The sequence below is a fragment of the Neofelis nebulosa genome, chromosome 12 (assembly GCF_028018385.1).
Source record: "Neofelis nebulosa isolate mNeoNeb1 chromosome 12, mNeoNeb1.pri, whole genome shotgun sequence".
Classification (NCBI taxonomy): Eukaryota; Metazoa; Chordata; class Mammalia; order Carnivora; family Felidae; genus Neofelis; species Neofelis nebulosa.
The window spans coordinates 66,854,847-66,926,935 of record NC_080793.1 but is presented as its reverse complement, the minus strand read 5'-3'; the positions used below and the strand labels follow the sequence as shown (position 1 = coordinate 66,926,935).

The following is a 72,089-nucleotide window of genomic DNA, read 5'->3' as shown; positions in this document are numbered from 1 at the left end:
ATGAATTGATTTAGGAAGAATTAGTATCTCTAAAATAACGTTTCTTCCTATACAGTGGATGAGGTTAACAAGGGCTCCAATTTCTCCACATCCTCATTAACCCTCATTACTATCTGTCTTTTTACTATAGCTTTCCTAATAGGTATAAAATGAAATCTCATTGTGGTTCTAATTTGCATTTCTCTGATAGCTAATGATGTTGAACATCTTTTCATGTACCTATTGGCCATCTCTATAACTTCTTTGGGGAAATGTCTATTCAAATCCTTTTCCTATTTCATAATTGGGTTCTTTGTTATTGTTGTTGAGTTGTAGGAATTATTTTGTATATTCTGGCTATTAATCCTTATCAGATATAATTTGCAGTTATTTCCCCCATTCTGCAGGTTGGTTTTGTACTCTGCTGATGGTAGTGTTCTTTGATGCACAAAAGTTTCAAATGTTGATGGAGGCAGTTTATCAATATTTTCTTTGTTGTCTGTGATTTTGGTGTCATATCAAAGAAACCATTGCCAAACCCCAAATCATCAAGATTTTCTTTTACATTTCCTAAGAGTGTTATAGTCTTATCTCTTATGTTTAGCTCTTCCATCCACTGTAAGTTAATCTATTACATGATGTAAGGTAAGTCCTTTATCTGTTTATTTTAATTGGGATATTTGTCTTTTATTATAGAATTATAAATTCATGTGTTTTTATGCGTTTATATATGCTAGTCTCCTGCTTCAGTTGGTGAATTCCTTAGGGCAGAGACTGTCTTCCTGATTTTGGTATCCTCATGGTAACAGACATGGATAACAAGCTGAAAATTTGAGCTGAGCTTACACAGAATTTCTGAAGAGTACTACTCATGTTCTTACCTAGAAGGGTATATTGCAGATTTTGTATGCCATCTAATGATATTCAGTGTTTGGAATCACCTACAGTGCTTGCTTTTTTATTGCATTTCGGTCCCTTTTTGTTGGATGAATTTCTCTTATTGGTCTCATCCAAGCCTAAATGCTGCGGGTTTCTCCTTCTTTCCTTAGAAGACTCTAATAGTCACTTTCCTAGGAACACGACAGGGATGCCCACTCTCACTGCTGTTGTTTAATATAGTGCTGGAAGTTCTAGCATCAGCAATCAGACAACAAAAGGAAATCAAAGGCATCCAAATTGGCAAAGATGAAGTCAAGCTTTCGCTTTTTGCAGATGACATGATATTATACATGGAAAATCCGATAGACTCCACCAAAAGTCTGCTAGAACTGATACATGAATTCAGCAAAGTTGCAGGATACAAAATCAATGTACAGAAATCAGTTGCATTCTTATACACTAACAATGAAGCAACAGAAAGACAAATAAAGAAACTGATCCCATTCACAATTGCACCAAGAAGCATAAAATACCTAGGAATAAATCTAACCAAAGATGTAAAAGATCTGTATGCTGAAAACTATAGAAAGCTTATGCAGGTAATTGAAGAAGATATAAAGAAATGGAAAGACATTCCCTGCTCATGGATTGGAAGAATAAATATTGTCAAAATGTCAATACTACCCAAAGCTATCTACACATTCAATGCAATCCCAATCAAAATTGCACCAGCATTCTTCTCGAAGCTAGAACAAGCAATCCTAAAATTCATATGGAACCACAAAAGGCCCCAAATAGCCAAAGTAATTTTGAAGAAGAAGACCAAAGCAGGAGGCATCACAATCCCAGACTTTAGCCTCTACTACAAAGCTGTCATCATCAAGACAGCATGGTATTGGCATAAAAACAGACACATAGACCAATGGAATCGAATAGAAACCCCAGAACTAGACCCACAAACGTATGGCCAACTCATTTTTGACAAAGCAGGAAAGAACATCCAATGGAAAAAAGACAGTCTCTTTAACAAATGGTGCTGGGAGAACTGGACAGCAACATGCAGAAGGTTGAAACTAGACCACTTTCTCACACCATTCACAAAAATAAACTCAAAATGGATAAAGGACCTCAATGTGAGACAGGAAACCATCAAAACCTTAGAGGAGAAAGCAGGAAAAGACCTCTCTGACCTCAGCCGTAGCAATCTCTTACTCGGCACATCCCCAAAGGCAAGGGAATTAAAAGCAAAAGTGAATTACTGGGACCTTATGAAGATAAAAAGCTTCTGCACAGCAAAGGAAACAACCAACAAAACTAAAAGGCAACCAACGGAATGGGAAAAGATATTTGCAAATGACACATCGGACAAAGGGCTGGTATCCAAAATCTATAAAGAGCTCATCAAACTCCACACCCAAAAAAACAAATAACCCAGTGAAGAAATGGGCAGAAAACATGAATAGACACTTCTCTAAAGAAGACATCCGGATGGCCAACAGGCACATGAAAAGATGTTCAACGTCGCTCCTCATCAGGGAAATACAAATCAAAACCACACTCAGATACCACCTCACGCCAGTCAGAGTGGCCAAAATGAAGAAATCAGGAGACTATAGATGCTGGAGAGGATGTGGAGAGACGGGAACCCTCTTGCACTGTTGGTGGGAATGCAAATTGGTGCAGCCGCTCTGGAAAGCAGTGTGGAGGTTCCTCAGAAAATTAAAAATAGACCTACCCTATGACCCAGAAATAGCACTGCTAGGAATTTATCCAAGGGATACAGGAGTACTGATGCATAGGGGCACTTGTACCCCAATGTTTATAGCAGCACTCTCAACAATAGCCAAATTATGGAAAGAGCCTAAATGTCCATCAACTGATGAATGGATAAAGAAATTGTGGTTTATATACACAATGGAATACTACGTGGCAATGAGAAAAAATGAAATATGGCCTTTTGTAGCAACGTGGATGGACCTGGAGAGTATGATGCTAAGTGAAATAAGCCATACAGAGAAAGACAGATACCATATGGTTTCACTCTTATGTGGATCCTGAGAAACGTAACAGAAACCCATGAGGGAGGGGAAGGGAAAAAAAAAAAAAAAGAGGTTAGAGTGGGAGAGAGCAAAAGCATAAAAGACTGTTAAAAACTGAGAACAAACTGAGGGTTGATGGGGGGTGGGAGGGAGGGCAGGGTGGGTGATGGGTATTGAGGAGGGCACCTTTTGGGATGAGTACTGGGTGTTGTATGGAAACCAATTTGACAGTAAATTTCATATATTAAAAAATAAATAAATAAATAAATAAATAAATAAATAAATAAATAAAGAAGACTCTAATAGTCACTTTCCTATGCTTTGCAAACCTCCTAAACCAGAATGTGTGGGTCAGAGAGTATCTAATTCAAGTGAGGCCAACCCCAAATAGACAGAAATGGCAGTTCCCATGACAACCTGGAGGACATCTTATCTGATGGACAGCCACTGCTGTGGTCACACAAACTCAAATTTTCTGATCTTTCAAATTGGTTTATGTTATGTTATGTTATTTGTTTATGAAAGATTGTCCAAGTTTTAAATATTACCAACTAATTTTTTTTTGAGCAACCAGATTTCTAAATCTCAGGAGAACAGCAGCTTGTGTCTTTGATCTTGTTGGTATTTACTCAGCTCTGATCCATTACTCACTCTAGCTTGGGTTCCATTCTTTACAACTTATACATTTGTTTTGTCAAACAAAGTACTTATTGTGAAGCTTGCCTTAGCTTGTCACTACTCATTATTTATACCATGCTGAATTAATCCTAAACGCTGTCCAAACACAAAACACTAGATGCCTGCCCTGAGTAGTTTCTGTCTTCCCTTGCACTGTTAGAGAATTATTAGATTAGACAAAGAAATCTTAGATGGGGTACTAAATGGGGAAAAACAAACCTGCCCAAAGGAGCATTTTAATCAGATTCATGCCTTACCCTCTATGCCCAACACTGAAGAAAATCATGACCTTTGACTTATTTCTTTCTGAACAAATATTTTTTCCATTACGGGACTAATGAAATTGAGGTTTACAGTATATTGATCTATTGCTTCGAATGATTTCTAAGTTGTTTTCAAGTTTGCCAGCAGATAAACACTGCTTACAGTAAGTGCAAAGGTTGCTATTGTTCAAGAAGTCCTGGTGCTTGGGAAACATAAAAGGGCCATGAACCATAGTAAGCCAAGAAGAAGCTTCAAGGAGCTACTAAACAATTGTTTGTACTGTAGGGCAAGAACATTTGTCCTTTCTTTCTAGGTACTTTGGCCTAATAAGTAAATGTAAGACAGATTAAGAGGAGAAAATCAAATTTAATTTTCTGTACACAAGAGACTCAAAGAAGTTATCAAAGCAGGCAGCTCTTATACCTCTTAGACAAAGAAACAATAAATTTGTGAAGAATTAACAAGACAAAGAAGTTTGGGCTTGGGGTAGCAAATTAGTGAAGTAGCAAGTTCTGTTTATACAGCCTTCTTGGCCCTGAAGTCACTATCTCTGGCATTAAAGATGTTTCTCTTCTTCCTGGTACACAGACAGTATCTTTCACATGGGAGATTTATTTCCTGCTTTCTGGGGGACAAAGGAGGGTCAAAACATCCTTGTACTGACTGATTCTCAAGTAACTTGAATTCAAAGTAATCAGTATGTCAAAGTGTCATATTTTGGAGTGGCATATTCTGCTCCCCTTCATTTATTTTCCTCCTTCTCCTCCTCTCCCCCCTTCTTCCCCTTCCCTTCCACTTCCCCTTCTCCTCCTTCTCCTCCTTCTCCTCCTCTTTCTTCTCTTCTTCTTCTTCTTCTCTTCCTTCCCCTCCTCCTCCCCTTCCCCTGTTCATCCCTTCCTCCTCCTCTCCCTCATTCTTCCCCTTCTCCTTCTCCTCTTTCTTCTTCTTCTTCTTCTTCTTCTTCTTCTTCTTCTTCTTCTTCTTCTTCTTCTTCTTCTTCTTCTTTCTTCTTCTTCTTCTTCTTCTTCTCATCCTCCTCCTCTTCCTCCCCCTCTTCCTCCTCCTCCCCTGCTCCTCCCAGCCTCCTCCTCCCCTGCCTTCTCCCACTCCTCCTCCTCCTCCTCCTCCTCCTCCTCACCTCCTCCCTTTTCTCTTAAGTTTGTTACAGAATGCTATCTCTTACTTTAATTAGTTTTGCATTAAATGAATTCAATCACTGGGTCAAGATTTGGGGGATCTTGTGAAAGAAATGTTCACTTACATAATCTTTCAATTCCTAAGCTAGTTGCTGGAGCATACAGGACCCTAAGTTAATGATAAATGGAAACAATGGTGATGAGTAACAAACAGCAAAGCCCCTGAATCACACCCATGAAAAGCAGCAGCGAACTGCTCATCACAGGTCCAGAAGCCAGAGGCAATTCTGTTTTCAGTGTGAAAGGCTCAAAATAAAAATCCACATGTGAAAAGAACAACTGTGACTTGTCTTCTCTCATGAACAGTACATAATAGGGATGCAATTCCAAGTCTGTCAGCCAGGGAGTTGGCAGCTACCTACTTGGGGGCAAAAATTCCAGAGATTAGTTAAGAATTTGTCTTAGTTTGCCTAAAATTTGAAACTATTGTCTTATCCTATAGTGATTCATTTCCTTTCCCATGAAATGGACACATATATTTAATATATATGTTTTCAGTGTATTTAAATATATATGGTTAACTGACAGTTACTTCAGAGAGCTTTTGTTTTATTTTGGATAAATTTTGAATTGGAAATATCATGGCTATAAAATTCTAAAATTTTGGGTTGACCCTTTTTTTGGAAGCAGTAACTTGGAAGACCAATGACTATTTGAAAGGGGAAATGTGGTCACCTACTGACAGAGTCAAATACTAAACAGAGTTCACATTAAAAATAAATACCTACTTTTTTCAACCCCTTCACTTTGCATTAAAGCTAAAGCTATTGGCTTAATTAAACTAGACATGTCTTTAAAGTTATCAGCATTAAAAATAAATCTTTTGTCAGGGCGCCTGGGTGGCTTAGTCAGTTGAGCATCTGACCTCGGCTCAGGTCACGATCTCATGGTTCATGAGTTTGAGCCCCATGTAGGGCTCTGTGCTGACATCTCAGAACCTGGAGCCTACTTAAGATTCTGTGTCTCCTTCTCTCTCTGCCCCTTCCCTGCTCATGCTCTGTCTCTATCTCTCAAAAATAAATAAACATTTAAAAAAAAAATAAAATAAAATAAAATAAATCTTTTGTCCTGTTTGGGTTTACTTAAAGTCAAATAAATGGATGTCATCTCCATTACAAAAGTTTATAATAATAAACAAACAAAGAAACAAAAGCATAGGAGGATGAGTGACTTCCTGTGGTGTCTCTTGAAGTTGTTATTGGTGATCTGAGCACAATTGTTGAAAAGAAGTAATGAATAGATGTCAATTTTGAAAAAAGGTTGTAGGTAAACTTTTGAAAATAGTTTCTCAAAATATTTTTGATAACCTTGGGGTTTTGCTATGTTGTGTGGTTAATTCATGAAACATCTAGGTCATTTGCAGATAAGATAAAATAACAAATATTAAGTATCAAACATAGGTTTATTAACTTTTGTTTTCCTTATTGTAGAGAAACTAAAAATAAATTTGGTTTTGTTAGCAAACATGTTTTGTGCTTTATTGAAAGATTCTACTGTGAGGAAACACAAGTTTCTAGAAATAATGAAATATATTGATAAATTTACCAATCTACAAAAATACTGGTGACACAGTTCACAAGAGCTTACTACTTATTTTTCACTAGAAACTAAAGTCTCTGAGAATTAAGAATTCTAAATTCATATATAGGGTTAAATCTACTAAAATAATAAGAGAGACAACTCTGTATGCAAGGAAAGAAAGATGTACATTTTTGGTAAGACAGTACGGGAAATAAACATACATTTTTGTTGAGACAAAAGAAAATAGTTTTGCCCTAAAGTAAGTCTGGTTATTTAAAGAGGAAAAAAACATAAAATCTGAGTGCAAAAAAGAGTAAGTTATAAAGGTTTATTTAAAAAGAACTTTTGAAAGGAACTTTATGTGTGGTCACTTGTGATAAAAATTATAATGAATGTATTTAAAAATAAGTATTAGTTTCAAAAGTACACTGGTGCAAAACTAGAATTTGGTTTTTCTTTCTGTTAAAAGGAGAAAGCATTGCCTTAGATTATTGGTTTGCTTTTGATAAAAAGTTGTGAACAAATTTTCTCTTTACCTTTAATGGTAATCTACCTAGAAAAACAAAGTATCTATGTTTTGACTTCATCACATCTTTAATTATTCAAGAAAACTGAGTCTTGCTACCACTAAAATAACTACGTTTTGTTCACAATCATATAACCTGTATTTGCCTTTAAAATATTTTATTGTCACTTGGGTTAAGTATTATTTCATAATCATCTGTGATCCTATTTAATGAGATGTTCAACTCTTTTCATATTTTTTTACATACTTCCCAAAATCAAATTCTAAAATAAAGTCTTTTGATGACAGTCTAACTGAAATTGTCCAGAAGGCTCTGGAGCATTTCAAAGATTTTGTGAGAAATTAAACTAATTAGGCTTATTTGGGAAGGATTGTCAAATAAATGATTATATTTGTGTAGATGCAATTTATTAAAATAAGTGTTCTAAGAATTATGTAAAACTCCTTGAAATCTGATATGTCCTTCTATGTTATTATCTTGAAATATTGTGTGCCAAAGAAATTTCCAAATGTCCTTGTCAATTGCATTGTCATGAACTCTCATCAGATCTCTAAACATGGCCATTTTTAAGTCTTTCACATTTTACAAACAGTTATACTTGTATTCAGACGCTTTTACAAGATTCCTGCAAATGTGTTTCATCTTCAGAGAAATTCATGAAAAGGACATTTGACAAATACAGATTTCCGATTACCTTAAGATCATAAAACTGAACTGGGCGAGAATTTCTGGAACTGGTGAAAAAACTGGACTCAAGTAGAACTGAATTCATAGCATGGGGCTGAATGAACAGTGGGGGATGATTATAGTTTTTATGACATTTGTGTTAGAAACAACACTGATTTTTAAAGGTTTATTTTTCCACATTTAACAAAACTTCTTCTCTTACACTAAGTATGACTTACAACAATTTGATAAAATGTACTTTCACACCTTTGTGAACAAATTTAAACATTTATCTTTTTCTCCCTGCCTGATCCCTCCAGAAGTGAAAAATTCTCCTTGAGTATCCTTATATTTTATGACAATATATTCATTTGAATAAGTGCAATAAGAATCTTTTCTCCTTGGAACAGGACACAATTGAAAGCACCAATGACATTACCAAGGCTTTGGCTGGGATGTCATATTTCACAGAGATATGCATATATTGATAGGTGGCCACACAGCTTTCAGGAACAAAAATTGACTTAATAGAGCCAATAAAGCCCCTTAACAAAAATTTAAAACAATAACAACAAAAACTCAAAAAACAAAAATCTAAAACCAGAAGCTTGATAACCATACTAGGTGAGTAAAGAAGGTCACTTCCTGACAGGTATAGGAACCTCAGGATATTTTGGGAACCTCAAGAAGACAAGAATTCACCCAAATCTGTAGGTATTGCAGGCAAAATCTTATGGCAAGTATTTGGCATGGCTTCTGGCCTTGAGAGGCTGTAAAAAGTTCAATCTAGAGATTCTTTATGATCACTGTGATCAATACTATTGATCAATCACTATGCGATCAATCATTATTCTTACTGCACTTACGTAAATAATCAGATCAAGTTTTTGGAAACTGGAATTATTTTGCAAATTCCTCTTAATTTGGGTATTTTGGTAAAATGAGGGTAGGGTAATTATAGAGAGAAAAAATATGTTCAATGACATACTTTTATAGATATTATATTCTAAAAGTTTATTATAAACTGGACTAGATCCTGATTCCTGTAGTTTCTGCCAAATTTTTGGCAAAATTTGGTTACACATCTCCAAACTAACATTTTCCATTTTTTCCCCATCCTTTTGACTTGGAAATATTTGATAACTAAAACTGCTGCTTTTCCTGAAGCCCCACAAACTGAATAAAAACAACTTAACGTAAAAGTTGTTTCTTCAGAGAAATTAACACAAGAGCTCCTATATAAGACCATGTTTCTCTGGAGGCCACTCAAAAGGATCATCAGAGACATTCAAACCACAAGCCAGATCTGTCAGATCGCCACTGTCTGCACTCTATGAAGGTTGCTTCAAGCCTGGTATCTAGACATCTTCTTGATGGTCGATCCTCAGAAACTGGGGTTTTGTTTGTTTGTTTGGTTGGTTAGTTTTGTTTTTTTGTTTTTGGGGTTTTCTGTTTGTTTTTTAAATTTATTTATTTATTTTGAGAGAGAGAGAGCATAAGTGGGGGAGGGCAGAGAGAGAGGGAGAGAGAGAGAATCCCAAGCACGGACAGCATGGAGCCCAATTTGGGGCTCAAACTTATGAGCAGAGCTACCCAGGCACCCCCAGAAACTTGTTTATAATCTGATTCAATCATTAACCACTGGTTTTCTTTTGCTTTCCTACAAATGCCTCTTATTTATAACCTGGTTATTTAAACCATACGCCTAACTTTGAGAACACACCTGCATCACTACCTCCTGAAATGAGCTTAACTGAACTGACCTATTATCAGAACATAGAGACTGGTTCAAGGAGAGGGAACAATACCAGCTCAATTTTGAATGTGTGAAATTGTAGCAGAATTCTGGCACAGAGAGTCATGACACTGAGGCTTTTCTTTCTTTCTTTATTCCTGCTGGCACCCTTCAAGTTGGGTTCGTACCCAAAGAACAGAGCCCCGAACACCACATGGCATAGCTTTTTATATATGTTTTTTATTTCTTTGTCTCCCATATATGGTAACATATAGACATGTAGTCTGATTAAGTGGTCTCATGTAACAAGGTCATGAGGGATGTTGTCATGTATGCATATAACCAGGTTGCCTTGAAGTTTGTCTTTTTTTTTCCTTAAAGAGGGGACCCTACCACATTCTCCCCTTTGATGCCCAAAGGGGGGAAATTTGGGTCAAAGAGCATCATTTTGGTTTAGAGGCTTATATTTTTATAACATTATTACATGAGTGGTCATCCTTTTTAAGCCATGGCCTCGATCAGACTGGAGACAGATCAGGGGAGTTAAGCAAGGTAGGATTAAGCAACCTCCCACAATTAGGAGGAAATTTTTATAAGAGTTTTGAATCCCCTGAAAGTTGAAAAATATTTTCTAAATAACTCCCTGGGTTTTTAACCATTCCAGGTCTGGATGGGGACATGAGCAGTCTTTTTCATTTGATTTGTATCTCTTTTATGACTTTTTTTCTTATCTATCTGTAGGCAGCAGTTGCTTAGATTAAACTTTTTACAAACTTTTTCCTCAGAAGCAAGTAGGTAATCTAAGGCCAAGTGATTTTGATAGAAAGCATTGTGCATTTTGGTTTGTTGCTTGGCTAGTAAGTTAAGAGCTCTGGCAGTTTTATTGGTTATAATTTTTATAACTGCTTGTAGTCTTATTATACGATTTAGCATGTAAATGGGAGTGCAGTAGCCCCAGGTGGCAGTGCCATAATATTGGATTACATTGGAGACCATTTATCATCTTTTTAATTGTCAATTTGTAAGGCACACAGCTTTTTTTTTTCTTTGAGTCCCCTGTCCCCATACACTTGGAATCCCAAATGTTTCCCTCTGGCAAGTGGGAGCAGGAAGAAAGTTTGACGAATAGTTTCCAGCACATATGACCCTGACCAGACTGAGGGAAGTACTATAGAGACTGTCCTTCCACATATCTAGTATAGTCCACCTAGGGCTCGCCATTTGATGGCGGTGTTGACATTGTACCAGGCCTCTCAGAGATGAGAGAAGTTAGACAAAGGGTGGGGATCTGACTCAGGGTGATCTGGGGCCTCCACCATTGGATTTTTTGGACAGTTGAGTTATAAAATCTTTGGCCTAAGCATGTTAAGTTTTTAACAAAGACAACGATGAACTTTTTCCCCACTAAGCAAGATAGTTTTTCCCAATAATTGAGTTTTTGAGAAGCCAAACCCTGGTAGTAGGACTGGGGTATTTTGTTTTACTATAGGTTTGTGGGGATCTAATTTTCTAGTCTCTTATCGCCATTGTTTCCCCATGTTGGTACCAACAAAGTATCCTATCCACAAAAGGAAGATGAGTGTTAACAGAAACCTGTCACCACATTTCCAGCTGGCCACGGTGGCCCTGCCCAATCCTATGGCAAAGAGTAGACCAAGAATCACAATAATAGTGAGAAAAAAGGCATGACATTGCCTCAAAGTAAGGAAACAGATCTAGAAAATAAGGAACAGTCTTTTGTTTCATCAGACCGCCGATTTCTCAAGCTTCTGCCATGAGTAGATTAGTCAGCTTCCAGAGCGACTAAAGCAGAGCCACAGTCTCCTGGAGCCTCTGGAGCTGCAGGTTGCTTTTGTGGTAAGCTTGCACAGCATTGATGGATGAGGAATGCACTCCCAGTTTCAACATGCCAGCTTCACTCTGCTGTAGTGAATCCAGGGACCCACTTAGGCTACTGCAATAGAGGTGGACAAAATGACAATGAACGGGCCCCTCCAGAGGGATTTTAGGAGTTGGACATTTCACTCCTTTATCCATATTGCATCTCCTGGTTTAAAGGGGTGTGCGTCTGTGGTCAGATTGAGAGGTAATCATTCCCTGATCCAGTAGTGTAAGGTGGTTAGGGTAGAGCGAGGGCCCACATCTGTTGCCTTAGAGTTAGATTGTCTATCTCATTTATATCCTCCATTTATGCCCTTGATAATGGGGGGAGGGTGCCCATAAAGGATTTCATAAGGGGAGAATCCCATCTGCTCCTTTAGCCTCCCACTTGTAGCTGCAGTCTTCCTCCCTGAAGGTCCCTTATCTCTTCCTGCTTAATGTTAACCCTTTCCTATTTATTTCTCCCCTGGAATCGGGCCTGTAACTGCTGTTAGGGAACAGGGACAATGACCATTCTGGCTTCTTCAAACTGATAAGGGATGGTGTGGGGGTACAGCAGTTAGAGTCTACCCAAGGGTCGGTCCAGTGGCCCAAGGTATAGTTCTATAGGAAGGCTGGCAGGCATGAGCAGACACAAAGAGAAACACAAAGCAAAGATTATATTGATCAACAAGAGGGTATCTAAAGATAATGTCCCCAGTTTTCAAACCTGTCAAACAACCCAGGAGAGACCCTGACCTTGTAAACAACATATGTCAGAGAATCTCTCATAACCCAGGTGATGGAGGAGCAGGAGCAGTAAGTAATCCGTGGTTGCTCTATTTCCAAGAGTTTGGCCCTAACTGAATTAAAAAAAAAAAAATTTAAGCATCTAATGCTTGTGAGGTGTTATTTAGAGTTTTGCTGAGTATAAGCAGACAGTCTGCTTTATTTTGAGGTGTAAAACTTTTCCAGGAGCCAGGGGTTCTACTAGAGAAAGAGTCAAGGCAGCCATTTACCATTATTAATTTGTAAATTTTTAGGTAAGCCAAACCTGGGTATTATTTTATAAAGCTGAATTTTTATTAATTTTTGTGCCTTTTCTGTCTTGCAGGAGAAGACCTTTACTCGATTAGTAAAAATATTAATCCATACCAACAGATGTTGGAATTCCTTTGACATATGAGTGAAACCTAATCGTTAGTCTTTCCTGGATAGTTTCCAGTTCCTTGACTGTCTAGGAGAGCAAGTTTGTGGTTGAAAGGATTGTTTCTAAGACATACTTTATAGGCTGATACTACTTGCAGAACTGTCCTTGGCAATTTTTTTTTCCAGTAAACATCCTTTGGGCCATTTAATAAGTTTTGTCCCTCCCTAAATGAAAGGTCTGATGCTGTGTTTTAATGATGTTTTAGCTCTGTGAGTTGGTAATAGTAATCGTCCTGCTCTGTTTGTAACCATTCCAAGGGCTGGAGACAGTGTCTAGGAGTCAGACCCCAGCTTATTTATTTTTTTGTTGGGAGGGGGAGTAAGTGGGATTGAGTCTCCTTTAATAACTGATATAGCAGGCAAACTATTTTCCTGAATCCTGGTATCTATAGCCTACAATATCCAGTAATTTCCCAAAACTCGCATAATTGTTTATCTGTCCTGGAGGTAGTGGCACCATAGTCTCTAATTTAGTTATAATGTCCCTTTCTAGCAAGGGAGTAAGGCTCTATGGCATTATCAGGAAAGACTGAGAAAAAATTAGGTTTCCCCTGGTTTCTCCCAGGGGCTGAGAGAAAAATTTAGTTAGAAGTTTTCCAAAGATGCCTCTAATCGTCATGCTGTGTTCGGACAGTTGGCCTGGAGTGGAAAGGAGGACAGAAAACGTAGCTCTGGTGTTAAGAAGGAAATCAACCAGTTTTCCTTCTATATTTAGAGTACCCGAGGCTCTGGGTCTCTGATAGACAGTTGGTTTAGGGGAGCCACCATGAAGAGTCCAGGCCCTGGTTAGTCCCTTCCAGGGACATTGGTTATCTGAGCCCTCACAGATAGAGGTACCCAAGGGCATTCAGATCTCCAGTGATTGTCTCTACATAAGGGGCATGGCTTATGGGGTTTTCATTTTGGTTGTCCCCTCTGAGGACATTCTCATTTTAGTGCTCTGAAAGGCCATATAAATGGCATTTGGTGCTAGGACCTCAGGAAGTCCGGTCTGACATAATACGCAAGGCCACACTAAGGCCTCAGATTTTTTTTTTCTTTAAAGCCTCTTTTTCTGTTTGTTTGTTTCCCTCTTGATCTTGGTTGTAATATACCCAATTGGCAGCTTGTAAGAGCTCCTCCAGGGTCCCTTCAAGGCCAACAGCCAATTTTTGCATTTTCTCTGAATATCTAGGGCTGATTCAGTGACAGATTTGTCCTTTAAAATCATCTCAGCCTTAAGACTGATAGCTATATATAGGGAGATAGCTATATATTTAGTGAGAGCCTCCCTCAACCTCTCCAGGAGGGCCATTGAGCTCTCATTTCGTATTTGTAAAATAGTGGCTAATTTAGCATAATTTAAGGGCTAAATCTTATATTTCCCTAATTTTTTCAAAACATCTGTCTCATTAAGAGTCTGATTTAACAAAAGCATTATATCTTTCCAAATCAACTCGAAAACATACGTAACCTTTATATACTTATCCGATCAGAAAATTTACCCAGATCTCCTTTTATCCATCTTAAATCTTGTAATGTAAAGGTTTTTTCTTCTGGCATTCTAGCTTCTTGTAAGGGAAACATGCCTGTTACATTACAGGAAGGGCCTGGATAAGGTGGGTAGCAAGGAGCTGAACTGTAATTTTTTTTATATATAGATTGAGGATCCGAGGAGGAGGAGGTTGAGGAGAAAGACTTCCCTTCCTCCTTCTCTAGGTCTATTTTGGGTACAGGTAAGTGGCCCTTAATTGTTTTCTCTCCTGATTGCTGGACTTTAGAAAGGGTTGCTATTAAATTAGGATCCACCTTACGTTGCTTACATATATCTCAATTTTTTTCTTAAGGTACAGAAACAATGAACATAGGGGAATTCTCCCCATTTCCCTTCACATTTGTAAAACAAATCCAATTGTAGGATAGTTTTGTCATTGATATTTCCCTCTGGCAGTCAGGCTCCCTCTTCCAATTTGTGTTGGGGCCAAGCCTTTGTGCAAAAGAAAATGAATCATAATTCATTCTAAAGGAGTAATGGCCCTGATTGGGAATTACCCATCTATAGGAAAAAGGAAGAAAGTTGTCCCATACCCCAATTTCCTATAGCTGGCCAAGAGATGAGGTTTCTCCTGGCTGTCTATCCAACTGGCAACCAAAAGCCCAGTCAATCTCGGAGGTGTTAGGAGTAGTCATTCTTACCCAAGCTTGACCCCACCTCCGAGAGTTGACCTGGTCTTTCCTTTTTTTTCTTACTCCTCCATTTCTCGCCTGCAGGACCGTGAAAGTATGGACTGTGACCAAACAAGACTTTTCTGGTTGTTGTAGGATGTACTAATTTTATTTTGGCCCAACAGTAACTTACATATTGATCATTGGCCATTGAGGGAGGGGGTGAAAGGGCCAAAGTCAAGGTCTATTCCCCTGTCTTTTTCAACAATGCCCACATAAACATGTTTTAGCCATGTGGATATCCATTTTTGGCATGCAGTGGGATAAGTGTAGTAAAATGGCTCCCATGTATCTTAGTAAAAGCCCTTCACAGATCATACGGCACAGGTATCCAGTCCTCTGGAGTGTCCCTCATACGGCAGAGGTATCCAGTTCTCTGCTGAACAGAAACAACACAACTGTGGAGGATTTGGAGGCCAGCACCAAGGTTAAAATCCATTTATTTTAACCTTAGTCCATCCTGACCACACATAAAATTTCTTTTTTAAGAATTTCCTTCAGAAATCTTCTACAACTTTTCTTTGCTTTTAGATTTTGTCCCAAGCCATTTCTCTCCAACCAATTTCATTTAGGACAAAATTACTTTCTTTTACCTTTAACAAAAATATATTTCTATTTTTTATATCTTTCTTTTATTTCTCCTACTTTTCTACATACAAAGTTGCTTTTCTTATCAGTTTTACTACATTTAGCAGAATTTTAAGCCTTAGAAACCTTAGTCTTCAGTGAAAACTAAGTAGTAACAAATTGTGAACTCTATGTTATGTCAGAATTTATTTATTTTTTTTTAATATGAAATTTATTGTCAAATTGGTTTCCATACAACACCCAGTGCTCATCCCAACAGGTGCCCGCCTCAATACCCATCACCCACACGCCCTCCCTCCCACACCCCCACCAACCCTCAGTTTGTTCTCAGTTTTTAAGAGTCTCTTGTTTTGGTTCCCTCCCTAACTTTTTTTTTTCCTTCCCCTCCCCCATGGGTTTCTGTCAAGTTTCTCAGGATCCACATAAGAATGAAAACATATGGTATCTGTCTTTCTCTGTATTACTTATTTCACTTAGCATCACACTCTCCAGTTCCATCCACGTTGCTACAAAAGGCCATATTTCATTCTTTCTCATTGCCACGTATTATTCCATTGTGTATATAAACCACAATTTCTTTATCCATTCATCAGTTGATGGACATTTAGGCTCTTTCCATAATTTGGCTGTTGTTGAAAGTGCTGCTATAAACATTAGGGTACAAGTGCCCCTATGCATCAGCACTCCTGTATCCCTTGGGTAAATTCCTAGCAGTGCTATTGCTGGGTCATAGGGTAGATCTAGTTTTAATTTTTTGAGGAAATTCCACATTGTTTTCCAGAGTGGCTGCACCGGTTTGCATTTCCACCAACAGTGCAAGAGGGTTCCCGTTTCTCCACATCCTCACCAGCAACTATAGTCTCCTGATTTGTTCATTTTGGCCACTCTGACTGGTGTGAGATGGTATCTGAGTGTGGTTTTGATTTGTTTTTCCCTGATGAGGAGCGACATTGAGCATCTTTTCATGTGTCTGTTGGCCATCTGGATGTCTTCCATAGAAGGGTCTGCTCATGTTTTCTGCCCATTTCTTCACTGGATTATTTGTTTTCGGGTGTGGAGTTTGGTGAGTTCTTTTCTTTTCTTAATGTATGAAATTTATTGTCACATTGATTTCCATACAACACCCAGTGCTCATCCCAAAAGATGCCCTCCTCAATGCCCGTCACCTACCCTTCCCTCCCTCCCACCCCCCCATCAACCCTCAGTTTGTTCTCAGTTTTCAAGAGTCTCTTATGCTTTGGCTCTCTCCCACTCTAACCTCATTTTTTTTTCCTTCCCCTCCCCCATGGGTTTCTGTCAAGTTTCTCAGGATCCACATAAGAGTGAAAACATATGGTATCTGTCTTTCTCTGTATGACTTATTTCACTTAGCATTACACTCTCCAGTTCCATCCATGTTGCTACAAAGGGCCATATTTCATTCTTTCTCATTGCCACGTAGTACTCCATTATGTATATAAACCACAATTTCTTTATCCATTCATCAGTTGATGGACATTTAGGCTTTTTCCACAATTTGGCTATTGTTGAGAGTGCTGCTATAAACATTGGGGTACAAGTGCCCCTATGCATCAGCACTCCTGTATCTCTTGGGTAAATTCCCAGCAGTGCTACTGCTGGGTCATAGGGTAGGTCTATTTTTAATTCGTTGAGGAACCTCCACACTGTTTTCCAGAGTGGCTCACCAGTTTGCATTCCCACCAACAGTGCAAGAGGGTTCCCGTTTCTCCACATCCTCTCCAGCATCTATAGTCTCCTGATTTCTTCATTTTGGCCACTCTGACTGGCGTGAGGTGATATCTGAGTGTGGTTTTGATTTGTATTTCCCTGATGAGGAGCGATCTTCAGCATCTTTTCATGTGCCTGTTGGCCATCTCGATGTCTTCCTTAGAGAAGTGTCTATTCATGTTTTCTGCCCATTTCTTCACTGGATTATTTGTTTTTTGAGTGTGGAGTTTGGTGAGCTCTTTATAGATTTTGGATACTAGCCCTTTGTCTGATATGTCATTTGCAAATATCTTTTCCCATTCCGTTGGTTGCCTTTTACTTTTGTTGATTGTTTCCTTTGCAGTGCAGATGCTTTTTATCTTCATGAGGTCCCAATAGTTCATTTTTGCTTTTAATTCCCTTGCCTTTGGGGATGTGTCAAGTAAGAAATTGCTGCGGCTGAGGTCCAAGAGGTTTTTTTCCTGCTTTCTCCTCTAGGGTTTTGATGGTTTCCTGTCTCACATTCAGGTCTTTTATCCATTTTGAGTTTATTTTTGTGAATGGTGTAAGAAAGTGGTCTAGTTTCATTCTCCTGCATGTTGCTGTCCAGTTCTCCCAGCACCATTTGTTAAACAGACTGTCTTTTTTCCATTGGATATTCTTTCCTGCTTTGTCAAAGGTTACTTGGCCATACTTTTGTGGGTCCAATTCTGAAGTCTCTATTCTATTCCATTGGTCTATGTGTCTGTTTTTGTGCCAATACCATGCTTTCTTGATGATTACAGCTTTGTAGTAGAGACTAAAGTCTGGGATTGTGATGTCTACCGCTTTGGTCTTCTTCTTCAATATTACTTTGGACATTCGGGGTCTTTTGTGGTTCTATACAAATTTTAGGATTGCTTGTTCTAGCTTCGAGAAGAATGCTGGTGCAATTTTGATTGGGATTGCATTGAATGTGTTGGTAGCTTTGGGTAGTATTGACATTTTAACAATATTTATTCTTCCAATCCATGAGCATGGAATGTTTTTCCATTTTTTTATATCTTCTTCAATTTCCTTCGTAAGCTTTCTATAGTTTTCAGCATACAGATCTTTTACATCTTTGGGTAGGTTTATTCCTAGGTATTTTATGATTCTTGGTGCACTTGTGAATGGGATCAGTTTCTTTATTTGTCTTTCTGTTGCTTCATTATTAGTGTATAAGAATGCAACTGATTTCTGTACATGGATTTTGTATCCTGCGACTTTGCTGAATTCACGTATCAGTTCTAGCAGACTTTTGATGGAGTCTATAGGGTTTTCCATGTATAATCTCATCTCATCTGCAAAAAGTGAAAGCTTGACTTCATCTTTGCCAATTTTGATGTCTTTGATTTCCTTTTGTTGTCTGATTGCTGATGCTAGCACTTCCAGCACTATGTTAACAGCAGTGAGAGTAGACATCCCTGTCGTGTTCCTGATCTCAGGGGGAAAGCTCTCAGGTTTTCCCCATTGAGGATGATATTAACTGTGGGCTTCTCATAAATGGCTTTTATGATGTTTAAGTATGTTCCTTATATCCCGACTTTCTTGAGGATTTTTATTAAGAAAGATGCTGAATTTTGTCAAATGCTTTTTCTGCATCGATTGACAGATCATATGGTTCTTATCTTTTCTTTTATTAATGTGATGGATCACACTGATTAATTTGCAAATGTTGAACCAGCCCTGCAGCCCAGGAATGAATCCCACTTGATCATGGTGAATAATTCTTTTCATATGCTGTTGAATTCGATTTGCTAGTATCTTATTGAGAATTTTTGCATCCATATTCATCAGGGATATTGGCCTGTAGTTCTCTTTTTTTGCTCGGTCTCTGGTTTAGGAATCAAAGTAATGCTGGCTTCATAAAATGAGTCTGGAAGTTTTCCTTCCCTTTCTATTTTTTGGAATAGCTTGAGAAGGATAGGTATTATCTCTGCTTTAAATGGCTGGTAGAATTCCCCAGCAAAGCCATCTGGTCCTGGACTCTTATTTGTTGGGAGATTTTTGATAACTGATTCCATTTCTTCACTGGTTATGGGTCTGTTCAAGTTTTCTATTTCTTCCTGTTTGACATTTGGAAGTCTGTGGGTGCTTAGGAATTTGTCCATTTCTTCCAGGGTGTCCAGTTTGTTGGCATATAATTTTTTATACTAGTCCCTGATAATTGCTTGTGTTTCTGAGGGATTGGTTGTAATAATTCCATTTTCATTCATGATTTTATCTATTTGGGTCATCTCCCTTTTCTTTGTGAGAAGCCTGGCTAGAGGTTTATCAATTTTATTTTTTCAAAAAAACCAACTCTTGGGTTTCTGGGTTATTTAGGCAGATGTGGGTGGAATCTAAGTGATCAGCAGGACAAGGTGAGCCCAGCATCCTCCTACACCACCATCTTTATGTTTATGCCCATCAGAATTTTTTTAGATGGCAAACTTATGAATCCATTAAGCACAGAACATGTTTGTCAACAGATCCAAATAGCCTTAGTTTTTTGCAATGAGTCAAATGCAGATCTACATCTAGTAATTAGTGCTTTAGCCTCTTATCTCACTCATTAGATATCCAATGAATTTAATCCCAATTTATTATGCAAGCAAAAACTTTAACATTTTAGGTTACCAAAAACTTTGAAAGCTATCTTAACAATTATCCATGAAAGCTTGAGACAGACAAAGTTAACCATTACTTTAAGTCATCTTTTTGTTAACAAATTGGAACAAAGGAAACTTGGCTATAGTCTTTCCAGCAATTTCTTCTGTGACTTATTACTATTGTTTAGTTAAAACAACAAATAATTATTATGAAAAACTTAGAAAGTAGAAATAAGCAAAATGATAGATAGATAGATAGATAGTAGATAAATGCATAGTAGATAAATAGATGCATAGATAAATGCATCCAAAAGTCCCTGAAATGCCCCCTATCCACAACATTTCTCAGGATGAGGCAGTGAGCACAGTAGTCCTTATACTTTTCTGATTTGGTTTGTTATGATTCCCAAGTTTGTCTTCAACATTTCAGGAGCCCAGGTGACCCCATCACCTTATGAACAGGTATTCTGCCCAGCACCTGTATAAGTCCAGTACTTTGTTTTTATTTGCCCACTATCCTTGCTCTGCCCCTTTCCCCCAATAACAGAACACCCTTTTTGGGAAGAACAGCCCCTTTGAAACCTTAACCCAGGGTCCCCAGGGCCATACCATTACGGACTCCATATCCCTTCCCTCCATGTTTTGTACAAGGCTGCTCCAGGACCCATGTGGGACCAGACACATCCTTCTCTGGGATTCCACATATAGATAGTGCCAGAGACCAATCCATGCCTCTTGGTTCCAGTGGCTTGGTGCCACATTGCTGCCACGTGACACTCTTTGAAGCAGGAGAGAGTGAAGTGACCATTCAGGATGGAGATGACATAAGAGCATCCAAACCTTGTAAGGTGACCACAGCTTTGATCTCAGTGCCATCCTTTCCAGGCATGTCTATGTGTAGCTTTTAGTTTATTTCATTTATTTCTTTTCTCATTATAACATAGATCTTGTTTATTGTGAACAATATGGGCAAAATAGAAATAGACTATATATCCCAGTCCCACAGAGAAAATCATGGTGACTATTTTAGTCTTTCTCCTTCCAAACTTTTTCTTTGTCTGTGAATTTTTAAACAGTCTTGAGGTTTTACTAAATGCAGGTTTTGTCACTAAGCACTTCCATGCAGGTCAAAGTTAGCTTTCCAGTACATGGCCTGGGCCACGGGCTCTGTCTGGAAGGATAGAAGATACGCGTCTTTGGCAGTAGGTTTATCTCTTACTCCTGTGGGTTGGTCCCCGCACCTCTGAACACACAGAGAAAGCTCCCCACAGGCCCGGGGCGGCACTCAAGGACTCCAGTGGTGTTTGGGTCACCCAAGGACAACAGAAGGGATTCCCTTCTTCAACTGACAACAGTGTGAAAACCATCTGGGCTCCTCCTGCTTCCCCTTACCATCCCCAACTTGAGTACTAATGCCCCCCAAATGAGCCGGGTGTTTCCACACGGGAGTTTAGGTTAACTGACTTTCTGGACTTCAGTTTGGTTTGCCCCGCCATGTGGGGTTTTGGTGACTGAAGAAAAAACAGAGAAAAAGGATTCCTTTTGTATTAAAGACCAACAATCAAATGCAACAAGCAATAGTTTATTTATATTTTTAAAAAAAGAAAAGAAAAAAAGAGAACAGAAGAGAAAAACTGACATCTTTTTATTACATTGTATAGATTAAGTAAAAATACCTGTATTCATATATATGTATATACATAATGCATATATATATATATATATATATATATACACACACATATACACACATGTAATGTAACATTAAAATTACATGCTTCTCAGGACAGAAGAATTAGGACGTGTTCCCTCACTTCAACTTAAAACTCCATCACTACTTAAAATCACTGCAGGAAATCTTGCTTCCTCGCATTCTTTGTTGGACTTCACAGACAGGAAGTCATCGAGCCAGGATCTACATGTGAAAAACATCTGCTCCGCACAAATGACAGCGGACTGCCACCGAGCAGGAGTCAGGGGTCTGCTGAGTCCTCCCGCAGACCTTCCTTTCCTGCAGCTGTGTCACCTTCTACCTGAGATGAGCGGGAATGATCAGCGGACACTCTGAGGGTTCCGCGTGGACGCGCACGTTGACGTTTACACAAGAGCAGCAAGCACGTGTCTTACCATGAAAACAACACTGTGTGTGAAATCACTCTAGAAGAGGATTCCTTCCTCCCCTTTCCGTGTGAAATGAAACACAAAAATTTCTGGAAAAACCATAACTCAGGGGGGAGCACCTCAGGCGGTGATCAGCAGACAGCAGGGGACAGAGAGGGAGCGTTCCCTGGATGGTCTCAGACACAGCCTCTTCTGCAAAGGCCTCACATGTTGTCTGTTTGTCAGTCAGACAGTGGGATTCCAGACATGGGAGTCTGTCCTACAAATATCAAAGGGATAAAACGAGGACATGGTCTGACATGGAAAAGACTATAAGAAACACATTTGGGATAAATATGTACTTTTTTATAAGAAGTACAATCAATATAGTAATTAAGAAAATTTCACTGAAAAGTTAAGAATTCTAGTAAAATTATCAGTAAGAAGCAAGGTTCTGGAGGATGAGAGATGATCTAGGACACAGAGAGGAGGGACACTGGCTTCTCAAGTGGCCAAAGGACAGGCTGTGGTCTGCTCTGTAAATAGACATTTCACATACAAGTCATTGTGTGATAGGGAGGGAGGTAGTGGCAGAGAAATAGGTGAAGCAGGAGAGAGGGTGGCGACGTTCAGGATGTTGGCACAGGGAGGGATGTACCTGAAACCTCCCAGTGACCATCCAGACACATGGGACCCCCCCCCCAACATGGCCACTTCCCATTAATATGGTGACACCCAACCACTGGTCTTTGGGGTGACTATACACAATCACTTATGTTGTAGGAATTCAGGCTTCCTTTCCCTAATTTTCCTGTCGGTGTTTATTGGGCCAGAAATTCAGCAGTCAGAGTCATTTGGGAAGATCCAAGGGCTCTTGTGGGGCCTCCTCTAGGAGCACACGCACTCCTGGGGACAGGACTCTCTAAGTCTGGCAGCTGAGACCTTGGTGTGAAGGGATCCGGAACACAAGCTTGGGTCCTCCGAGCATGGGGAGCGCTGGGAGCCAGACCTGGGGCAAGGAGGGGGCTGGGGAGGAGCCAGGGTAGGGCTCTTGGGGTGCTGAGGACACACTTCTCTACCTATGCCGCACTCCAGCTCAGCTTGGGGAGCTCAGAGAATACTCAGTGCTTAGGATAGCCAAGTGCCCATGGACATGGATTTTAATTCCACTTCACTGGCCCAGTGGTTCTCCTAGTGGGGTTCCCAGACCAGCAACAGCATCACCTGGGAACCCCCCTGACCTGCTGCATCAGCAGCTCTGGGGGCAGGGCTGCAATCTGTGTCTTCACAAGCCCCGCAGAAGATTCGCGTGCACACTGGGATGACAGCCACTGCTCTAGGTAACACACGCTGATGGCCTATTTTTCATGGGGTTCAGGGTAATAACAGAGTCTACATAAAGATGTTCCCGGTTGCCGTTTTCTGAGCGCCTCCCAGTGCCACTCTACCAGGTGCTTGAATCAGCTCATACGGTCCTCACCTGAGTCTCAAAGAAATTGCTTCATTCCTGCTCTAAACTGTGTCTCAACAAGGCAGGGACTGGTGTTCAAGTGACATGGGCCCAACTGGGGGCCCCGGGAGCACTAAGGTTTGGGGTGTGACACAGAAAACACAGTGTTTGCTGAAGAAAGTAATCTTCCTTGGTAACTTTTAAAGTTTCAGCCTTTTGGAAACGATTGACAGCAAAGAACACACTTGAAATTTTGCTGATGGAAAAATTGCTTTGTGCCTGGATCAGCATCAGCCTTGAGTGTAGATGTATTCAAGAATAACTCTTCCTGGGCACCTGGGAGGCTCAGTCAGTTAAGCAACCAACTATAGATTTCAGCCCAGGTCATGATCTCACGGTGGTAGCATCAAGCCCCACCTCAGGCTTTACACGGGGCTTGGAGCCTGAGTGAGATTCTCTCTCTGCCCTTCCCCTACTTGCACGGCAACTCTCTCACATGCACCCGCACATGCTCTCTCAGAGAGAAAGAAAGAAAGAAAGAAAGAAAGAAAGAAAGAAAGAAAGAAAGAAAGAAAAAGAAAGAAGAAAGAAACACATTTGCACACTAGGATTTGTCAAATAGCTAATGGGATTGTATTTTATAAGTTTTCTCATCCAAGTGGATGTTTGGCTCTGCCTAGAAAATGTATTGATTTACTCAGCAGTCATTTATTAAGCACCTACTGTGTGCCTGGGGCTTTGCCTGAGGACAGCAGGGTGTCTGGTTTCACTAGGGGTATTGACCAGCCATGCTTCACTGGGTCATCCCAAGGTCACTTTGTGCGGCTCTTCCTCTGTCCTTCGTGGGGCTATGACACATGCAGCGGGAGAGGCCCCCTGGGGTGGGGGGTGATTTACAGTCCGGGCAAAGGGACTCTGGGCGCGCTCCCCGGTGCGGTGGGCGGGCTACTGTACCGTTCAGATAGGCGTTCTGGATGTCGATGGCCTTGGTGGACTGGTCATCGGCCGCGCAGTGCGGGTGCTGGGGCGGGGCCACCACCACTTCTAGGGTCCCCCTGGTGAGACCGGGCTCAAACATCATGCTGCGGCTCCTGACGCTCACATGCTCGCAGCCCGGGTACAGGTTGCTGATGCTCACGGAGCCTGCAGGAGGAGAGGAGGCAGTGAGACCCCGCCCAGGGCGGCGTGTGTGTGTGTGTGTGTGTGCGCCCCTCCCACCTCGCCATGCCTTGCCCCTTCCCACGACACGACACTCTTTCGTCCCCACCCCCTGCTGGGCTGTGTGGACCCCTCCCGTGTGCTATGCGGCAGCGGTTCAGGGATGTTGCCTGGATTCTTTCTGGCTGCTGCACCTCCCACATCCCCTTCCTGAGCTGCTCTGGGCCCCAGAGACGGACCCCATGGGCTGCATCTCTGGGGTCCCCCGGCGACTTGGCTTCTGGTTGGGGTCAACCAACGGAAGGACCTGGACAGGCTGCAGGGAGAGAAGGCCCAGGCGTCTCTCCCCCCACCCCACCCCATCACTCCCAGCTGCTTCTCTGATTCCAGTTGTGTGTCTGTGACCCTAGACACCCGAGCGGCTTCACCCCAGGCTCCAGCTTTCCCAGGAACACGATTTCTTCCTCTTGTCTTTACAGCCTGAAGGGAGGTAACGGCTTCCTTCTGTTCCAGGGCTTGGATGCTTCACCGTCTCTAGAATGAGCCCTTGACTTTTGCCCAGGACACTGTCCTTCCATTTATGTCCCCACCTTGCCGCTGTCGGATGCAGATGAAGTGGTACCACTTGGTGTTACATTGAGTGCAAATTGATTCTGCGCAGTAGCAAGCTAGGCTTGTCCAAGGAGAGCAGAGGGGATTTGGTAAAAGGCAGGCATTCCTACACCTCAGTGAGTTCTTCTTAGGGCAGAGTTTGTATACAGTATTATAAAAATAGTAATTTCACAGAGAGACATGGAAATCAGAGGGAAAACATTAATTTTTGCTAACTGCTGACCCCTAGTGGTGAAAAGTGACAAGCCTGATGAAGAAGCCACCTTTGCACCCTGGACAGAAGACACTTGCTCTCATGTGCTCCTCTCTGGGGACAGCGGGCAGCAGTCCCTGCAGGGCTCCTCCTGGACACTCGCTCCCCCTCTGCTCTGGGCATATCCTTTCTCCTGCCGCCCCACACGCGACAGCTGTGATGCTCTGCTGCCACAGAACAAGTATGTGTGTGGCAGTCAGATAGGCAGTCTGGGGAGGAAACCCGGACCCTGAGCACCTGCAGACAGAGGCCACCAGGATCCAAACATGCCACCTGGACCTGCATCCTGGCTGCTGGAGCAGCCCTTATCCTCCAACATTTTCAGGAGATGACAGTGCAAAGGCCAGGGGTCTGGGGCAAACCAACTGCCTGCTCTCTGAGTGACATAAACGTGCCCATGTGGGCATCTCTCCTAGGAAAAGATAAAGACCATTCCAGCAAGGGTCATGGGTGTCCAGGGCTGTGGCCTGGGATGGGGGGAGGGAACATGGCCCTGCAGACACTTGGAGAGACACCATGTGGTGAAAATGCTGTGTGTCTGGAACCGGACCTCCTTCCCTGGGGGCCTCAGCTGCCCCCCGTAGCCTGTCCCCATCCATGAACAGTCTAGTCTCCCCTGGGAGGCCCTCATGGCACCTCAGATTTGTGGCATGGTCTGCTTTTCTGAGGACTCCCTTAATACTGTTTCATGAGGGTCAAGAAGTGACTGGTGAGCCAGCAGCTCAAGGACTGGGGGGGGTCCAGGCTCCATGTGCTGTGCCTCCAGCTGGGCCCCCTCAGCCCAGGGCATGCTTGCCCCTCACGGGCAGGAGGAGACCCGCTACAGAGCCTGCAGACACAGCTCCTGGCTCTTCCGCGGCCTCAGACAGGTCTCATTTAACTGCTGATGCGTCTTGTCACTTCCAGGGACTGTTTGGAAGGAGACCCTCCCCACCCAGCAGAGCCCACCGGCCACCCAGGCATTAAGTAACACCATCCCCTGTGGGGTTTCCTCCCTCCAGCCTTGCCTGGGCCTCCGGGAGACTGCCTGGCTCTGGTCCTCAGGTCTGGGGCTCAATTCCATCTCTGAGATAGACTAGGAGTGACCCTAGCCCAGGGTCACACACTCCAATGCATCCCCGAAATGTCATTTCTGTCACAGGACACAATTTCACACATGGGGGTGGGGGCAGCCTGCTTCCGAGCTCTCTCTCCTGGTCGATCAGACTCGGGGAGAGGTGGTGAAATGTAGAGACTGAGCCCCTCTGTCTGGGACACCACCTCCCTGCTCCCCGCTAAGCAGCCTCGGGCAGGAATGTGAATCCAGCGTGGCCAGAGCTTGTCCACAAGAGGCCCAAATACCCAACTTGTCCAGTGACATCTCTTCAAGTGTGAATGTTGGAAGCAAATCCAGTTTTCCTCCTCCCCCCTCACCCATGTACACAGCACTGCCAGACCCTGGGTTTCAGCCTCTGCCTTCGTCACAGGCACATTATGTCTCTGAGCCCCGGGTTACTTCTCCCCGAAGGGGGTTTATCACACAAGCTCACCAAGTCGGGAGAATCCGGTGAGATGACACGTGTGTGGCACCTGGACCAGGTCAGCAGCCTCCCTGGGAGACCCGCTGCATCGCTGTGCTGATTGCAGCTGGGGTGGCTCCTGAGTCCAAAGGGCACATCCTCCTGACAGAACCTTCTGTCACCAGGCCCCGAGTCCCAAGTCTCCCTAAGCAGTGGCTGAAGGATGCTGCCACACACAGTGACACTTGTGGATAATCCCGCCACCCTGGGCCACACTTTATTAAGACGCCACTTCCAGTTTCCTGTAGACGTGGAAGATGAATGGAGACATTACTTCTGCGGGGTAAGGGTTGAGCAGAAAATAGAATGAATCCCTTCCATGTAACTCACATATCACTTGACATGTGGCTGGTTCAGTGTAGCTCCTGGGCTCCTGGGGCATAATCTTCATACCCAATGAGGACTTGTAAAAATTCCAGAACACAGATCTGTATAGATCTCTCTCTGTCTCGTTCTCTCATTCTCTGTCTCTTTCTCCCCTCTCCAAATCTCTCCCTGTCTATCTCTGTCTGTCTCTGTCTTCCTTTCTCTCATTATATCTCACACACACACACACACACACACACACCATCTCATTCCACCACGTTCCCTCCCTTAGTGCTTGAGACTGGAGTGACCCTGACCCACAGCAGAAGAGAGCTGACTCCCTCCAGCAGTGACACCAAAAACTGCCTGCAAAACTGACCTTGCTGAACCTAATCATCACATGGGGAAAACAATTGGCTTCAGAGAAGCTGTAACCTATCTTACATGCCCAAATTGATCAAAATCACAGTGGAAAATGGAAAATATGTGCATGAGAATGCCCTTACTCAGACAGAGTTAAGACTCTTCAATAAGCCCTGGCTCGGGAGCCAGACACATCATGAAAAGCCAGCTGTGTGACGTCAGGCAGCCGACTGGACCCCTACGGCTTCAGTACAAGGGTGATGAAGATACCCCTTAAGTCTGTAGTGTGGTTTAAATTAAGTGTCACATGTACCATATGGTCCCGGGCTCCTGGCACACAGTTAGTGCTCAGTACGTATTTGAGATATGTGTTAGCAATATTATAATCATTCTACTTGTAAATTCATGTTGGTTCATACTTCTTCCCCAAGCTTCCATTGTACTCTCGTATTCAGAGAAATTTTGAAATGAGCATGTTAATCTCTGTCAACTATCCCCCCACATCCCAACACAACCAATTTGGATGTATAAGTAAGTACAGCAGAAGGTTCTGAAGTCTCTCCCTGACTCCAGGTGGGTGGCGCGTTTTCTCTTGTCACCGCTGGGTGGCAGCACAGGGACTGGTGGGGCCCAGAGCAGTGTCCCAGGGAAGACAGCTGCCATCACCAGACAGGCGTGATCTCCAAGGCTGACTGTGGTTCTGACGCAGAGAGGGCCTGAGGAAGACAGTGAGTTTGCCCCCCCCCTCCCCCCCGCCCCACAGCTCTGAAGGTGGGAGAACACCGATTTCTTTGGAGGGAGCTCACAAGTCCCCTCTGTGGTCTCTACCTACCAGGAGCCCCAAGACCACCTGTGCCCTGGTGGCCACAAAGCCCTGCCTTTTCAGACCTTCCTGCAGTAAACCCAGAGAGTGAGGAGCTGGGACTGTGGTGCTTCCTAAATTCTGGCTCCTGCTTGGGAATATCCTCTTGTGTGTCCCCCCTGCCCTCCCCAGGCAGGTAGTGGTGGTTAAGGCAGAGGTGAGGCCTGGGGTGTCCATGGCTGTGGGCCTCTAGCAGATGAGGCTGCCTGTCTTATGAAGAGGAGGGGAAAGCAGCAGGGAATCCAAGGATCAAAATTCTAAACCAGTCCTGCCTTCCAGGTGGTCAGAAGGTGTATTTGTGTAAGTAGGAGGCCGGACATGTGCTATTTTCCTGTTTGTTCACTCTAACCTTATACTTTAAATATTTACCCAGGGACGGGTGCCTCCATCTGTACTCCTGCCCATGGCTCACAAAGTAAATGAGCCTGGAAAACCCCATCCGAGTGCCATCATATCTCACCTGGCCACTAAGATCACCTTCTACCTGGTCTCTCTGGCTGGGCAGCCTAGGGTGGGACGGGGCTTCCTAAAACCAGAGTCAGATCTTGCTCCCACCTGCAGGACACCCATGGACCAAATCCAGTCTCCTGACCTGGCCAAGCAGCCAAGTCTGTGATCAGATCCCTCAGGCACCATTCTCCCCCAAACCACCATGCTCAAGCCCTGGTGCCAGGCCCCATCAACCCTCCTTTTGATCTGTTTCCTGGGAAACCTAACTCTCTACTGCCCCAGGCCCTTTGCACTCACTATTCCCTCTGCCTTCCACCAGCTGCCACTGTTTGAATCCCTGCACTTACAGCAGGTGCAGCAAACCTTTTGTAAAGTGACAGGTGGTGTCTATTGTGACTGCCACGTATACCACACCACGCATAGACAGTAGGAAGTCAAGGGGTGATTATGTTCCAATAAAAGTTTATTCACAAAAAAGGTGGTGGGCTAGCTTTAGCTCCTAATCCATTGTTTGCCAACCCCTGACTTACCCCATCTGGCATTTTTCTTATTTGTTTATAAGCAATCTTGCCTCTTTTGTTCACTGTGGTCTCTCCTGTGCCTAGAACAGGTCTTGGCATATCTAGACACTGTGAATATCTTTTAAGTGAATATTGTTTGGTAATTGCATTGCTCTTAGAAGCCGTGGTGAATCCTGGTTACTAGTTTCTTTTCTTTCTGCACCTTTTAGGAATTTAGCTCCACTTTCTCATCAGCAAAGATGACTGAACGTCAACAGATTGGCAAGGAAGACAATCAGTATCTGGGAAAGGCAGATAAGAGCGTGGGGAGGGCTCATCGCTTTCCACAAGTGGTGGGATGCAGTTAGACTCTGCCCTAAAGGAGCAGCAAGTCTTAATTATGCAAATGCAGCTTATTTGTGCTGAATTTTAAATTTGGGGAAACTCCCAACTGTATCTCACTTTCCAAAATATTCCTGGGCACCTTTCTTTACTATCTTCATCTTCAGATTAGGAAAAGTAACTACTTTTAATATCAGTTTATGGAATATTTAATTAGAGGGACAATCACACAAAATAAAAATTAGCCAAATCCTCATCCTCCTCCCTCAAACTAAGATGCTAAAATCAGATCGGAAGGACACGTGCAGTGATAGTAAAACTAGATGCACACGTGACATCTACCTGTACCCCCTCCCCAACATCCTAATAAGCACCCCTCGTCTTCCTGGGAGGCAGAATTGGTCTGACTAAGCAACAGCACACTTCTGGGCAGGTCTGGGCAGCTGCACTCGCCTGTTCACGGTGGGGGGGTGGGGGGGCGGTTGGGAGGGGGGCCACAGGGCAGAGTCGGAGGGGCTGCTCCTTTTGTAAGAAGGTGGCTCCCACACCCCAAGGTGTGGCTGTGGGGCTCCTGAGCCCCCAGAGCAGCAATGGGCTGCTTCGCCAGCTCGCTGGGGGCGAACAAGCCTTGATTTGCAGGACAGGCTGCTTCCTGGGATGCAAATACTGCCACCAGGGCTGATTCCAATCCCCCAGTGTGAGGGTACTGAACACGCAGGTGGGAAGAGACGCATGTGGTGGGCTCTGGGGGGGGCACCAGAGGCTCCCGCACACGGCTGCCCCCCAATCACTTCGTGGTGAACTGGGTCACAGCACACCTCGCCCAGCTCAGGCCTGTCCCGGCTTCTTCCTTCCCCCACAAGCTCTGGCCTGGCCACCCCCACCCCCACCCTGCCCAGATGCACTGGCTGCGAGGTCTCATCTCCCCAAGGTCAGCCCCCTGAGCTGTCTCAGGACCCAAGTTGCGGCTCAGTGTGTTCTGGCCAGTCCTCTGCTGCCTCCTGCAGGTCAACAAGATGACTTAGGTTGTATTTCTGGAACCGGAAGCCCGTGGCTTCTTTAACCATGTTTTTACAAGATACATTCCTGGCTCTTCTACGTGATTAGAGGCGAAAACAAGGGGGTGTTTCTGTTGCTAATTTGGCCCACTGGGAAACCTATGGAATGGTCAGGCAATTTAAGGCCACCCCCCCCCACACACACACACACACCCGCTGTGCAGATACAAACTTCTCCCCATGAATATGTTTAGGATCCAGGGGAGGGGGTCTTACAGAGGGTAAGGAAATATGTAAAATCAGTTTTTTAGTTCAATGAATAGGGGGAGACTATAACTGGAGGCGCTTGGGGTCCTCATGTCTTACAAGGACAGGAAGTCCCACTCACCCCAAAATGCCCACTGCACCCTGGTGAGAAAGACTGGGAACATCAAGAAGAAATGACATGGAAAGGAAATTGGTGACCCGATGCTCCTATGTACAGATTGCCCTCTTCCTTTCCCTTATCCGCGGATCCTGGTGTGCTCACTCTCCTCCAGGGACCCGACTTATAACTGCAAATACATCTACTATCTTGGCTTCTCTGTAGGTATCACCTGCTCCTCCTGACAACCTACCACAAGTCCTTGCTAACATAGTCTCCAGGGTCGCTCCTGTGACGCCTCAACCACTTTCAAGAACTAGATTCCGGGACCGGGTGTCCCCAACTCCAGACAGTTACTTATTTGAGAATATATTTATTTTATTAAAAAAATTTTTTTAATGTTTTTATTTATTTTTGAGACAGAGCATGAGCAGGGGAGGGGCAGAGAGAGAGGGAGACACAGAATCCAAAGCAGGCTCCAAGCTCTGCGCTGTCAGCACAGACTTGGGGCTCGAACTCACAGACTGTGAGATCATGACCTGAGCCAAAGTCAGACGCTTAACCGACTGAGCCACCCAAGCACGCCTTGGATGTATTTATTTTGAAAAACACGAATGTGGTTAGAAATACATGGCAGCCAACTCCTCCCTTTCTGCCTCATCAGGAAGCTGAGTCTAGAGCCTTCTGAGGGAATGACTGCAGCAAACAAATCATGGGTCTCAGTGAACACAGAGTCCAGGAGACTCCGCTGAAGGAGGCAGGCCGTGGGGACCCCTGGAAGGAGATCGGGCTCACCGCACAGCAGGTGAGCTCAGCACGGGGATGGACCCCCACCCCACAGCTGGTGAGGAGTTGGCACTGAAGCCCGGAGCCCACTGAAGGCCACAGGACATTCTTATTTCAGGACTGATTCTGGGTGCTGCACTGATGAGCGTTTGCGTAGCCTCACTGAGCCCCGCTTTCCTGCAAGAATGTCTCCATCTTTGGGATGTTGTAAAATCACAGCACCTGCCACACATGGACGGTTGAATGATGGCTGTTGTAACGATGGCTCTCAAGGGGGCCCACTTGCCTTGTTGACACTCCCACATCTGCTCCTGGGTGCTGGGTCACAGGAGGGGCCACCACAGGGAAATCCTTATGTTTCCCCGGGACTCAGAGAGTGGTTTGCAGGCTACCAGCAACAACAGCAAACACATGGCATCAGGCAGGGAACTTATCTGATGCACAAAGCCATGAAGTTAGATACACACAGCAGCACTCCAGCATCAGGTGGAGGTGGTATGTGCACCATCCAATCCCTGTAACCCCTGAAGGCACAGGTAAGTTACCTTAGGAAGGGGCCCACACCCCACCCCCACCCTGGACTTCTCTTTCCCAACCTGCTCCTATGGCCTGATAGGGAATCAATACAGTCTATCGACAGAGAAAAGAGAAGACTCAGGCCTGGCTTACAGTTGGTTCTCCACGATAGGCAGATGCCCCCTAAAAGTGGACGAGTGTGGCACTATGTCCCTCTGGGTCGTCTCTGAAGGACAGTGAAAAATGGAGATCCTAACCAGGGGCAGAACTTCTAGCTGTATACTTAGCTGTTCACTTGGCTTAGAAAGAGAAATGGCCAGACATGGGATCATATTCTGATTCGTGAGCTTGGCCAATGGTTTGGCAGGATGACCAGGGACTTAGAAGGACAATGATTGGATAATAGGCTCCAAGGAAATTTGGGGGGAAGTATGTGGATAAACATCTCTAAATGGGTGAAATGTGAAGATATTTGTGTCCCAAGAGAATGTCACCAAGGGGTGAGCTCAGCAGAAGAGGATTTTAATAATCAAGTGAGTAGAGTGACCCATTCTGTGAATAGCGTCAGCCTGTTTACACAGACACCACTGCCATCGCCCAATGGGCCCATGGACAAAATGGCCATGGTGGCAGGGATGGAGGTTAGTCATGGGCTCAGCAACATGGACTTCTGTTCACAAGGACAACCTAGCAATGGCCACTGCTGAGTGCATGGAGACCTCCCCGATGTCTAAACGATTAAGCAGAAGTTAGAAGTTCTTGCATTTTTCAAAGACATTTATATTTATTTAAACTTGTGAAAAGTCCCAGAGGCCATCATGCATAGAAGCACATTGAAAAGAAGCCAATTGCCATGAAATAACACTGAAAACAAATTTCAATTTTAAAAGTCTTGTCTGAAACCTAACAATAAACTTACTGTCAGAGCTGAAGAGGCAAAGATACCCCCTGAAGCTCTCAGAGGGTCTATAGCCCTGCAGACACTTTGGTTTGGATTCTGGCCTCCAGACTGTGAGAAAACACATTTCCTTTACTTTAAGCCACTGGGTTTGTGGTCATTTGTTTCATCAGCCCCAGGAAACGACCATACCTGGTCTACACAGGGAGCCTTGTGCTCTTATCAGCAACCCAGGAACACAACTGGACTCATGCAGTCAAGATCAGCCTGGACAAGTAGACTCACTGAACATCCAGGTGGGAAGAGTAAGACACCTGTCAGCTCACAGTGGTTCTCAGCCACCCATCAGGGATGCAAGACCATGTTATATCCCCACAGTCACAGTGGTTCTCGGCCACCCATCAGGGCCGCAAGGTTGTGTTATACCCCCACAGTGTCCACCTAGATCTCAGGAGTCCACAAGCTCAACAGGATGCTGGGCTCCCAGGGAAATCAGCAGGCCAAGGTAAGAGAAGTTTAAGAAACCCACATGGCTTACCAGAGGTGTCACCAGAGCAGTGGATTAAGGATTTGCCAAGCAGAAAAGGGAACTCCAGAAGGTTTGCAACCATTTCCTTCCCTTGCCAGTCCTCTGCCATGTCAGTGAGGCCCCAGCCAGGGTCCCACACCAGAGACAAGGGACACCTGACAGAGAAGCATTCCCTCACACACAAACATGCACTCCAAACATGTTTTGCTTCCTTCTCTTTTTATTTAACTTGTGATTATTCACATGTTCTTTACTCTTCAGTGCCACTTTCACTCGATGACATCAAGTGTCCCCTGTTTTTCCCTGTGAGGGAGAAAAGAGCATGAGAAAGAGATGGGGGGAGACCCGAGAGACCATGGAGGTCTTGGTTGTGGCACCAGACCCCTCCTCATACTAGGGATACTGATGGCCTTTTGTCACTGACGTCCTGACTTCTGACAACAAGTCCTCTTGCTACAGGGCTGGCCCCCAGAGTCAGGTCTCCTGGGGCAGCTTGGCTCTCCTTTGGTCACTCAAGTGCAGGAGGGTAGTCCTGGCCTGTACTTCCTGGACCACCATCCACATTGTCCCAGGAAGTCTGGGATCCTTTGTCACATGATCATCACACTGCCCTGGGTGTCAACCTAACTTGCAGGACAAATGAAGCTTCCAGGGACATGAGCTGCATTTGCAAACAAAAAGCCCTCTGGTGCTTGAGAAGCTCTTTTGTTGGGGAACAGGCCAGAAAACAGTCTCAGGTGGGGTCAGCCATTCACCAGGGAGGGGGGCAGCCCCCCTTATCTTTTCCTGCCCACCTCTCCAATGTGAGTCAGACCATTCCTAGAGGTGGCAAGAGTGAGATCCTAGAAAAGGATGCTTGATATCTTGTATATAGTATTTTTTAATGTTTAGAAACATTCTTTTAGTTTAAATGCCCTTTTTATGTATTTTCTGTTGCTTCCCTGTCAAGATGTATACAAGGCTTCACCCCTCCGTCTGACCTTGGCTGCAATGTTACCCTCTCCAAGAAGTGTGTCTTTGCCCAGAATTAAAATTAACACAACCTGTCCTGGTACTGCTCTCCCGTTCCCCGATTTGTTTTTCCCATAGCATGGCCGCCATCTGACATAGTGTTCCATAGTGTTCCATTATGTTTGTTCAGGCTGTCTCTCCACACAGCAGCACTGAATCTATCATGAATCAGATCATGAATCTTTGTTTTGTTCACCTCTCCGTCCTCAGCACTCGGACAGGACCTGGCACAGGGTAGGCACATCATAAAATCTGCTGCCCAACTGAATTAATAAATGATGTACACAACTTATATGTGAATACATTCTCATAGTTTTAAGAGTCAAGCAGCAAAGATAAAGTAAGGATCCCTTTCTTTTATTCTATCCGCACCCCTCCAAGAAACTATTAATTATCCTTTTTTTTTATCTATGCATGTACTTAATTATGTGCTTTTTTTTTTTTTTTTTACTTTTACAAAAGTGGTGCCACATCATCTATTTGTAAAATGCCTTTTTCATGGCTCACTCATTGCAACACGTTTGCCAGTTTTCTGGAACTTCTGTCCTGCAAGGGCACCCGTTGCACTAAAAGCCCAAGAAGAACCATGCTGACCCTCTAAAACTCTCAGTCTACAAACCAAATAGCAAGACTTTGACAACCCATTGATCTGAGAACTCTTTTAAAACAGCAAACTGCATACTGCACCACAGTGTGCCATAGCAGGGGCCACTTTCTTTCTGGCTTCACTGTTGAAGAGAGACCTGATCAGTTGTTACCCCCAATTCTTCATAGGACTTACATCGGCCATCTCTCTCCTGTCCACAGGTACAGAGATACCAACAAACGAAGGTATTTGAAACACTTTTCCATTCTTACCCTTCTGGATTTTAAGACCATTCATTGTGTGCCTGAATTCGTCATTGGTCTTCTAGGAAAAGAAAGAACAATGTTGACAAGCATGAGATTTTTTTGGCAAAGTACTGAAAAGAGAAAGAACAAAACGTACAGCAATCCATGCCACACTCACCATGTCACCAAAGCCATTCATTGCCATTGTGAAGCTGTGTTTCCCTTGATTGTATTCCCGATTGTGCTGTTCAATCATCTTCAGATTCGTCTCCCACACTGCTCTCCTCCATCCTTCTTCATCCTAAAGGCAAACATATAACTTAGCATCTTTATGTCTTTTTAAAATCGGCTCACCTGTGCCAAGTAAATGTGCCAAGTAAATGTGCCAAGGGGGAGAAACCACAGCCAGGGATGGCCCGATGCTTCTGGGAGCTGTTCTCCAGCAACCACACAGCAGGACATATGCCCACGTTGTGCACAGTCACGGGGCCCTGCTTACTGCCTTCGTAAGAGCGGCCTCAAGAAGCTACTTTCTGCTACGAACTGCCACCAGCACAGATTGTCCTCTGTTGGTCCCCCTGGACAGGTTAGACGTTACCAACCACATTATATATTTTCCCATGTGCCGCTTTCCACTGGAACCATTGTGCATCTAAATTTGGATCGACTTGTGGAGCAGCTGAAGCTATTCCCAGGCAAAGGGCGGCCAGGAAGAGTGAAGGATGCATGTTTCAAAAACCTAGGCAGCGAAAAGAAATGAGTTTCCTATTAGACCAAACCATCTAAAAAGCCATGCTCTTTTCTTCTGAGATGTTAGAGCCTCTAAAGTGGAACTGCATTTATCCTCCCAAGTGTCTTACAGAGGGCTGTGGAGGAAGGCTGAGGGTTTGGGATGTTCTGGGGGCCTGCTGCCCTCCTCCCCACCTGTCACCTTCCCGCAGCTTTCAGGGTACTTGGATCTTGACGCAGGGAGGGGTGGGCCCGCGGCCAGTCGTGTGGGGATCAGGCTACCGCGTCTGGTGGTGCCAGTCCAGGGGACAGTGCCTCCTGGGAGCCCCCGAACCCCCGACCCCCAAGGCAGACCGCATGCTGGTTCCCAGAGTGGCCCCTCTGCTCAGGCCCGGCGTGGGAAGATCACCTGTGGCAGCTGCAACTGGACAGGCACAATCAGAGGCGCAGATCCGAGGGTCTCACAGCCTGATGGTGGGTCCTAAACCTCCCATTTAACGCCCGGAATTCTACCCTGCTGGCCCCGCCTCCACCACATTCCTTCGCCACGATTGGCTGAGCTGGCCTGTGGGCGGGGCCTCTGTGCCTTGGAATTCAGACCAAAGGACCAACATACTGGATTCCACCTGGTCCCAGAGCAGCCTGAGCCTGCCTCAGGGCACTCAGGGGAGTCGAGCTGGGGGACCAAAGACAGCGCTGAGACGGTGGAACAGAGGGTCCAGAGCCTCCCTGGGGACCGGATTTACTAGTTACCCCGAATTCATGGGATCTGCCGGTGGTTCACCGAAAAGAAGCTTCCAAGAAGTCCCAAGTGGGTTTTCAGCATCACTCTGCGTGTCCTTTAGTCCTATAGTTTGGAATGAAGATCTCTAGGAAGGCTGAGAACAGGATAATCTAGTCTAGTTCTTTCTGTTTATTCCACTCAAAGGTGGGGCAGGGAGAGGAATGCATCGCCCACCAGGGGGAGATGTTATCAATGTCTCAGGATGAATGCCTCTGGGTTATGGAAGAATCTGGAGTGAAGTGGAAGTCCCCAAAATACAGGACGCCAGGGGCAAGACCTAATCTTCGGAAGGAAAGTGGTTGGGCAGAAGGGGTGTCCAAGAAAGGAGTGGCATTTTGTTATGCTTCTGTCCTGCCTCGCCTAGTCACGGATTCTTCCCTCTCAAGCCTTTCTCAAAACCGACAGAAACAAGTTATTTACAGAAAAATCTGCTTAATAAAAGGAGGAAAGGCAGAATGTAGAAACTGCTTTTTCCTCCCAACTCTCTGTGTTATGTTCCTCAGTATCCAATGTATTTTTTCAAAGATTAATTTAAGAACTTTGCTTTAATGACTTCGACTTCAATGATTTTTACTCTAATTTACAATTAATGTCAGGATTTATTTATTTTTTACAATTTTATTGTGAAGAAATATACATAACATTTATCCTTGTAATATTTGCAAGCATATACTCAGTGGCATTAATGACATTCAAAATTCTTTTTTTTTTTTAGATAGCAAGGCTTTATTTATTAGATATGAATTTTTACAATCACACAAAAACAGTTCTACCCATCGTTGATATAGTACTATGTGGACACATTTTGATTAATGTCAAGATTTAAATGACAATCTGTGAAAACGTTTTAGATGGAGGGAAAACATATACATTAAATATTAATTTATATAATTAAGAATTTAAGGAACAAAGCCAGAAACATACATGTTTGTCCTTTTTTATTACTTAAAAGATAGATTTATTATATAAAATACCCATAAGAAAAAGAATCATCATGACCTCCCTTCCCTTCCCACATCACTTTTTTCTCTGTGCAAATTTTGAATTCTTCTGATAAAAATGGAGTCATAGTTTATGTGGATTAGTAATCTAATTTCTGTTTAAGATTAAATTAACAAACCTTTTAGAAGTATAATCATGCATATTTTTTTACTGGGGTAATATGTACATAACATTAAAATATCCATTTTAATTATTTTCAAGTGTACATTTCAATGGCATCATGTACACTCACATTGCTGTGCAACCATCCCCACCATCCATCTTTAGATCTTTTTTATCTCACCAAACCGAAAGTGTACCAGTTAAACAATAACTCTCCATTCACCAGTCCCTGGCACCCCCATGGCATTTTCCATCTCGATGAACTCGACACATGTACCTCACACTTAAGTGGAATCTTGTACTATTTGTCCTTGCCTGAGTTCTTCACTTAACACAATATCTTCAGCGTTCATCCATGTTGTCACATGTGTCTAAATTTCTTTTATTTTCGAGGTGAGTAATATTCCATTATGTGAATGTGCCCTGTTTAGTTTCTCTAGTCATTGCTGCGTGGACACAGGGGTTATTTCCACATCTGGCTATTTTGAATAACGTGCTGTCAATGTTGTGGTACAAACGTTTGAGTTCATGTGTTGAATTCTTTGGGGTATAAATCCAGAAGTAGCTTTCCTGGATCGGATAACTCTGTGTTTCATTTTTTTTCCTGTGTTCCACAGTGGATGCACCCTTTGGTACTTCTATCAGCATTGGACAGGGCTCCAGTCTGCTATCATTTGCAAGGATAGTCTCAAAGTCTATGAATTCCCTTTTTCATCAAGTTGGTAGTGTCCCTGGATGCACAAAAGTTTTTAATTTTGATGAAGTACAACTTCTCTATTTTTTCTTTGGTTGTCTGTGCTTTTGAGTGATGTCCAAAAAATTAATACTAAATCCAAAATCATGAAGCTCATCCTCTATGTCTTTGTCATAGTTTTTTATCATTTTCCCTCTTACATCTGGGTCTTTGGTCGATTTTGTATCAATTTCTGCAGTGGTGTAAAGTAGGGGGTCCAACTTCATTCTTTGGTATGGGGATATTCGATTTCCCCAGCATTATTTGTTGAAAAGAGCATTCTTTCCCTACTGAAATGTGCTGGCAACCCCATATGATTTTTTAAAAATCGATTCATTAAAAATTTCATTTTAAGATCTCTGAGGAAACAGAAGCTCTTCTTCCTCAGACATACTTGAGGCTGAAGTTTTTTTTATTTTTTTAAGTTCATTCATTTATTTTGAGAGAGAGAGGGAACGTGAGTGGGGGAGGAGCAGAAAGAGAGGGAAAGAGAGAAACTCCCAAGTAGGCTCCATGCTGCCAGTGCAGAGCCCGACATGGGGCTCAAACCCACAAACTATGAGATCATGACCTGAGCTGAAATCAAGAGTTAGACGTTTAACCAGCTGAACCACCAGGTGCCCCAAGGCTGAAGTTCTTATGTGATTACAAAAGTACATTGCACTGAAATGACTAGAGGCTCAAAAATGTTTTTTCTGTCTAATAAAAGTACTTAATGCTGCCCAAAAGTATAAAAATACAGTAGGAATGGCAATACAGTACAAAGTAGTCTCTCCTGATTTATTTCTTTTACATCTTTCTACATTTCATACACACATTAAAAAACTTATGAGTACATCCACTTAGAGGGCTCTGCAAAGTCTTCTGCTGGTGGTGTTCTTCATTCCCTGGATGTAAAGTTTACTTTGAAAACAGGCAAATGGGAGGCAGTCTACAGGTAGGTTCCGGAGTCTGTTTCTGGTCTTTGCACATCAATCGTTCAAAATTTATAGCTGCAGAATATACTCAAGTCATGACCATATAAGTGTCTATCCATCTTGGCCTGACCATGTCCAAGTAAGTAGAGTAAGGAGAATTTTCTCCAAGTGGGGAGAATTTTCCTTCAAATATATTTTTAGGGAAAACTTCTGTTTCTTTGTTTTTCTTTTTAAAATTGGGAAAATTTTTTCCTTTACATCCGGTCTCATTAGCCTCTGTTTCATCTGCTGCATCTTTGGAGCCATGTTAGTTTTTGTTCCTCTTGACTGTGTTTCTGTGGAACACTCACGCTGTTCTCCTCTGTAGTATCCTGCATTTTAGAGTTTAGTCCTGTATACCTGTTACCTGTCAGTTTTTCTTCTAGGCCTATCCTATTCCCTCTGTATTTTTCAGTCATTATTTTGATCGGTGAATGATCAAAAGCAGGACATGTCTTCCTTAGAAAGTTCTTTCTACCGTTTCTGTACATTTGAATCTCCCTTTATAAATTTTGCTCCTTCTGTGATAGTCACACATGGAAATCTGAGTTGATCCGGTGGCTGAATAAGTCCCACTGAATATTTTCTCACATTTAGTGACAATTATTTCTGTAACATCATCTCCTTTTTCCATCAGAACAAGACAAGCATCTACCAGAGAAAAGGTGCCTGACCGCCCAGCGCCTGTACCGCAGTGGATTACTGCAGGCTCGTGTTCAGGATTCAAGGAACCACATTCTCTCACTTTAAATATGAAATTGAGAGATGAGGCTGTTGATTAAGGGACTCCAAAATCTGGCCAGGTAGTATAATGACAATGAGGTATTGCTCTGGTTTCACCGCTATTGATAATTTCCAGTTGCAGTAACTGTACTGCATAACAGGACTTCACATCTTCTGACTACACACTGAAGCCTGTTTCTTTAAACAACATCTCTCGGTTGTCTTTCAGGGACAATACCTCCATCTTGCCATTTTGGCTAAGTTTCTGTCTCTTGCGTGTTTTAAAAACTCTTGATGCTTCCTGCACCTGGAAGTAATGCTGTATTAAAAAGGGGTCATAGGAGCGCCTGGGTGGCTTGGTCGGTTAAGCTTCCGACTTCGGCTCAGGTCATGATCTCACGGTCTGTGGGTTCCAGCCCCGCGTCAGGCTCTGTGCTGACAGCTCCGAGCCTGGAGCCTGTTTCAGATTCTGTGTCTCCCTCTCTCTCTGCTCCTCCCCTGTTCATGCTCTGTCTCTCTCTGTCTCAAAAATAAATAAACGTTAAAAAAAATTTTTTAAAAAGGGGTCATACACTGTCCAGGGCCTGGCACTTCAGGAAGTGTTTCTGGCATATGCTGTGTGCACTCTGCTGTTGTGTTTTTGCTGCTCTATCCCACTGGTCAGTCCTCTGCAGAGCTCTTCCTTGCTTGCAGTGGAGAGTGTTTGGCCTTTAATAGGTGTGTTTTGATTTGTTTGTCGAAGTAAGCCTGGAAAAAAGCGGGGGGAGGGAGCCCCCAAAACAAGAAAAGGAAAGAGAACAAAAATACCAAGCAAAGAATCAAAAAACTATAAAGCTGATTGCAAAGAAAAAGAAAGGGAAAAGAAGAAGGAGGAGAAGGAGGAGGAGGAGGGAGGGAGGGGAAGCAGAAGAAAAAGGAGAAGAGAAAAAAGAAAGAAAAAGAAAAGAATAAAAAAGCCGATCAAAAAAAAAAAAGAGAGAGAGAGAGAGAGAGAGAGAGAAAAGGAAACGAAAAAACCAAACAAGAAACTATTTGCCTGGGGTGCCTGGGTGGCTCAGTCAGTTGAACGTCGGACTTCGGCTCAGCTCATGATCTCGCGGATTGTGAGTTCGAGCCCCGCATCGGCCCTGTGCTGACAGCTAAGAGCCTGGAGCCTGCTTCAGATTCTGTGTCTCCCTCTCTTTCTGCCCCTCCCCTGCTCATGCTCTGTCTCTCTCTCTCTCTCTCTCTGTCAAAAATAAATAACATTAAAAAAATTAAAAAGAAAGAAAGAAACTATTTGCCTGATTCCAAAGGAAAAAAAAAAAGAAAAGAAAAGAATAAAAAGTAAGCCTGGTCTTATTTCCACCAGAAGTGCAGGTATCATTTTGAGACACTTGATTTTCTGCATACTTGGGGCATGCGCGGTGCTGGCTGTGCTGGTCTGGAGGAGAGATCCGCTGTGTTGCTGCCTCCGCTCAGAGCAGTCTTGCCCCAGTAACTAAGCAGTTGCCAGGCACGGGGTGGGGGGCAGGGTTTGGTGTAAGCAGATCCCCCCTGCACTGGGGGGTTCCTGCCTGCCTTGGGGGCCTCCGTGTCGCTCTCTGAAGTTCCACCATGCTGATATTGGGGGGGAAACAGCACCACCCCAATCTCTCCTCCCAGGACCAGGGATCTTGACACCCACCCCCCAGCTATTCAGGCAGCCCTCACAGACCACAACTCTCCTGCATTTTTTCTTGGGCCCACAGCTGGAATTCAAAACCTGAAGTCTTAAAGAACTTGGCATGGTGTGGATCCACTCCCCTCTTCCAGAGTAGAGCCTCTCCATGCTGTCCCCATGCCTGCACAGTGTGCAGAAACTATGGTGTAGCACTGCTGAAAGCAGCAAAGGTTGTATTCCCTCTGGGTGCTGATGAAAGTCCTTTGGCTGGCGCCTGCGGGGTCTTTTGTCCCTGGGAGGCAATAACCCCTCTTCTAAAAGCACTCCAGGAAGGGGACTGTTCTCTCCCAGTGCACCCTGGAGATTTCCAGATTTCTAGATTTCTACACTCCAGGGCTGGCTCCCTCCTCCCCAGGAGCGCATGCCACAATCCCCTCCAGAGAAAGTCATGCTCCAAAACCTCAGAGTTTGAGCTCCAAATGCTGTGTGAAAAACACAAAAAACAACAAACAAAAGCAAAACAACACAAAAAAAAACCCTGCAGACACTCGGTACTTCTTGCTCCCCATTCTAAGGCCCAGAGAGATTTTCCTCTTGTGCAAACTTGGTGCCACACTTTCTCAACTCTTCTCTTTCTCTCCCTTTTGTCTCTCCACAGAAAGGCTTCCCTCCCTCCATGGCACCGCTGTTTTTCTCTCCCCCAATGCACATCCACACACCTTGCATCTGCCACACTGTCTCCCTCCAACTGTGGAGATCCTTCTGCTGCTCCACAGATATATTCCCTGGGTGTTCCATGGGATCTGACCTCAATATAGCTATGTTTGGAGATGAGGAAAGCCCAGGGTCTCCCTACTACTGCACCATGTAAACTCTGTCTCTCGGTTGTCTTTTTTTGGCCAGTACCATGCACCTTTCACCAATTCCTTCTGCACAACTCAGTTTAGCATGACAACTGCTTTAGTGCTACCAAACCATGAGCCAGAAGTGGATCCTGTATTAGGAAGTGAACTCTATGTGGAGATGTAAGTCCTTCGCACCTCTTCTATGTCAACTAATCTGCCATAAATATAATCATTTTCAGAATTTTGCAGCTTAACACGACTGTGATCATATGCACTTACATCTCTGCATATGTTTCAATTTCTGTGTTCTGGAAACATGGCCACTCTATGAGGATAGTCATGGGACTCATCACCAATTTCCAGATACAGATGCTGGCAGCAATTTGGAGCATCCAACTCCTCAAACTCCCACTCAATGGAGGCAGACACAGAGGCAGGAGCGAGCTGGCATGAACAGACCCGTGCCAGTGGAGAAGTTCAGGCCCCACATAATCCCAGAAGCATAAAAATTTTTAATATACCATGGACTTCAACACATTCAGTCATTCAAGATCTCTAAGTACACGTGCTGATACATGGGTTTTACAGTTGTCCTTATAACCCAGCTCCATAAGATTGTACAGGGGGACTAAGCTGCCACTGTATGAACACCTGCACGCCTAGGCAACAGCCAGACAAGAGGCTGGGTGGCAGGGGCTGCTCCAAAGAATGGCCTTCCTTGTTTCTTGGAATGTGATACAAATGCACTGGAGACAGTATGGCCTCTTTTTATACCAAATGTGCCCCACATCTAAAATTAGGCCAAGAAATATCCAATCACCCCTCTGGAAGCTGGTGGGACAGGAAAATGTGGAGGTCCAGCTGAGGGCGCCAGCATGGCTCACCTGTCTTCTCCTTTCAGCCTGATGCCAGGTGAGCAAGCATCAAAGTCCAAGTGGAGAGCCTGGCTCTGGGGAGTTCAGTGTTTTATCTCATTATGACCTCAGTGCTCACCTGAACCTGTAAATGGATTTGAAATCCCCCCAAAAAGGTGACAGAATTGTAAAATATGTTTCCATTCCATCCCAGGGAAAGTGGTAGGTGTGAGACAAGGATCTTGAGGAGTTGAGACTTAATTTACACAGCAGAGGTCAAGAGTGCCAGGCCTGACCTCAGAGTGACATAAACAACTGGCCCTTGCTCTTACCAATAGCTCTCTAGCCAGATCTGCAGGACTGGGGGTCCTCTCCATCTCTTCCTTTGCAAATGACCTGCACTCTGTTCCTCCTGGGGATATTGTGTAAAGTGTTGGAGAATGGAGCTCAGGATAATGACAGTACAATGACTGGGTGCAGGAAATGATGTTTTGCCATTCATTCATTCTATGAATCCTTATTGAGTCCCTTTTATGTCTAGCCCTGCACTAAGGAATCAAAGAAGAACAAACACTGACACATTCCCTGCACTGGGGGAGCTTGCATCCAGTGGAGCAGCAGGCAAACATTCCCTTTAGATAATATATAGCTCTACACTTTCTTTCCGCAGCATTGACCTAAAATTTTGGCAGTTTCTCAATTTGTGGGTCCCCAGGTTTCAATGTAGCCATCCCATCCCCCTGATAGGGTGATACGGGGAGCCTGAGAAAGGCTCCAGATTTTATCAAAAAAAGAGAAGTCCTGAACCACATGAAATAGAAGACATTCCAACCAAGGCTATGTAGGGCCCTCCCTCATGGATCAAATGTGCCACAGGACCCAGTGTCTGCCACCTGGTTCAGCTCTAGCCCATTCATTTGTTACCTGCTGTGTGGTCTTAATTTTCAAGTGAAGGGACTCCTTGACCCCCTCACCCACCCAGTGAGTCCCTGTGGCGACCTCACTATTCACCTTTTGCAGGTCCCTCTGTGTTCACAGAGAAAACAGGGGCTGATATTCTGATCCTAGAGGACAGGCAGTAACATTTGGTGCAGGCTTTGAGGTCCTTTTTAAGATTTTATTTTTAAGGAATCTCTACACCCAACATGGGGTTCCCACTCAACCCCAAGATCAAGAGTCGCATGCTCCACCAACTGAACCAGCCATGTGCCCCTCAGTCCTTGAAGGTTTAGTCAAACGCCATCACCACCTTAGAGTTCTTTCTCAGGGGGAAAAATGTTCTTTTGAACATAATGGGTACAGAATCCATCTCCCACCCACAACTGAAGGAATTAGCAAAATGTCTAGGATCATAAATGGTATCAATTCTACAAACTCTTCCATTTCAGATCCAGTACTATAGCATGGGCATCCTTCCTGGTCCATGCTTTCTCTCCATCAGCTCAATACAGACAGCATTCCTTTAACATTATCCTTTTCACCTCCTGATGAGCATTTAGATCATCTTTGTTCTTCCTTTGCAACACTATAATGAATATCTTGCACATGTATCTTTGTAGATGTGCACAAATATCATTTAAAAACAATTTTAAAATGGAACTACTTGCTGAAAGTATTTATTCCAATGTGCACTCCCAACTGTAGTAATTGAGAATGTCCATTTCCTCACAACTTGTAAACCAGTTCATTTGCATATCTTTGGAAAGTGTTCTAATTTCAACTTTACTATCATAAAATCCAAGTATTATTACGTCCACCAAAGTGTTCATAATTATCATGTTTATTACCATAAATGTTGCTGTTAACATCATTTATGGTATATTGAGAACTCATGCACCAGGCACTCCACATACAGGGTTGATTTAATTTAATTCACTCCTTGCAACAACCATGTGAGGTAAGAATTACTCATCCATTGTACAATTGAAAACCATGTGTGACTAACTTGTGTGCCCTCAGGCATGTAAGTTGAGCTCTCTGTGCTTCTACTCTTCCAATAGAAAAATGAAAATAATACTATATAATAATACTATCTTCCTCCTCTACTATACGTCAAACATTAAGGACTATGTATCTGCCAGATATTTTATGGTGCCTGTAACTTGTTCGGGTGACAATGTGAGACATGACATGCTCACAGTTTACATGTGAAGGGAAGGATGGCAGAAGAGAAAAGCTAATAAGACACAAGGTCTGGGGAATCCAGATGTGGCTTGACCACCAGCAGGACATGTGATTTTAAGTCACGTCTTCTCTCTCTGGACCTCCATATCCACATTCATAAACTACAGAATATAACAGGAAGGACTTGGACTAGGAGTCAAATCTTTTCAAAGGGTTAAAATGTCTAAAATAATGAGTTTGCTTAAATTAAAAATCTTTTCTTTTTCAATGTCAGCTTTACTGAAATATTATGTACAAAGAGTAAAATTCACCAAATTTTAATGTAGCATTTGATGAGTTTTAACAAATGTGTCCAGTGATGTATGCACCACATCCATCCCGCCACAGAGTTCCCTCCTGTCCCTTGTCACCCAGCCACAAACCGCAAGCCTGGCCCCTGGCAATCACAGATTTGCCTTCTGTCACTATGGTTTTGCCATTATTAGAATTCTATATAAATGGACTCATATGGTCTGTTTTCTTTTGTACCTGGCTTCTTCCACTTAACGCAACATTTTTGAGGTTCCCGTCTTTGATTATTAGTGCATTCTGTTATAATTTCATATTGGTCATTGGCACTTCTTTAAAGTTAGTGAATAATTTAGAGGTTGACTTTATTTTTTCTAAAGCTGCTTGAGTGTCTTTTTCCACCAAAGGGCCCATTTGGAGCCACCGATGGCCACTGATGCTGCCATTCTTTCTCTCTATGCCTCCCCACAGGTGCTCATCTTTTCTACCTGCCAGCTTGCCGAGGACATGCACAGGCTGTCCCTTTTCTCAGGGTGCCCAGTGGGAAGGTGGGGCCTTGGGAAGGAAAGGAGAGGACAGAGCACCTCTTCTACCCTTGCTCCTTGGCATCCATCTGGGGGTGGGTGGTTCCCAGCTACAGAGGGACAGCCCCAGCCATGTTCATGGTCCCTGAGCCTGTGCCCTCAGCCCTGGGACAAGAGACTCTGCATGATCAAAGCCTGTATTTGATCAGACGTGCAGCCAAACTTCCTTTTAGTCCTGTGCACTAGGATGTACCTAGTGGTGGGGGAGGGACTGTCACCCTTATCCCCTTCTGCCTCATTACCTGCCACAAACATTCAGGAAACCTCCATACGACAGGATGTTCTCCGCAGTGGCCACTTCCAAATCCTTTATGAAAGGGGAACCCTGTGTAGGTCTGTGGGACTTGGGGAACAAAGGGTGATGGGAAATCTAGACAAGGTCACTGCAGGCCCAGAGGCCACCTGGATGCCACCCTCATTTCTCCTCTTTCCCAGACTACCCCATCTTTTTGGGGTGTTAGGCAGAGCCCACATCTCCCACTGCCCCACTCCGGGCAACTATAAGAAGGGAAAGCTTTGATCAACTGCACTGGGATGGATGTGTGCCTGGCTTCCAAGGATGATCTTGTAGCCCACAGGGGTCAGGTTCTATTGGGTGACATAGTGTGGCATCACTTCAGGTACACCACCCGGTAAGTGGGCTGTCCTGTGCCAGCCTCACAGCAGCTTTATTCTTAATGGCTCCCAATTAGAAACATATCGAGAGGTGTCCATCCACAGAAGAATGGAGGAACACACTATAGTACATTCATATTCAAACATTAAAAAGAACAAACTATCAGGGAGCCTTGGTGGCTGAGTTGGCTAAGCATCCCATTCTTGATTTTGACTCAGGTCATGATCTCACAGTTTGTGGGTTCAAGCCTGGCATTAGGCTTCATGATGACAGCACAGAGCCTGCTTGAGATCCAATCTCTCCCTCTCTCTCTGTGCCCCTCCCCCGCTCACACACTCACCCTGGCTCTCTTTCAAAACAAAAAATAAATAAATAAATAAATAAATAAACATTAAAATATAAAATAAAAATAAAAATAACAAACTATCTCTACATGCAAAAACACAGAAGAATCTTAAAAATACTATATCAAAAAAAAGAAAGCACATACAAGAAAAACATACTATAGAAGTCTCTTAAATGGAATTTAAACAGGCAAAATTAATCTATGGTGATAGATATCAGAACAGCAGTTACTTACAGGGGAAGTATTGGCTGGAAATGAGCACAAAGGAACTTTCTAGAATGATGGGGATTTTTATACCTTGATGTGGAAGATATAGGTCCATGGGTGTTATACATTTATCAAAACTTAACAACCTATACATTCAAGCTCTGTTGATTTTACTCTATGAAGATGATAGTTACATCAATAAAAACTTTGTTAGCACAAAATTGTGAAGATCAAGTCAAAAAATGAAAGTTACATTGTAAAAATTGGAAACCTGTATCAGGATATTGAGCAGACACCTGCTTTTTCTATGAAAAAAAAAAATCTTTAGAAAGTAGCCAAGAATCTATTGTCCCTAGAGCTGTGCTCCAAATAAACTACTATCTGTGTTTGATGATGTGGTAGAAATAAGAGGCAACAGTAAGCCTCCCTCTGAAAAGCAGCTGGGAAAGGAAAGCCTGACCTCCAGCTTCTCTGGTCACCAGTGCCTGCAGCCTGGGTTCGCCTGAAACCACAGGGCAGCCATTAGCAGACAGAGCAGTCCAAACTCAGGATGAGCTCCTGTGAAGCTCAGGATCTTCCTTACTTTCTTCTGCAAATTATTACAAAATACTCAGCTGACACAGGATTTAAATAGCATTTTTTTGTATTTAAAGCTGTAGAAGAACCATTCGTTACTGATTTCACATTTTATTCGTAAGCCAATAAAAATTTCCCCTAGATCCTTAGTCTGTGTTTCTGAAGTGGAGTGTTAGACCATCTCCCAGGGAAGCTAAGATGTGTGCACCTGCTGGAAAGGAACAAAAGCAGGGGAGACCCAGGAACAGACATTCCTTCAGGGGAAAAGCTGTTTTTTCTTCTGTATTTGACTTTTCTGTTTGGAAAGCCCGTTTCTTTCCTCTCCTGTGAGGGACCTCATCTCTACTGAACTATATGACCGAAGTCTTTCCATACAAAATAAAAACTGCACAATAGTGCTGGCTTTCAAGGATTTATAATATGTTTATGCATCTTGAGGAAATCTTTCTTTAAAATGTTTACCATTTATTTAGATTACTTATATGGTCCAGGACACCAAATTATTGGAGACAGTGAATCCTTTAAGTAAAATCTTGTTTCTCAGAATATTTTAGAATTTTTTAAAAATGTTAAGTGTTCAGAAATCTGGTATTTGAAGCTGTTTCCTTCATTTATACAACTAGTGCATAGTTAGATTCACATTTGTTGGTGTGAGTTGTAAGTAGGTTAGAGATTTTTTTTTATTTTTTTAAGTTTATTTATTCATTTACTTTGAGAGAGAGAGAGACCATGAGTGGGGTAGAGGCAGAGAGAAAGGGAGAGAGAATTCCAAGTAGTTTCCAAGCTAACAAAGTACAGAGCCTGATGTGAGATTCAAATTCACGAGATCATGACCTGAGCTGAAATCAAGAGTCAGATGCTTAACAGAATGAGCCACCCAGGTACCCCTATCCCAGTGCATTCTGAAGGCAGCATTGTGATTACAATTCTATGCTATGGTGTCTGTAATCCTTCTACCCTCCATTCCCTGTATCTCCCACACCACCTTTATAGATTTGCCAAACAAATGAGGCTTAGCAAATGCTGTCATCTGGCCACTCGATGGGGGTCTTATAATCCTTGATCACTTTCTTTGTAATTTATTCCCTATTCTAAAACAATGTCTAGTGAGATGGAAATGCCATCCACACAGCTTTTCTCTTTATGGCTCATTCACTGAGAAAGTACAGCAAAATTGCTGGATTCCATCATTTGGAATGAAGGATTCCATCATTTGGAATGTACATGATCAGGACAATCAATTCCTGCTGAGCAGCAGAGAAGAGATCAAGTACCCTGAAGGGAACACCTTAGCAATTTAAATTAAATCTCAATTTGACCACCTAAGAAAGTTGAAGGTAGCTGTGACTCAGAGACTTCACCTCAAATTAATCTATTCTCAGTTTTGTCCCAATGCTTCCATCAAGCAGAGACCATTTCTGTGGTACACTGTTCACTGGTGTTTATGTGCCTGCTTCATGATGGCTGACATACTTGTGTAGGTGTCTTACAACACGATCAGCAGGGTTGCTGGATAATTCTGCTCCAAGTGCTCAGTTGTCAATTTTGAGTTGTGGTCAATTATATAAATGCCTTTCAATATTTAATTCCAGAAAACTCAACACTAACAAAACCTGCAGACTTTAAGTAAATTTGGGTGGACACTTAGTTCAAATCTGAAAGGAATGTAATTCCCATGACAGACACTTCCTTCAGGCCACTTGGCACAAATGTGTTTCCCCAGGTGACGGAACTTCAGGTTTTGTCTGCCTCTCAATGACTGCCTTCGTCTCAGACTTTCAGCTTCTAGAACTTTGAGAAAGAAAGTCTGTTCTTTATAAGCTCCCTAGCCAATGGTAGTCTGCCAACAGCCCACTTGCACAAACTAAGACAGACTTTATGCATGGCTAAGAGATGAGTCCTGATTTCCACATATGGGTGCAAGCCTCCATAGGGCTGGATGGACAGACAACACTACTCTTCTGGGCTTCACTTTTGAGGCCTAAGAACAGGATTGTTTGGTGTGAGAAGTGAAGATGGCTGCTCTTCTCCACCAGACAGGATAGAAGCTGAAAAAACTTGAAGGGATTCTGGACATCAAAGCTTAACTTGGAGCAGCAGAGGGATTAGTGGAAATCAAAAAAAAAAAAAAATAGTCTGTACAATGTTTATCAGGCTTTTTTTCTATGTAATCCATTGCCTAAGGAAGGAGTAAATTAAACTGTGTGATTCCTTTTTTCATGTATATCAGATTAAAACTTATATGCCACTTACTTTCACTCAATCATATAGCATGTTCATCCTTTATGTCAGTACATGTAGATCTATGTGGTTCTTTTATATGGTTATGTGGAATTGTACCACAGGGACATATCTGGTGGGGGATGTTGACCTGTCCTCAGATTGATATTTTCCCAATATAAGTGTTGTACAAATATTCTTGTACATGTGTGTGGATACTTCTTTAGATTCTTGGGGAACATACTAAATCAATTAGTATTCCCATTAAATTTTTGCAGATATCTTCTAATTGCCCTCTAAAAATCCTAAGCCAATTTATACCTTCACACAGTGTGTGAGAATTCTCCCCCACACACCCATCCTAGCCCGCACTGGATGTGTTAGTTGGGAATCTACAGATTCAAATTGTTCTGAGGACTTCTCTATGGCAGAACTCAAGTCATTATGAGAGTTTTTGCTTTGTCTTTAATATTTAAAAAAAAAACAACAACAACAGATTAGTACTGTCTATAATGATCTGTAGTGGGTAATCAATTCTTAAAATAGAATCATGTGGCATGTCACTTTTTGCCACAAGTGGCCATGTACAAACCAGTCTGAGTGAATAGAAAGCATATAGTCTTCCTTTTTTCCTCCTTGTCTCTATTTTAGATGTATACAGGTTCAATGAAGAACAACTCTCTAGCAGTCTCAGGAAAATATGAACTGGTGTCATTCTTCCTTCACATCCCAATCACATGATTTTTTTTCTGAGAACAAATGTATTATTGCTTATTTATTATTAACTGTGAGCACAAATGTATTATTCCTTATTTATTATTAACCCCCCAGTGAGGTATCCAGAAATCAGACTGTTAGCAATATCTCCACATCTGCAGACAGCAATGACAGTCACATGAAGACTGTCATTGCCATGGGCCTGTCACAAGTCTCTGTCCCCTTAACCAATACTGAGAGGAGCCTGCAGTGAAGGAGGGGGCCTGTAGGCAGTCAGCTGGGTCATCAAGATGGCAGGGGGCTAGAATGGCAGCAGCACAGAGTGAGATGGTCCCCAAAGCCAGTTTCTCCTGCAGGTTTGTAATATCATAAGCGTCTGTCTACCACAAATGAGCATAAGGTTTGTAAGGTCATGTGGCCCTGACCTCAAATCTGTGCCCTGGGGCAGGAAAGCTTCCTGGAATATGAGGCATAATTCTGCCTAACATGGCTCAACTAAGCTGATGCAACGAAAATGCACTAATTCCTTTCCCAAAGAGGAGATAAGGTTCTGGAATGATATGTATTTATCTCCCTGATAAGTAAATAGTAAAATGAAAATCAACAAAAAATACCATGATATATGATATGTTCAAAGTGCTGAAAGGAAAAAATCTATAGTCAAGAATATTCTATCCAGCAAGCCTATCATTCAGAATAGAAGAAAGATAAAAAGTTTCCCAGACAAACAAAAGTTAAAGGAATCCATAACCACTAAACCAGACTTACATGAAATGTTAAAGGTGACTCTTTGAGTGAAAAGGAAAGACCATAACTAAAAGTAAGAGAAGTGGAAAGCACAAAAGCAGTAAAAAATTAGTATATCTGTAAAAATCAGTTAAGAAATTCACAAAATAAAAGGGGGTAAAGTATGACACCATATACCTAAAATGTGTGTGGAGGGAGAGGAGTCAAGAGTGGGTTCAAATTTGAGCAACCATCAACTTAATATGAACTGCTATATGCAGAATAAAAGTAACTACAAATTAATAACCAGTAATAGATAAGCAAAAATAAAGATAAAGGAATCTGAGTATATCACTAAAGAAAGCCAAATACTCATGAGAGAAGAGAGCAAGCGAAGAAAAGAACAGAGAAAAACAGCAACAACAAAACATAAAATAAGTAACAAAATACTAATAAGTACATATCTATCAATAATTACTTTGAATTTAAATGGACTAAACACTCCAATCAAAAGACATAGTGGGACAGAATGGATAAAAGAACAAGATCCTTCTATATACTGCCTGCAAGAGACTCATTTCAGACATAAAGTCACCTGTGGATTGAAAGTGAAAGGATGGAGAAACAATTATCATGCAGATGGATATAAAAAGAAAGCCAGACAAAATAGACTTTAAAACAAAGACTATAACAAGAGACAAAGAAGGATACTATATAATCATAAACAGAATAATCCAACAAGAATATATTAACAATTATAAATGTGTATGAACCCCACATGGAAGCACCCAAATACCTAAAGCAGTTAATAACAAACATAAAGGAACTAATTGATAGTAATCTAATAATAGTAGGGGACTTTAACACCCCACTTACATCAATGGACAGATCGTCCAAAGAGAAAAATCAACAAGGAAATAGTGGCATTAAGTAACACCTTGGACCAGATGAATTTAACAGATATATTCAGAACATTCCATCCTAAAACAGCAGAATACACATTCTTCTCAAGTACACATAGAATATTCTCCAGAATAGATCACAAAATATGTCTCAACAAATTCAAAAAGGTCAAAGTCATACCATGCATCTTCTCTGAAAACAATGCTATGAAACTAGAAATCGATCACAAAAAAAAAAAAAAAAAACCCTGGAAAGACCACAAATACATGGAGTTTACATAACATGCTACTAAACAATGAACAGGTTAACCAAGAAATAAAGGAGGAAATTTAAAAATACATAGAGAAAATGAAAATGAAAATACAACATTCCAAAATCTCTGGGATGCAGCAAAAGCTGCTCTAAGATGGAAGTTTACAGCAGTACAGGCCTACATCAAGAAGGAAGAAAAATTCCAAGTAAATAATCTAACCTTACACCTAAAGGATCTACAAAAAGAAGAACAAACAAAACCCCAAACCAGTAGAAAGAAGTAAAAAAATAAAGATTAGAGCAGAAACAAACAAAATAGAAACTAAAAACAAGTAAACAATAGAATAGATAAATGAAACCAGGAGCTGGTTCATTTAAGAACATCAACAAAATTGATAAACCTTTAGCCAAACTCATCACAGAGAGAAAGAGAGAGAGCTCAAATAAACAAAATCAGAAATGAAAGAGGAGAAATAACCACCGATCCCACAGAAACAGAAAAAATTGTAAGAGAATATTACAAAAAATTATATGCCAACAAACTAAACAACCTAGAAGAAATGGATAAATTCCTAGGAACACATAACCTCCCAAAGATGAATCAGAAAGAAATAGAAAATTTGAACAGACCAATTACCAATAATGAAATTGGATCAATAATCAAAAACTCCCAACAAAGAAAAGTCCAGGACCAGACAGTGAATTCTACTGAACATTGAAAGAAGAGTTAAAACCTATTTTTCTCAAATTATCCCAAAAATAGAAAAGAAAAGAAAACTTCCAAATTCATTCTATGAGGCCAGTATTACCCTGGTACCAAAACAAAAGACACCACACACATAAAAAAAAAGAACTACAGATCAATATCTATTATAAACATATGCAAAAATCCTCAACAAAATACTAGCAAACCAAATCCAACAATACATAAAAACTCATTCACCATGGTCAAGTGGGATTTAATCCTGGGATGCAAAGATGGTTCGATATTCACAAATCAATGAATGTGATACATCACATCAAGAAGAGAAAGGGTAAAAGCCATATGATCATTTCAGTAGATGCAGGAAAATCTTTGACAAAGTAAATCTATTCATGATTTAAAAAAAAGAAACCTCAACAAAGTAGGTTTAGAGGGAATTTATCTCAACATAATAAAGGTCATGTATGAAAACCCACAGCTAATAGCATTCTTAATGGTGAAAAACTGAGAGCTTTTCCCTTAAGGTCAGGAACAAGACAAGGATGTTCACTCTCACTACTTTTATTCAACATAGTACTGGAAGTCCTAGTCACACCAACCGGACAAGAAAAAGTAATAAATCAGTAAGGAAAAAGTAAAACTTTAACTATTTGCAGATGACATAATAAAATCCTAAAGACTCCACCAAAAATTACTAGAGAAATGATAGATGAATTCAGTAAATTCACAGGATACAAAATCAATGTACAGAAATCTGTCATATTTCTATACACTGACAATGAAGCATCAGAAAAAGAAATTATGGAAACAAATTCATTTACAATTGCACCAAAAACAATAAAATACCTAGGAATAAACTTAAGCAGGAGACGAAAGACCTCTACTTTGAAAACTATAAAACATTGATGAAAGAAATTGAAGATGACATAAACAAATGGAAGATATTCCATGGATCAGAAGAACAAATATTGTTTGAATGTCCATATTGCACAAAGCAATCTACATATTTAATGCAATCCCATCAAAATACCAACAGCATTTTTCACAGAGCTAGAACGAACAATCCTAACATTTGTATGGAACCACAAAAGACCTTGAATAGCCAAACCAATCTTGAAAAGGAAAATTAAAGCTGGAAGTATCACAACTCCAGATTTCAAGTTATACTACAAAGCTGTAGTTATCAAAACAGTATGGTAATCAAAACAGTATGGTACTGGCACAAAAATAGACACATAGATCAATAGAATAAGATAGAAAGTCCAGAAGCAAACCCACAATTATATGGTCAGTTAATCTCTGACAAAGGCAAGAACTTGCAATGAGAAAAAGAATCTCTTACAAATGGTGTTGGGAAAACTGGACAGCAATATGCAAAAGAATGAAACTGGAACACTTACTTACACCATATACAAAAATAAACTCAAAATGGATTAAGGTCCTGAATGGATACCAGACCTGGAACCATAAAAATCTTAGAAGAGAGCACAGGAAGTAATTTCACTGACATTTTTACATATGACACCTGAGGCAAGGGAAACAAAAGCAAGAATAAACTATTGGGACTACATCAAAATAAAATCTTCTGCACAGCAAAGCAAACAATCAACAAAACTAATAGGCAATCTATGGAATTGGAGAAGATATTTGCAAATGACATATCCAGTAAAGGCTTAGTATCCAAAATATATAAAAAGCCTACAGAACTCAACACCCAAATAACAAATAATCTGATTTAAAAAATGGGCAGAAGACATGAACAGACATTTCTCCAAAGAAGACATTCAACTGGTCAACAGACATGGAAAAATGCTCAACATCTCTCATCATCAGGGAAATGCAAATCAAAGCTACAAGGAGATATCACCTCACAACTTACCAGAATGACTGAAATCAAAAACACAAGAAACCACCAGCGTTAATGAGGATGTGGAGAAAAAAAAAACACTCATGCACTGTTGTGTACTGCATCTTCTTTATCCGTTCACCTATCAGTGGACACTTGGGCTGCTTCTATTTTATATATATATTTATAATATGTATATAAATACATACATACATAATATGTATAAATACAAACTTATATATATGGATGTGTGTATATATATATATACATATATGACTCAAGATATGTATATATTAAGTCATAATATATTGAGCCATTAAAAAAGAATGAAATCTTGTCATTTACAACAACATGGATAGAGCTATAGAGTATAATGCTAAGCAAAATAAGACAGTCAGAGAAAGACAAATACTACATGATTTCACTCATATGTGGAATTTAAGAAACCAAACAAATGAACAAAGGGGGAAAAAAGAGGCAATCCCCCCAAAAAGATTCTTAACTATAAAGAACAAAGAGATGATTACCAGAGGGGAGGAGGGTGCGGGGGATGGGTCAAATAGGTAAATGGGATTAAGAGTACACTCATCTTGATGAGCACTGAGTAATATACAGAATTGTTGAATCTCTATATTGTACTCCTGAAACTAATATAACACTGTATGCTAATTATACTGGAATTAAAATAAAAATTAAAGGGGTGGCTGGGTGAGTCGAGTGACCGACTCTCGATTTCAGTTCAGGTCATGATCCTAGGGTTGTGGGATTCTCTCTCTCTCTCTTCTTCTGCCCCACTCCCACACTTGCTCCCTCACTCTCTCTCTCAAAAATAAAATTAAATTAAATTTTAATATTCCATACTCACACACATATACACAAACAGAAATGTATTCATAACAAAATAGAAAGGAAATTCTCATGACAATTACAGTCTCTATCACTGGCACTGGTCACGTGGTCCTACATAGCTGGTATTTATAACTACTTTCTTCCATTAGGCATTCTGTATTTCCTTAACCTTCAGTTTGCACCTGAGCTAGTTGTGGTTCTTTACACGATATGGTGACCCTAACCTTCATCTCTTATGGGTCCAGGCCATTATTAGTCCTGCCTAGATTGGACTGTTGTAATTTTCCATTGACCTTAATCATAGGCCACCCAGAGAGATCTCTTGTATTCCAGACATACCCTTCCTTACCTCCACTGTGGAGTAGCAAGTAAGGAACATTCACACGAATGAGCTCCTTCTTTACCTGTTGACTCAGAGGCATGAGGAACCCAAAGTGGCTGGGAGGTAGTATTAACTTCCACACCAATAGCTTCACTGTTGTGTGGCTTCACTATTTTCTTCTTAAACTAAGATATCTAGGCCAGAAGAGCGTAAGGTTATAAGAACAATAAACAAAAATTTACTAGTAGGTCACTAGAGGTAATAGTGAGTGGTGCCATTTCCATTTCCACCCCTTAATTCTCAGACCTTTTTATCTTGTTTGTTGGGGAAAAAGCACCATATTGGATGCTTATTCACACCACATACAAACTCCTAGAGAACCTTACCTTAGCTTTAAATGTATTGCCACCATGTTGGCACTGTAATTGAGCCTTCAAAAGGTCATTCCACCATTCTATCAAGCCAGCTGTTCTGGATGGCAGGGAACATAATACCAATGAGTTCCGTGAGCATGGGACCATTACCGCACTTCATTGGCTGCAAAGTGTGGTCCTTGAACACAGAAATGCTGTGTGTAATACCATGACCATGGATAAGGCATTCTACAAATCCATGGATGGTAGTTTTGGCAGAAGCATTTTGTGCAAGGAAGGCAAATCTGCTGTATTCAGACTGTTCAAGGAAGAACAGAAGACTGCCCATTCCATGACAGATGTGGTCCAATGTAATCAACCTGCCACCATGTAGCTGGCTGATCACCCTGGAGAATGGTGTCATATCAGGGACTCAGTGTTGGTCTCTGCTGCCAGCAGATTGGGCACTCAGCAGTGGCCATGGCCAGGTTACCTTTGTGAGTAGAAGTCCATGTTGCTGAGCCCATGCACAACCTCCATCCCTGCCACCATGGCCACTTTGTTCATGGGCCTGTTGGGCAATGAATGGGGTAGCTGGGGAAAGAAGCTGAATGCTATTCATAGAACAGGTCATCTTACCCACTCCTCCTATTAAAATCCTCCTCTGCTGAGTTCACCCTTTGGTAAGCATTCACATGAGACACAGATATCTTCATATTTTCTACCCATTAAGAGAGGTTTACCCACATACCTTTTCCCTAAATTTCCTTGGGGCCATTTATCCAATCATGGTCCTTCCAAGTCTCTGGTCATCCTACTAAACCATCAGCCAAGCTCATGAGTCAGAATATAATCCCATGTCTGGCCATTTCTCCTTCCAAGCAAAGGGAAAAACTACATGCACCACTAGAAGTTCTGTCCACAGATAGGATCTCCCTTCCCCACTGTTCAAATATGTCCCAAAGGAGCTTCAGTGCTACAGTTGTCTATTTTTGGGTGGTGCTTGTCCATCATAGAGAACCAATTGTAAACTAAACCCCAGTCTTCTCTTTCTCTACCAACAGACTATAGAGAGATCTCAGTGAGGCCATAAGTGCAGGTTGGAAAGAGAAGGCAGAAGTTGGGTACATGGGCATTTGGGTCCCTTCCTAAGGTAAATAACCTACTTGTGCCTTCAGGGCCTACTTAGGCCTGATTGTGCACATACCACTTCCATCTGATGGAGTGTTGATGTGCATGTCCAACTTTATGGCTTGGTGCATCAGATAACATCCATGAATGATAGGCATCCCAGGTCCCACTATAATCTAATGACCTGTGGTTAAACTTTCAGTCTCTACTAAGGCATGATAAGGTAGACCAAGACCTACTTATCAAAAGGAGAGTAGGGCTCTCCTCTAAAATCCTCAGGGTCTGTGCTGTGATTCACCTATAGGGGACTGGCAAAAGTTCCAAAGAGCACCCCTATCTGCCACTGATGCTTCAAGCACCATTGGATGCGACCCAAGTGGCCAAGTGGCCTGAATAGCAACTGAACCTTATTCTTACCTCACTCACAGAAGCAGTATTTTGGGTCACTCAGCAAATAGGCTGGAGTAACATATCCAAATGAGGAATATGTTGCCTCTAAAATCCAAAGGTAACCTCTGTTTTGGTTGTAAAAAAAAGCAACAACTTATCCTTCCCCTTAGGTGTGATATCTCACCCTGCCCCATACCACTGGACAGCCAGAAATTTCACTGAAGTAGAGGTTCTTTATTTTTTGTCTGATTTATTTCCCATCCTCTAACACATAAAAGTCTTATGAATATGTCTGGAGAAGTTGCTACTTCTTGCTCAGAGGTCCAATCAACATAATGTCACAGGTGTAATGGACCACAGCTGTATCTTCTGGAAAGGAGGGGTAATCATGATCCAAGGAAACTAAATTATGACATAGGACTGGAAAGTGTACACATCCCTTAGGTAGGACACACTTAGTGTATTGCTGACCTTTCTAGCTAAAAGCAAGCTGCTTCTGGTTGGTCTTATGACAGGGATTAGAAAAAGGGCATTTGGCCAGATCAAGGATGCTCACCAATACCAGGAGTAGTGTTAATTTGCTCAACTAATGCAAGCACATTTGGTTTTCATTGCAACTAAAGCCACCACGTAGTTAAGCTTATGATAACCCATGTTCTCCAAAATACATCTGTCTTCTCCACAGGCCAAATTGGAGAGGCAGATAGGGACGTGGTGGGAATTACCACACCTGCACCCTTAAATTACTTGGTGGTGGCACTAATCGCTACAACCTCTCCAGGAATGTGATGTTGCTTTTGGTTGTTTTCTCAGGTAGAGGCAGTTCTGGTGGCTTCCACTTGACTCTCCCACCATAATCATCCTCACTTCCTGTCAGGGAACCAATGTGGGGATTCTGCCAGATATATGGCTATATATATCTATTTCAGTTATGCATTCTAGCACCAGGGAAATAACCACAGGATGGTTTCAAGACCTATCAGGCCCAATGGGAAATGGAACTGTGCAAAACCCCATTGATTGCCTGACTTCCATGAGCCTATACTCTATTGGACCATGGTGATATTTGAGGTCTGGAATTAGTGCCAATTCAGAGTGTCTAGCAGTCCCTGGAAGGTCTAATTATTTCCAATGTAGAGTTATCCTGGTAAAATGCCATAGGTACATTGGGGATAGCTGGTAGAAAGATAAACAGGATAATTTTTGGTAGTGTACCAGTGTCCTTCCTTAGGGGGACCTAGACTCCCCTTCATTCAAGGGTTCTGGGTCTATAAACTGACTCAAGTCTGGGAATTGATTGAGAGGTATTATCTTCTGTTTTGTGATTCAGGGTAGTTTGTTGTTCACTTGACTTGGAATTTTTCTGCTTCATTAAAATTTAGCAGTCTTTTTATCTATTTTAGTTCTAGGAACACTGTGATCAACCAGCCAACACCACAGGTGTGCATGAGGCAGACAATTCTGATTGCTGCTCTGACTCTGCTGTCCATCACAGTGATGGCACCGGCCCTGCCTTGGGCTGCTGAGTGTTGCCACTGGGCCTATCACAAATTCATTTCTCACAAGGTGGTAAAAATATGTCTTCTGCATCCTCCCAGTGTGGGTGTGAATGTCTTAAGTGATAAATCCAATCTAACATTCCAACCTTCCTATACCTGTGAATCCCTGCCTCTACATTAAACCAGGGCAGGTCCGGCATTTCCAATTCACTCACTATGGACCTTTTGGTCCATGTATCACAACCAACCAAACAAACTGCTAGACCCAAGCTGCAACATTAAATGCAGAACCTCTTCTTAGGGAGAAGAGATATGAATTCACATCAATGAATTCATTCTTATCCAAGTTTATGTTCTTCTCCCCACTGCCTCACTCCCTTAAGATCCATTCTTATACATGTTCCCCAGAGTTGGTTACATAAGTTAGAAAACTCGAGTAGTTCCTTTGGAGTATAGTGCACCTCCTCATGGGTCACACTTCATACCTCACCTTTAGGGGCCTGTTGGGACTAGACTCTATTTACAGGTCTAGAAGCAAAGAGGGGAGATAGGGGTGGGTCCTTTCTTAGTCTTAGCCTGTCTTAAACTGTCTTTGGCTAGCCAGGCTACCATAACAAAATATCACAGACTGGTTGGCTGAAATAATAGAAATTTATTTCTCACAGTTCTGGAGGCTTGAAAGTTCAAGCTGAATGTGACAGAGGACTGGCTTTATGGTAAGAGCTCTCTTACTGTCTTGTACATGGCCAGCTTCTTGTGGTGTCTTCAAATGGCCTTTCCTTGCTATGTGAGCTGGGAAGACACAGACTGAGAGAGACAGAGATCTGTTTCTGTTCATGTTCTTACAAAGTTACCAACCTATCATATTAGGACCTGACCCTCTCACCTCATTTGACATCAATTACATCTTAAAATGCTTTATATCCAAACAAGGTCACATTGGGCATTAGACTTTAGCATATGAATTTGGGGCAGAATACAATTCATGACAAAGGCCATGAATTTGTAGGGAAGAAATGATTCTTTTTACTGTTCTTGACTAAAAATTAGCATTCCCTTCATTTATATATGTCACCAACAAATCAGAGTAATATTTACAGTACCCATGACTTTGTCATCATAGGAAATCAGATATTTCATATCAATTATGGTTGGTCTAGATATCTTATAAAAGTATTTACTCTTGTCACTATTTTGAAGTTAGAACACTTAGAAGATCCCCCACTGGAGGTACACATATTATCATGTTACCCAATTTGATTGATATATTTTGATAAATATATTTCAATATCCAGTTACCTTGTTAGTACATGTATTTTATTTCAAACATTTGAGAGCATTATTGTGAGACAGGACCCATGGGTATCATCTGATTGCCAGAGGTTCCAGGGCTGAGAGGCCCCCATTATGGTTGTTGGATTTGGGGTCACACTCTGCTGGTTAACAACTATCAGGATCACCCAGGATTGTCTCAGAAGTGATGTGTGGAAAGGTGAGCTGACAGCCATGAAGTCCACTGAAGACAAAGAAGTTTAATGATCAAGGCCTCTAAATTCAAAATTGAGAGCATAATATTTGATAACCAGTACAGCACAATCATGGTCAAGAACTCTGGAACTATGTGAAGGAGTCCTGAAGCTTTGAAAATAAAGATAAAAATTACCATCATGTTGATAGAATATTAGCAACCTACCTTCTCTCATAGAATTAATTCTGCACTAGCCAGCACATAGCACATAGCACCACATGGTAGTACCAGCCCCGGGATTGAAGGCTGGCAGTCATTAAAGATAATCAAAGAGAATGCAGAGGACAACAGCTAATGCTCTATGCTGCAGTCCTGGGGACAGCAACCAAGGGACCACAGTCTTCCCTGGGGCCCCATGTCATTACCCCAGGCACAGTCTCTAACCCTCTGCCATTGTGTCCATTCAACATTTCTGGAAAGTGGCTCCTTTGTCTGTGACTTGCACTGATTCATGGGGAGATCCTCCCTTCTCCCCCCAGGAACCACAACTCTCTTCTCCTAGCAGAAAACTCCTCCTGAGTTATTTCTTCTAGAGTAGGTCCTGAGGTGTGGTTGTCAGGGCTGAGGGGAGACTGTATCAGATGTTGAGAGAGGCCCTGTAGCGGCCTGCAGACCTATGTCATACATGACAGTGATACTTTCAGAAACGTCAGTGTTCTTTTCAGGTTTATGTTTCTTTTCTGGGGACATGGCCCCTCTACAGTCAGGGACATCTTTGTTCCACAGAAGATCAGGATTTGAATAGCAGGAACAAAAAGAGGAAAGAGTCACTGTTCAGCATTTGACATCCTGAATACAATTCCTGAGTCCACAAGAGTCTTGAACACCAAACTTTGAAGAGAGAAAAAGGGTGTCCTAATCCCAGGGCCCAAAAGGAAAATGTCCTTTAAGGTCACTATCATCAAGGTATGAAGTGTCCATTGTCTATGGACGAGAAGGGAGAAGGGTCTCCCCAATACTGGGAAAGGGCAGGGGGTTCTCAAAGGCCAAGGGCAGGAGTCTGCTTGCATTCAGGCTGTGCATGGCTTGGGCCTAGAATGGGTGGCTCTGGAAGATTCCCAGGCACTGCCTTTGGCCACAAAATGATCAGGTCACACATCCTGGGACGACAAAGGGCAGCAAATACAGTTGTCCCTAAGACCCCAGGACACTTGTACAGGCATGGGGAGGAGAAGCTCCTTAAAGAAACAAAGAGACTAGATTTTACTTGAGTACTTACAAGTCACATTTTATTTTAAGAATAGTGAAATATGATAGTTCTCTTCTAGTTCTACTCAGCCATTAACAAGGATAAAGGTTTACAAACAATAAAAGAAAATGTCAGACTCTCTAATGGGTTAAGACAGTTTTGCCATACCAGCCACGTGCGCTTAGCTTTGGGTTCCTGTGTCTGGACTACTTCCCCACCCTCTAGTCTCCTCCACCTGACTTGTATGCTTTCCTGTTGCAAAGGGAACTGTTCTCAGTTGATGCCCCCTGATTCGCATAGTGGAGGCTCAGTGAGCTCAGAGGAATCCCAGCAGCCTGGGCAATATCCAATCCAAGCTGTGCCAAATGGTGTCACTAGAAATGTCAGGCTTGGTGCCTATGATCACCCGTACAGGAGGAGATCCCGCCCCAGGCACACAGGGCTTGGGTTGAACACAGGTGAAATGTGAGCCCACAGCAGCCTTTTCCAGGCACCATAGGGCAATTTACACACCGCACATGCATTTCCAGGGGCCGGACAGGAAATATGCTGTTGCAGGGAAGATACACAGCCTGCTGCACCCCTGCTTGCTCAAAGCTTGTGATCCAGACAGGTGGGGCAGCAGAAGATCCCAGCTGGCTGGTCACACTCACAGGACTGCACCAGGGAGCTGGACCCCAGGAGGTCAGCACTGCCTTCCTGAGACCACACGCCACCATCGTGCCCGACTTGTTGCTTGTTCTTTTTCAAGGAGAGAGGGAAACAACTTCCCACACTCACCTGCTCACTGGGAAGCAAGTTGAATTGCTTTTTACTGTGGTGAAATATGCATAACAAAATTGACCTCTTTTAACCATTTTCATTTAGTGCAGTCACATTGTTGCAACCCTCACCACCATCCATTTCCAGAACATTCCTCATCTCAAACTGAACTCTGTCCCCATGAAACAGTAACTCCCCACTCCCCTCTCCTCCCAGCCCTCCAATTTCAACTGTGATGAGGGTAACATTTTTGGAAGGCTTATGTTCATTTTTATTGACTTTATTTTATGCAACCCACCCTTGATTCACCAGAAGCATCCATTGCCTTGGGAAGTGTAGTAAATGAGAGATGAAAATAAGAGTCAAATATTCAGGCTTTGAGCTCTTGCCTTTCAATAAAAAGCCAGGCTTTATGGAAGGACAAACCATCCTTCCAAATGCCAGAAGCTCAGGAGAAGCTGGGTGGGACCTAGGCCATCCCGACTCACAATCGTTTTGTCTCCCACTGTGCTCATCTTCAGGAAATGAAAGATGTCAGCAAGCAGCATGATAACTGTGTTAACAAATGTTTACGTGGCTATCGTGGATGAGGATTCCAGGCTTCTATGTAATGTGGAAGGAAGGACAGGGATGGGAAGTTTAGACGGCAAGTGTCAGGATACTCAGGGATTAAAACCTGTTCTTCCCATTCTCCATCCCCGTGTCTATGGAACAGAGACGCACTGACCCCTGTGTTTCATGACAGGGCCGTGGTCTGACCTGTGCATGACTCCAGGTTTCCTACTAACGCTGAGATCTGTGAGCGCGTTTCAAGAGCAGCCAGAATCACTGTGCTTCCCAAAGTGAGGTCCAGCCTGTGGGACAGGAGGTGAGTTTTATAGCATCAGGTGATGGAACCCACATGGCCTCTAAATATTTCATGGGAATGGGCCTGTGGGGCTTTCTTTGTACTTCTATACACCACTTTTTCTGGAAAAAGCATAACAATAAAGTTTAAAACCACACTGCCCAGAACAAACTGGTCACAAATCTAGAAAACAGAAATAAGAGCCACTGGATTATTTTTTCGCCCACGATTAAATTATTCAACTTAAAGAAATAGCCAAGTATTCCCAGACTCTAACTTTCCTCATTTTTTCAATCTATTCTTCTTTTTTAAAGTGACATTATAAATAATTAAATAATTAACATAAAATTAATTACTTTAAGTAATTAAAATTAAACATGCTTTGTGATGACAAAAGAAATAGGAATTGTTGCTTTTCTTTTTTTTTTAAATGTTTATTTATTTATATTGAGAGAGAGAGAGAGAGAGAGAGGGAGCAGGGGAGGGGCAGAGAGAAAAGGAAACAGAGAATCCCAAGCAGGCTCTGCACTGTCAGCACAGAGCCCGACACAGAGCTGGACACAGGATTTAACTGCAGAAACCTTGAGATCAAGACCTGAGCTGAAATCGAGTCAGACACTTAACCGAATGAGCCCCCCACACACCCTGGTACCCGTTGCTCTTTATAAGCAGTCTTACTTTGCAAAACGAAGTCTCAGTCTCCATGTTCTTCATGAAATTTTACTATTCCATGAAAATCCCAAAGTATGGGAACCTCTGACACACAGGAGGGCTGCTCACGGTTCCAGAGTCAGTAAATGAGAAGCTCATCTTTATTGGAAAACAGGCTCAAACTACACACTTTGGGAACTGAGGTAGTAAAATTTATTTGTATTTATCTTCAGGACAACAGCTTGCCAAAATGATGAATGACACCTAATCAAGTCATAAGTGCACTTTGTCCAGTTTATGGGGTGTAAGTTAGATGTCACGAAGAGAAACAATCAGAACATTCTAGAAGACAACCAGTTTTGCATGTTTGTCCTAGGACTGTGTGTTCTCTATATGGAAGGGTCTTTCGTGGGGTCCTCACTATTCACTGCCCCTGTTGACCAATAAAGTCTTCCAGTCAATTCTCAATGGGAGTGAGGGCAGGGCCCAGCTGGACGGCAGGCTCCCAGATGCAGAGACATGAGGAGGCTGGAGAAACGGGGACCTGAGCCAGGTGGCAGGGGAGTCTCATATGGAGAAGAGCCCGGAGCACTAGTGAAAATGCATCCCCAGCGAGGGGAGAGGGCAAAGGATCTCAGCCCCTCAAACCAGATGAAGGACACAAACCCCCATAGAGTGGTTAATGAGAGTCAACAATCAATGAACACTCAAAATAGGTCACTAGATGAGAAATCTTCACATGTCTGAAGATTCTAAAGCTTATGTATGAAAAAAATATCTAACTTGATAGAAGTTTTCCAGATTTGAAAAAAATCTTCAAAATTCTTACAGTATTACCAATAGTGAGTTTTGAAGCTGGAGGTTTTCAAAAATATCAACAACTATAATATTGACTAATCATTTTTGTCTTTCATCATGGTAGGAAGATTGAATTTTCTTTCCATTCCTACTAAAACTTCACATTATAAAAGCTGTTATATGGTAAGATAATGTAGCAAAAAAGCATTATAAAGTGTGTCAACAGTTAATTAACAAATTCATATATTTTTAGAAAAAGTTCTCAGGGTGTTCTATTAGTCACCCTGACTGTGGGAAATGGGCACTCATGGATAAATCAGTGAGGGTCACAGCTCTTGGCCATGAGAACAGGTCTTTAGAGCCAGAAAAACCCTTGACTCATGAAACACAGACACAAAACACACACACACAACACACACATGCATACACAAACATTTATAGACAAATGCACATGTATGCATACACACTTTCACAGTATTCACATATAAGTGTACACTACACACACACACACACACACACACACACACACACACTACATTACCATATAAATACTTAGCACAGGAGAATAACAGGCCCCCGGGTGTGGGAAGATGGCCTGACAGTCTGAATTGTTAGTAATTGATGGCACAATTTTGTCTAAATCTCTTAAACCTTTTGTCTCCAGACCCCAAGACTGAGTTGAAGCAAACCATCTGTAAGTCTCTTTCAGTTGTAAATTCTGTGATTTCGGGAGGACAAGGAGCACCATCTACCCAGAGCTGGCCTTAAGCCCTTCTCTGCCCTGACAGGAGCCCTGCAGGCTGGAGTCACAGCCTTGGGCACCAGCCAGGCCCCCTCACCAAACAGCAGTCCCTAGAGGCAGGGCACATCACAGCCCCGTCTGTGGGGAAACTCTGCTCTAGAAACTCGTGGAACTTCTTTCCTGCCCCTCCTCCCTACGCCCACAGTCTTCTTCATTCCTTAGGAGCAAAGACTTGGCCCTGTGAGCAACAGTCACAACCAGCAAGCAACTGAGGCTGGGGTTTGGGGAGATTAGCAGCTGTCCCCTGGTTCATTTCCTGCTCCTGCCACACACATTTCCAGAGGTGCCCATGACAGGGGCCTGACCATTCCTTAAAATCCCCTTTTAGGGGCTCCTCCCACACCCTCCTCCAGGGTGTTCATCAGGGACTGTGCTCCCGTCCCTGTCCTGGCCTGTGTCTGGAAGCTGCTAAGTCCCAGGCCTGAGGGGGTTGAGGCCCCAGCCTCTCAGCAGCATGTGGCCTTTGGCTGCAAACATCAAGTCTGATCTTGCTCTCAGGTGGCCACCCAAAATACAGCTCCAATCCCTGAAAATAACCCCCCAGGGCCAATTTTTCAGGCAGCTGTGGAGTTGAGCCCCATGACTGGCTCTGTGAGCGGGTACATTGTCATCCACCTTGTGCCCCTGTCATGAGCCCGGGGCTGGTACCCATGATAGGTGCTCAGCAAATGTCTAGGGACCATGAATCAGACAACCTCATAAGCGATTTGGCCTGATTAAGTCCTCAAGAATCCAAAGTCTTTATGGCCTTTATCCCATGTATGCATTCAAACGGGGCGGGGGGGGGGGGGGGAAGATTCACAGCAAACAAAAGATAAAGAGGCAAAACAAAATTCTTACCTTCTTTTCCTACAGCAACCACTTTAAAAGTTGTTTCTGAAATACCAAGTTCTTCCAAAACAGCATCTATCATTTTTTCTATCCCCATCCCCCTTCTTTGGGGGCCCTGCTTTGTTGGATTCTCTAAACACAACAGGCAACCTTGCATATTCCTCCGCAAGCTAAAATATTCCCGGATACTTTTAGGTTTCAGCTTTATCTTTTTTGACTTCATTTTTTAAAAACTGTGGTAAAAGAAGCATAAAATAAGATTGTTCATTTTAGCCATATGTACCTGCGCGGCCCAGAGGCAGCCGGTACGTGGGCATTGCTGTGCACCGCCACCACCAGCCGTCTCCAGAACGTTTCTCATCTTGCGCAACTGGAAACGTCGTCGTTGTATCCTTCAAGGAAGGCATTCCACTTTGAGGCTCAGTTCCCCTGACATCCCTCCGGGTTTTACAGCCTGGCTGCCATCTAGCGGCTGCTTATGCAGGAACAGCCAGGCCGGCCCTTCACGTTGGAGGGGCTTTTCCAGGGTCACGCCATGAAGGTGTAGGGGCCAAGGGCAGCTGCCAGAAATGTGTCACTTTGGCATTTTGATTATTATAAATAAAAATTACTTAAGACACTCAGACCCTCCCCCATTCCCCTGAAAGCAGGAAAGAACTCTCCCTGTGACAGGCGCCCTCCCTGCGCCAGGAGACAGAGACGTTCTCATCACCAGAGAAGGGGATTCAGAGCCCAGAAGGCTGTATAAACAACCCTGTTACTTATTCCTAATTTATCACCCAGTCCAAATCCTGTTCAGAATTACTTACTGATTGAATCTCCTGGAGTTAAATTTTCCTGATTTTTTTCAGTTCCTCAAAGATCCATTGTCTCTCTGGGAGAAAACATTTATAAATGACATATCCAATAAAGGGTTAATATCTAAAATATATACGGAACTGATACAACTCAACACCCAAAAAACAAATTATCCACTTAAAAAACAGGCAGAAGACATGAACAGACCTTTCTCCAAAGAAGACATCCAGATGGCCAACAGACACATGAAAAGATGCTCAACATCACTGATCATTAATGAAATGCAAGTCAAAACTACAATGAGGTATCACCTCACACCTGTCAGAATGGCTAAAATCAAAAACACAAGAAACAACAAGTGTTGGCGAGGATGTGGGAAAAAAGGAACCCTCGTGCATTGTTGGTGGGAATGTAAAGTGGTGCAGCCACTGTGAATGTTACTCAAAAAGTTAAATCCAGCAATCACACAACTGGGTATTTACCCCAAGAATGCAAAAACACCAATTCAAAGGGATACATGCACCCCTGTGTTTATAGCAGCATTATTTACAATGGTCAAATTAGAGAAGCACCCCAAATGTCTATCGATAGACGAATGAGTAAAGAAGATGTGGTATATATACAATGGAATATTATTCAGGCACAAAAAAGAATGAAATCTTGCCATTTGCAACCACATAGATGGAGCTAGAGAGTATTATGCTAAGCAAAATAAGTCAGTCAGAGAAAGACCATATGATTTCACTCTTATGTGGAATTTAAGAAACTAAACAAACAAAGGAAAAAAAGAGATACAGGGAGGGAGAGAGAGAGAGAGAGAGAGAGAGAGAGAGAGAGAGAGAGAGAAATCAAGAAACAGGGGGCCTTGTAGGCTTGAGACTGTCCTCCACCTCATGCACTCCTGAGGGCTTATGCGGTCTCTTAACTTCCACCTTCTCCTTATACTTCCTGAGTGGGAACTTGACACTTTTGAACACTCAGAGAGCAAATTAAACTATGTGCTTCTTTAGCCTGCAGACTGTAAGCAATTTGTCTTCTTTTAATAAATTCTGAGGTTAGGTAAATTCAACCTCAGATGATCACTTTGGATGCCGTCACCTTCCTGCCACCTCTGAAACCCCAGCACTATTTCTGAATCCACCCCTCATGTCTAGGGACTTACTTACCCTCAATCCTTATGGACCCACAACACAAATTCCTGGCAATCCTCTGTGTTCGGTCCTTCCTCACCTGCAAAGTACTGACATAGTCTTCACTAGCAAGTGGGGACGATGTACCCAAAACTGACTCTATGACATCCGTCCTGTAACTTAGCTGGGTTGTAACCATCTAAGGTCAAATGACCATGATATCTAGTGCACTTTTTTATTTTGGAAATCCTATGTGTGTATTTACTTTTCTAAAATGTGAAGTTTTTTCCTTATTAAAATAGTGTACCTTTGTGTTTATAGATCATTGGTCACATTTTGTTCCATTTAAGGGCTGAATCAAACAGTGAAAGAGCAGCTGACATGAGATGTGCATATTTACAACTGTAAGAGCCAGAGGCCACCCAGCCTTTCCCCTAGTGGACCCCTGGCACATTCAGTTATATCCCTAGAGCCCAATCACATTTTTGACTTTACAAAAAGTTATTAGAAACTTCCCCACTACCACTCTATTTTTAATTTTGCCTCAAAAGGTGACATTTATTCAAAGGAAAAGAAAAAAGAAGAAATGATAAAATGTCCATCACTTGGCTCCCTTCCCTCCCCCCCTCCTCACTACTACTCAAGTGTCTGACTTTAGCTCCGGTCATGATCTCAAAGTTCCTGAGTTCGAGCCCCATGTCGGGCTCTGTGCTAACACCTGCTTCCAGTTTTGTGTCTCCCTCTCTCTCTGCCCCTCCCCCACCCTTGCTCACTCTCTCTTTCTCTCTCTCTCAAAAATAAATAAAAATTTTTTTAATTTTTTTATTTTAAAAGGTAAAACTTCATACATCCTTTTAAAACAATAAAATTTCAACATATTAGATGAGTCAATCATACAAAGCTGTTTACAGCAGTAATAAGCAAAGTAGTAACATTTTACTAGTATAAAATACCACAGAATCAAATCACAACTTGTATCCTCAAAGGTTCAAGTGTTTTATCCCACATAATAAAGTGTGGTCAGCTTTAAAATTCATTTTCTGGATGTTTTGTTGCCAATCAAGGTCTTCTTCCCACCATCATATCACACGGTAGGAAAGCTGGCCAAAGAGGCAATTCCACAATGGTTGTCCCGGTCTTTGGCCATCTTTATGTAGCCATCCATGCCCCAGTCAGTACCCCAGCTGAAAGAAGACAGCATTTGCCATTTTATTCAAATAAATCAAATACATTTGTCTTTATTAACAGTGGGACTTGATACTGAGCAGTGCACCAGAGGCCAAGACAGATTCAGAAAGTATCAGGAGAGGCTGTTCTTGTTCATGGTTTACGTTCCAAACCTGCACAGAAAGCTATTCCCCCAACCTTTCACGAAACTGCAAAATGAGAGACAGGAAAAAGGAACTCTCAGGGCAAGATGTATTTCAGAAATAAGAAAATTTTCAAGTTTAGAAATGCAGTGGTACCAAAACTATAGCAAGGACCTTAGCAAACTTGAGACAGTACCTTATTAGTATCAGCCAATGAATATGTCTGTGTTCCCCCCGTGTGGGGTAAAGAATTCTGCGACTTCAGCAGTGTGCTCAAGGGTTTGAGGACCTGCATCCAGACACTAATTCCAAAAAGGATTCCCTTTTCAATTTCAAAGATAAGTATTTTTGGCTTTTTATACCTGTTTTTGATAATCCAGTATTTTTTGTTCTCTGTCTCTGTTCCATCAGCACCATAGCCAACCACCAGAACACTGTGATCCACGTCTTCACTGCTACAGCTTGGATCATAATAAATGCCTGGAAAAGTAAAATTCAATGCTGGGGTGACATGTGGCTTATCAACCATGCTGGTAGGCATATCAAACTTCATTAAATATTTAATGAATATTTAAATTACATATTACATAAATTACATTAAATATTGAAATAACATAAATCCAGAGAGATTTTAAAAACAAGATTTTTTAATATGCTAGAGATTTAGGCCCTCATCTAATGCCACCAGAAATACAAGTTGGCACAAACTCTTTTCCAAATAACTTGCCAAGAAGCATAAATGACCGCTTATTGATGCCTTGTCATTCTACTTTTAGGATGTCAGCCTGGGGATACAGCACAAAATACAAAATTATTTGAGCCAAGAGGTTTTTTTTTTTTTTCTAGTTTCAATTATATTAATACAATT

General features: G+C 42.4%; 2 protein-coding genes and 1 pseudogene across 8 annotated transcripts in view; all 3 read right to left on the bottom strand.

The window, feature by feature from the left end:
• Positions 1–33,913: 33,913 nt before the first annotated feature.
• Positions 33,914–36,820, bottom strand: LOC131491963 (procathepsin L-like). Of its 4 annotated transcripts, none has more exons than XM_058695526.1 (5): positions 36,692–36,820; positions 36,156–36,292; positions 35,732–35,854; positions 35,504–35,632; positions 33,914–34,014 (listed from the first exon to the last, which is right to left on the bottom strand). In XM_058695526.1, the coding sequence occupies exons 2-5, from the start codon at positions 36,279–36,281 to the stop codon at positions 33,994–33,996; spliced, it is 399 nt and encodes a 132-aa protein (XP_058551509.1). In that variant the 5' UTR covers positions 36,282–36,292; positions 36,692–36,820; the 3' UTR covers positions 33,914–33,993. The 4 variants fall into 4 exon arrangements, with proteins under 4 accessions (XP_058551509.1, XP_058551511.1, XP_058551510.1 ...); XM_058695528.1 differs by having other exon boundaries at positions 35,581–35,632; XM_058695527.1 differs by having other exon boundaries at positions 35,504–35,629.
• Positions 36,821–36,876: 56 nt separating this feature from the next.
• Positions 36,877–68,390, bottom strand: LOC131490772 (tyrosine-protein phosphatase non-receptor type 2-like; annotated as a pseudogene).
• Positions 68,391–70,728: 2,338 nt separating this feature from the next.
• LOC131490890 (procathepsin L) overlaps positions 70,729–72,089 on the bottom strand; it is a 4,030-nt gene continuing 2,669 nt past the window's right edge. For 3 of the 4 annotated variants that reach the window (XM_058693321.1, XM_058693319.1, XM_058693320.1), the window contains 2 exons: positions 71,584–71,701; positions 70,729–71,095 (listed from right to left, as the gene is read on the bottom strand). In XM_058693321.1, coding sequence (XP_058549304.1) covers positions 70,996–71,095; positions 71,584–71,701 — 218 coding nt within the window. In that variant the 3' untranslated portion in view covers positions 70,729–70,995. The remainder of the gene's footprint in view (positions 71,096–71,583; positions 71,702–72,089) is intronic. The other variant, XM_058693322.1, reaches the window with a different exon arrangement.

What these genes read in the sequence shown, in the direction of transcription:
- LOC131491963 (XM_058695526.1), bottom strand. Translation starts at nt 36,281, where the DNA reads ATGCATCCTTCACTCTTCCTGGCCGCCCTTTGCCTGGGAATAGCTTCA. An exon ending in ATGGGAAAATATATAATGTG is followed by an intron (nt 35,855 to 36,155) that starts GTTGGTAACGTC and finishes GTTTGCCTTTAG; the next exon opens with GATGAAGAAGGATGGAGGAG. An exon ending in TGAATGGCTTTGGTGACATG is followed by an intron (nt 35,633 to 35,731) that starts GTGAGTGTGGCA and finishes TTCTTTTCCTAG; the next exon opens with AAGACCAATGACGAATTCAG.